Source organism: Brachypodium distachyon, chromosome 4, assembly GCF_000005505.3.
Source record: "Brachypodium distachyon strain Bd21 chromosome 4, Brachypodium_distachyon_v3.0, whole genome shotgun sequence".
In the NCBI taxonomy this organism is placed as follows: Eukaryota; Viridiplantae; Streptophyta; class Magnoliopsida; order Poales; family Poaceae; genus Brachypodium; species Brachypodium distachyon.
In genome coordinates this window covers 8,074,475-8,145,082 of record NC_016134.3, presented here as the reverse complement: position 1 = coordinate 8,145,082, position 70,608 = coordinate 8,074,475, and the positions used below count along the sequence as shown (strand labels likewise).

General features: G+C 44.5%; 4 protein-coding genes across 49 annotated transcripts; 2 read left to right on the top strand and 2 right to left on the bottom strand.

Moving 5' to 3' along the window:
- Nucleotides 1-20,176: 20,176 nt before the first annotated feature.
- Nucleotides 20,177-26,884, top strand: LOC100833208 (BTB/POZ domain-containing protein At5g47800). 42 transcript variants are annotated; one of them, XM_024462892.1, is made up of 8 exons: nt 20,177-20,723; nt 21,604-21,702; nt 22,231-22,299; nt 23,128-23,204; nt 23,282-23,361; nt 23,473-23,563; nt 24,968-26,098; nt 26,172-26,884. In XM_024462892.1, the coding sequence occupies exons 5-8, from the start codon at nt 23,303-23,305 to the stop codon at nt 26,568-26,570; spliced, it is 1,680 nt and encodes a 559-aa protein (XP_024318660.1). In that variant the 5' UTR covers nt 20,177-20,723; nt 21,604-21,702; nt 22,231-22,299; nt 23,128-23,204; nt 23,282-23,302; the 3' UTR covers nt 26,571-26,884. The 42 variants fall into 42 exon arrangements, with proteins under 42 accessions (XP_024318660.1, XP_024318663.1, XP_024318655.1 ...); XM_014903144.2 differs by lacking the exon at nt 23,128-23,204 and adding an exon at nt 24,813-24,870 and having other exon boundaries at nt 20,178-20,723; nt 23,494-23,563; XM_024462909.1 differs by lacking the exon at nt 23,128-23,204 and adding an exon at nt 24,813-24,870 and having other exon boundaries at nt 20,178-20,723; nt 23,279-23,361; nt 23,494-23,563.
- An 803-nt stretch (nt 26,885-27,687) lies between these two features.
- On the bottom strand, nt 27,688-41,575 carry LOC100832898. 5 transcript variants are annotated; one of them, XM_010239040.3, is made up of 19 exons: nt 41,349-41,574; nt 40,888-41,241; nt 40,439-40,675; nt 39,983-40,173; nt 39,718-39,877; nt 38,903-39,040; nt 38,630-38,816; nt 37,713-37,858; nt 37,395-37,577; nt 37,162-37,272; nt 36,510-36,629; nt 36,276-36,420; nt 35,771-35,934; nt 35,109-35,195; nt 33,680-34,008; nt 31,765-31,846; nt 31,516-31,655; nt 29,691-29,949; nt 27,688-28,454 (listed from the first exon to the last, which is right to left on the bottom strand). In XM_010239040.3, the coding sequence occupies exons 2-19, from the start codon at nt 41,176-41,178 to the stop codon at nt 28,125-28,127; spliced, it is 3,300 nt and encodes a 1,099-aa protein (XP_010237342.1). In that variant the 5' UTR covers nt 41,179-41,241; nt 41,349-41,574; the 3' UTR covers nt 27,688-28,124. The 5 variants fall into 5 exon arrangements, with proteins under 5 accessions (XP_010237342.1, XP_014758560.1, XP_010237343.1 ...); XM_014903074.2 differs by having other exon boundaries at nt 29,691-29,946; XM_010239041.3 differs by having other exon boundaries at nt 31,516-31,646.
- Nucleotides 41,576-47,207: 5,632 nt separating this feature from the next.
- LOC100835869 lies at nt 47,208-52,420 on the bottom strand. Its single transcript, XM_024454511.1, has 3 exons — nt 52,287-52,420; nt 50,635-51,923; nt 47,208-47,522 (listed from the first exon to the last, which is right to left on the bottom strand). The coding sequence occupies exons 1-2, from the start codon at nt 52,418-52,420 to the stop codon at nt 50,645-50,647; spliced, it is 1,413 nt and encodes a 470-aa protein (XP_024310279.1). The 3' UTR covers nt 47,208-47,522; nt 50,635-50,644.
- A 2,230-nt stretch (nt 52,421-54,650) lies between these two features.
- Nucleotides 54,651-67,983, top strand: LOC100835561 (GBF-interacting protein 1-like). The gene is made up of 11 exons (XM_010239039.3): nt 54,651-55,029; nt 56,958-57,001; nt 58,075-58,171; nt 58,534-58,657; nt 61,142-61,485; nt 61,577-61,681; nt 63,300-63,678; nt 64,368-64,623; nt 65,148-65,312; nt 65,894-66,394; nt 67,179-67,983. The coding sequence occupies exons 1-11, from the start codon at nt 54,873-54,875 to the stop codon at nt 67,470-67,472; spliced, it is 2,466 nt and encodes an 821-aa protein (XP_010237341.1). The 5' UTR covers nt 54,651-54,872; the 3' UTR covers nt 67,473-67,983.
- The last annotated feature ends 2,625 nt before the right edge of the window (nt 67,984-70,608 follow it).

Below are 70,608 nucleotides of genomic sequence, written 5' to 3'. Positions count from 1 at the left end.
TGAGTCGTCTCTCCGTTTGATTCGGGAGCGCCTGCGTCACAATGTGGGATGCCACCCGAGATAACCAGAGACTAGACTAGTTTCCTGTTTAGTAGCTTCCAGTACAACCACATGGTATTATGGGCTCTGCCAGGATGGACGTAAGAAATATGAACCTGGATCCGAGGTGACATCGGTATGTAGCAGTGTAGGTTGGAACGCGTCCCTCAGGTGGTTTGGGGGAATATGTTCTGAAAATTCCTGTAATCGATGCCGTTGCTACTCTGCCCTGAGGACAGCAAGGGATTAACACGTCGATTTCTTGTGGGTAAAGTGTACCACCTCTCGAGAGTGTCAAACTAAGTACTTAGCCGTGTCCCCGGTTACGGACAATTATGAGCAACTAGATATTGGAGCTGTAAGGAAGGTCTCACTCATTCCAATTTCATAATAAAACGAATGGATTGAACTGGGTAGGAGCATTGATGTTTCTACTCAATGTGCCTAGGTTAATAGGAGCATGGGTGTTTCTACCCCGTGTCCAATAGAATTCAAAACTATTTGTCTAAAAATGATAGGATTTGAATAATGATGCTTTTATGCAAAATAGCCAAACCCCACCTACCCAAACTACTCATGTACTTGGTAGGTCCTTTATAACTCTAGTGAGCTTGCCAATACATTCAAATGTATTGACCACGTAGTGGCTGCAATTAACAATACAGGTGGATCCGACGATGAGTGAGGTTCGTCGTTTTGTCATGGGTCATGTGCTTACATTCCAACATGCTCTCGCCTTGGAGTAGTGTGGCCCTTATGTTCTACCCTTTTCCGCTGCAGTATTTTGAAATATTGTTTTATGATGTTGAAACAGTATTTGTTTTATGCTGGCCCCAGAGGTCATGCGAGGTTGTAAGTACTATTAAATTCTGGATGATGCGATGTAATAAAGTACTTTGACCTTTGCTTCTGTATATTTCATCATGAAACTGTGTGTGCTAGTGAGTCGATCCAGGGACTAGCACAGTAAGCACAGAGATCGAACCCTTGGTGAGGGGGGGATCTTTTCATGCTTGATGTCAAATCTAAGGAAGAACTCCAATTTACCCATCATAGACATCTCAAATTTTTCGGTCATTAGCTTAGCAAATTGATCACTGAACACACCATTAGTAGAACCAAATATAATGTCATAAACATATAGTTGGCATATAAACAAATCACCACCATCCATCTTAGTAAAAAGAGTGCGGTCAATAACCCCAATTTCAAAGCCACGATCCACAAGTAGCTCCTTTAGGTGCTCATACCAAGCTCGAGGTGCTTGTTTGAGGCCATAAAGGGCTTTATCAAGTTTGTACACGTGGTTAGTAAATTGAGGGTTCTCAAAGCCCGGTGGTTGTTTGACATATACCAACTCATTTAGTGGACCATTTAGAAATTCACTTTTCACATCCATTTGTTGCAAAGTAATGTTATGATGCGATGCATAAGCAAACAAGATACGAATAGATTCAAGGCGAGCAACGGGAGCCAAAATTTCACCGTAGTCAATACCCTCGACTTGGGAGAAATCTTGAGCCACCAATCTTGCCTTGTTCCTTGTAACTTGTCCAAGTGCATCTTGCTTGTTCTTGAATATACATTTAGTGCCAATGACATTCTTGCAATTTTTTGGTCTTTCCACCAATGACCATACTCTATTGCGCTCGAAGTTATTCAATTCTTCATGCATGGCATTAAGCCAATCTGGATCCTCAAGTGCTTCTTGTACCTTTTGGGGCTCAACACAAGAGACAAAAGCATGATGTTCACAAAAGTTAGCTAATTGTCTACGAGTTGTCACCCCTTTCCTCACACTTCCTAGGACATTGTCCAAGGTATGTTCTTGACGTTGAAGTCGTGAGGCAATCTTCATGGCCCGACATTCCATAGCTTCTTGAGATAAATCTTGAGGCTCAATGGAAGATTGAACATCTTGAAGATCTTGATCTTGGACATCATTTGGTGAAGAATCACCAGCATCAACATTTGCTTGAACTTGTCCTTGATCAGCTTGTTCATCGACATGAGGGACTTGTTCTTGTTCTTGGTTAGCTTGTGGATCTTGTGGAGATGAGGGCTCCACTTGAGTAGAGCATTGTCCTTCTCCTTCTTCCATACAGGGATCCTCAACGGGCATAATTTGACCTATGCCCATTCTTCGTATGGCTTGGGGAGAAATTTCATCATCTACATCCACAACATCAACTTGCCCCACATGGGAGCCATTATTCTCATCAAACTCCACATTACAAGATTTTTCAACACATCCGGTGGATTTTTTGTAGACTCTATATGTGTGGGAGTTTGATGCATAGCCAACAAATATGCCCTCATAAGTTTTAAGCTCAAATTTAGATAAACGAACACTTTTCTTAAGCATGAAACACTTACAACCGAATACCCGAAAGTACTTGAGGTTGGGCTTGCGTCCCGTGAGAATTTCATAAGGTGTCTTGTTCAATATCTTGCGGAGATATAGGCGATTAGTAGGAGTATGGCATGCGGTGTTGATTGCTTCGGCCCAAAAATTGTATGGAGACTTGAACTCCGCCAACATTGTCCTTGCCACATCCATGAGAGTTCTATTCTTTCTCTCCGCTACACCATTTTGTTGAGGGGTATACGTAGCGGAATATTGTCTTTTGATACCCTCATGACTCAAAAACTCAATCAAGGTGTAATTCTTGAACTCGGAGCCATTATCACTCCTAATAGCCACAATCTTTGCATTGTATTGGCGATGGGCTTAATTGGCAAAGTCGATGACGGCTTGTTGGGTCTCACTCTTGTGCTTGAAGAAATATACCCAAGTGTACCTAGAATAGTCATCAACAATAACCAAACAATATTTCTTACCACCAAGACTCGTTGTGATCCATGTGAAAGAGCTCCAAGGGCCTCGTTGAAGTGATAATTGTCTTGTGGTGATGTGCCTTCTCATGTAACTTCCCTTCAATACAAGCAGTACACACACGGTCTTTATTAAATGAAACATTGGTTAGTCCTAGCACATGCTCACCTTTGAGGAGACATGGGCTAGATGGCGATGCCATAGCCAACCCACATCAACTTTAGCCATTAGACATGTTTCTTCTCTAGTGGGTTTCTTACCGAAATCTACCACATAGAGACTATTTTCCACATATCCAACAAAGGCTACTTTAAGAGTCTTGCTCCACAAAAGGGTCATACTAGTTGTGCCAAAGAAGGAATAAAAACCCATATGTGCAAGTTGAAGTACCGAAAGTAAATTGTATGAAAGGGACTCAATAAGCATGACATTCTCAATGCATGTATCCGGAGAGATGACAACCTTGCCTAGTCCCAATACCGTTGATTGTGAAGAATCTCCAAATGTAACTTGCTTGGACCTTGAAGTACTCATTTTGGCATCCACAAGCAATTCTTTGCTCCCGGTCATATGATTAGTGCATCCACTATCCACTATCCATGAAAATCCACCGGAAGCATCCTCTTACAAGTTTAAGCTTTGGTTTTAGGTACCCATATTTGAATGGGTCCTTTAGCGTTAGCAACAAGAGTCTTAGGAACCCAAATAGACCAATGAATATATTCATAAGGAGAAACAACAAATTTGGCATAAACATGCCCATCATTAGTACGACAAAGAACATATGAGGAATTGAAATCCCCGACACTATTATCATATGTGGCCTTACCACCTTTCTTGTTCTTTGGCTTCTCCTTGGCCGCCTCCCCTTCCTTCACAAAATAAGCATTAGTATGGGGAGGTGACTTGGCCTTCTTCTTGTTGTTGCTCTTCTCATTGGGGTTGTATCCAATTCCCTCTTATCCAAAAGCTTTTCTATGATCATTCAAAAGATCATGGAGGTTCTTCTCGCCTTGGAAGCAAGTGGCTAGGCCCTTTTCAAGTTAAGCCTTCAACCTAGCATTCTCCTCAATCATAGATGTATGCTTACAACAAGGGTTAGTTGAAGCATCTTTATCATTAGAAATTAATTCCTTAACAAAAGAATATAGAAGATGATCACTAGACTCTTTGAGAGACTTGTACTCACTTGTCAAGGACTTGTGATCCTTTCCAAGTTTGTCAAAGTCCTCAAGGAGGTTCCTATGACCATTCTCAACTTCACTTATCCTACCCAAGTGTTCATTAGCAAGGGAAATAGCATGATCATAGAAATCTTTAACTTTAGCAAGTTCCTTAGAAAGTGACTCCTCAATTGCTTCCCTATTTGCTTGTTCTTCCTCAAGAGCTTCATTAAGCTCCGCAATCTCATGAGCCGCAATGCACTCAAGTCTTATATTTTCATCCATGAGCTCATCATGTTCTTCAATAATAGCTTGAGCTTCACCTAGTTTTTCCAAGAGGTCCTCAAACCTCTTTTCGGTCTCACCTTCCAAGCTTGCCATGAAGATCCCGAACTCATTCATGCTATGCTCAACAACACTACTCTCCTCCACACAATCAAATAGAGATAAACTCTTAGGAATGACATGTTTGGTGGGAGGAGGGATTACCAAAGAGGTCTTGACCATAAGGCACTTGGGTGAGCGGTTCTTGTTCTCGTTGGGGGAGTCGAAGAGAGATGGAAGTGCAGGAGCAATGGCAATGTTCGCCCTCTCCGTGGACTCTTCATCATCATCATCTTCGTCACCCGAAGTATATTCTTGTTAAACAAGAAGCATTCTTGGTTGCCTTTTCTTCGTTGGCTTCTTGTGGAAGGATGGCTTGGTCATCCCCTTAAGTATAAGGCGTCCACTATTCTCCTCCCTCTTCTCATAAATACACTCTGCAACGAAATGGTCATTGTTACCACAATTATAACATTTGCGAGATCTTTGACCTTTGGCCTTGGAGCTTGAAGCTCCCTTGTTCTTGTAGAAGTTGTTGGGGTTGAAGGTGCTGGTCTTGACAAACTTCTTGTTCTTCCAAAAGGCTTGAGCCGCAAGAGCCATGTGATCACTAATCTTGTCATAGAAAGGCTCGGTAGAAGAAGAAGAGGCTTTGTTAGGTAGGTGCTCACTAATCTTTTTGTCCACACTATCTAGAATAACTTTTTGCATGCTATCCAAAAGCAATTTGATGGATTTAAAAGTTAGTGAAGCATTATCATCTATCATCTCGGTTTCTTGGGGTTTCACGGTGGGTTCCCCGTCATCGCCGGCCATACTCTTAAGAGCGGTAAAGGCCTAATTAAAAGACGCGGTTTTGATACCAATTGAAAGATTGGTATGGTCGACTAGAGGGGGGGTGAATAGGAGACTAACAAATTTTAGCTTTTCTTTTTCTTTCTTGAAAGATACAAACATTTAATCCTAGGGATTTCTAGATTCTCTAAAGAGAATGCAACCCTAGAATGAAATGCAATAGCCGAAGCAACAATAGATAGCAAGAATGTAAAGGGGAAATGATACCACACGTGGAGACGAAGATTTCACCGGAGTTCCACCTATTGGGATCGGTGTACGTCTCCGTTTGGAGGAGTGCTCTATCACAAAGGTAGATACGCCACGAAGGCTCACTCTATTCTCCAACTCACCACACCACAAAGGTGGGATGAGCTCTCACAACACCACAAAGGTGAGGTGAGTTCCACTAATGGCTTCCTTGGGGGCGAACGCCGAACCCTTACAAACTTGACCGGGGTAAACTCCACAACTCAACAGGAGGCTCCCAATCCAAGCCTCAAGCTCCTCACATACCAAGGGAGAGCTCGAGGTGACCACTTCCGTCTAGGGTTCCCAACAACCCAAGAGAAACGAAATCCACAAAGAGGGGAATCAACTTTTTGACTTGGTGAAACCCTAGAGCAAGATCCTCTCCTCCAATCCTCAAAGATCAAGAGTTATGAGTGGCTAGGGAGGGAGATCTTGAAGATTTAAACTTGAGGTGTTCTTCTGTGCGGGATGTTCACCCGCAAGTGGATCCTCGCTCCCGGCAACGTCGTAGTCGCCGGGATCCGCCACTGCGGAGGCCTTCACGACCTCGCCCACGCACCAAGCAGCGTCCTTCAGGTCGCACTTGATGGAAAGAATGCCGTATGTTGACGGCATCTTCATCACGCCGTAGGCGCAATGCGTTGCCGCCATAAACTTGATCAGCGCTGGCTGACCAATGATCCTGTTGTACGGCAACGGGGTGTGAGCCACATCGAAGATGATGTGCTCAGTCCGGAACGCTTCCCAGGAACCGAAGGTCACCGGGAGCGTGATTCGCCCCATGGGCTGCACCACTCGGGATTGATCCCCCAGGACGGGTCGGTGGGCTTCATCTGCTCCAGGGGGAGCTGAAGCTTTTCCACTAGCTTGGCGGACAGCAGGTTGAGGCTTGCCCTGCTATCCACCAGTATCTTGGTCACCGTCACGTTGTTTATGATCGGCGACACTATGAGAGGGAGCACCCCTGAACCCAAGGGACGGATCGGGTGATCGTCCGAGTTGAAGGTGATAGGCACATGCGACCACCTCAACGGCTGCTGCGCCTCCACGCTCGGGAGGAGGGCACAGACCTCACGCGTTAGCCGCTTCACGGCGGCGTGAGACGTGAGAGCATATGCTCCCTGTGGATGCAGGCGACGTCGCAAGGCTCTTGGAAGCCGGCCTCATCAGCGTCATCGTCGTTGTAGATATCCCCGTGCTACTCAGCGCAAGGCTTGTCACATCCCCGGGGAGGCCGATCCTTGCCGCCGCGGGCCGGACCGTGACCCCCCGCGGGTTCTCCTTTGTTGCCGCCGGTTGTGCCCCGGCCTGCTCGGCCGCGGGAGTTGTTCGGGCAGTCCCGGGAGAGGTGCCCGATGTCCCCGCAGTTGAAGCAAGCCCCGGCAGCACGGCGCTCCTCGTGGCGCTGCTCGCGCTTCTCCTTGATGGTCTGGAGAGTGCGGTAGTCCTGTGCGTCGTGGGTGGAGTTGGTGCGGATGGGGCAGCACACGGCCACTGCCAGCTTGCTGTCCGATGCTCTTGCCGACGTCGCCTTCTTGGCGGGCCTGTGGGGAGCCCCCGGCTCCGCGACAAGCAATTGCTTCCCGCCGCGTTTCCGGCAGCCCTTCTTCCCGGAGCCCTCTGGTGGGTTTGCCGCTGCTTTGGCGGCAAGCTCAGGCGCCAAGCGCCCTTCCTCGGCCATCGCGCACTTGTGCGCGAGAGCGTAGAGATCCCTTGTGGTCCAGATCCGGTGCGTGTTGAGCTTCTCACGCATCTTCAGGTCGCGGACGTTGATGGCGTGCGTGTTGATGAATGCGACCGCTTCCGCGTCAGGGATGGAGTAGGAGAGGTTGGAGAACCTGTTGGTGAAGTCCCGCAAAGTCTCCCCCGGTTTCTGCACGACCGTGTGCAGTTCCGCCATGGTTCCCGGGCGCTTGTAGCCGCCCTGAAACGCGTTCACAAACTTCTCGCGCAGGTCAGCCTAGGAGGCTATGGACCTGGTAGGCAGGTTGAGCAACCAAGTCCTCGCTGATCCTTTGAGAACCATCGGGAGCCAGTTGGCCCTGACCTTGTCGTCGGCGCCAATGGCGTGCATGCCCAACGTGTAGGTCAGGAGAAAATCCTTGGGGTTCACGGTCCCATCGTACGTCCCGAGCGTCGGCGCTCGGAACTTGCGGGGCCACGTCACCCAGCGTAGCTCGCGAGTAAAGGCAGGGCAGCCGTCCTTGGCGCCCATAGAAGCATCCTCCTACTCCTCTGGGCGCTGGCGTTCTGCCTCACGCCGGCGCCGGTGCTCCAAGCGCTGGCGGAGGTCTTCCTGCTGACAGGCGTGTAGGACGCTTCGCGCGTCACCCCGTGTAACGGTCGGTGACGAATCCGAGGACCCCATGGGATCCTCGTCTCCTTGCCCTACCAGCGGGGGAGGGTGTTCTCCGTGCCCCGAGACGCGGGGTGCGTCTCCGCGTCCCGGGTTCTGCCCCCGGCCTGACCCGGCCGGGGCGCCCTTGCCTTGTGGCTGCTGGGCGGCGAGTGCCAGGAGCGCGTCTAGCTCCGCACTCCATGCTTCGTGCGCCGGCGTGTCTTGTGGTGGCTCGTAGCACACCATGACACGCGCGGCTATGATGGCTTCCGCCGGGGTCTAGGCAGGAGGCTGCTGATTCTCTGACCGGCTGCCCTCCGCCCTGTCCCCCGGTGCCCTCGGGTGAGTGGGGCGAGACTCCGTCGGTGTCGCACGCGACGCGTTGTGCTCGTGGCGCAGCAGCCGCTGCGCGTCTTCGGCCCGCGAGTGGAGTCGCTGGCCGGCGCGTGCGGCATTGTGGCCGCTCGCGCAGCTGGCTCCGGCGCTGGGAGCCGCAGGTCCCCTCAGCCGGTTGTCTGCCGACGGCCGAGGAGGTGGAGGTGGCAGCTGCGACTGCTGCTGCTGCGGTGGAGGGGACCCCTGGTCCCCTTGTGCTTGTGACGCGCGCGCAACGTCATGGGACCGAGTGCGCATGGGCGAGAGTGTCTCGCAAGTCAACCCGGGGCTCGTCTGCTTTCTTGGGCGGCATGGCGAGCTAGTCGTTGAAGATGTCGTAGGCGAAGAAGCCGGTGTTGACGACGAGGATGCCGGCGGTCACCCGAAGCTCTCTGCACGCCCCCCCTACCTGGCGCGCCAGATGTCGGAGCACGTTCTGCAGCACCGGGGATGCCGAGCACCCCCTTTTTGGTTCAGTGGAGGGCGAGGTGATCGCTCCGGCCATCGTCGGCGTGGCGATAGACACGAAGTGTAGACACAAGAGTTTTTACCCAGGTTCGGGCCACGCGGAGGTGTAATACCCTATGTCCTGCTTTGAGTTGTATTTCTTAGTATGGTTGTTACAGGTTGCCGGGAGTTCCCGGGCTTTGCTACTTGTCCCGCTAAGGGCTAGGCTACTTGGGTGAATGCCGAGCTGAATAGAACTAAATCCTACTGAGGTCCAACCGAGCCGAACCCTTTGACCGGTGGCATTGGTCCTCCTTTTATAGACAAGGGGATACCACAGGTGCCAATGCATGCAGCGTGACACGTTGCCTAGACGCGTGTCACAGCTGCACGGAATACATTTTTGTTCATCCGCGTTGGACGCCATGCAGCGCCCGGTCCACTGTACACGGTAGAAAAAATAGTTCGTAGGGTAGTCGCTCTAGCCTTGCTGAACAAGACTAGGCCTGCTGATAAGACTCATGTCGGTGCATTAAATGCACTACGTCCGCCGTCTTGTCCTGTCTTCACTGTTCGCGGGTCCCGCCTGCATGCCCGAGCACGGGTTGCTGGGGTGCATCTTCCCGGCTAGCGCACCGGCTAGTTGCCGGGAGGCGTTCCTTCGGCTTCCCGGGACCGGGATTCCCGGGAGCATCTTGTACTCGGCCCTTAGTTTTAGCTTCACTAGGGGTCGTCTCCTCGAGGGAGGCTTCCCGGGCTCGCTGCTTCCCGGGAGTCCTTCCTGATGGGGCTCCGTTACTGGCGACCCACGCGTCCCATATCAGTGGGACCCCATGGACCACTGGTACGACACATAACTTTCCATTCGCTATTCATTTGTGCAGTCAGAAATCAATTTGGAGGAAGTAAAATTGCGAAGAAATCCATAGGAAATGATAAGTGCCGATAACAGTACGTGCCCAGGTTCAGATAAAGAGCAACAACCTGCTCTTGATCAGTACAAATAGGTAGTCTTCGAACAACATACATCAAAATCAACATGGATTAAACAGAACACAACATCAACATTGATTAACCCCTCCTTTTGGAGAACCTGAGCCATCTACAGCGCCAGCAAATCAGGGGAACTCATGGAGGCGAGTGAGATCTCCTCGCGGTATTCCAGAACCTCCATAGTCCAGATAAGCTTCATCATCTGAAGAAGAATCAGAGTAGTCCCTCTTGTTGTGGTCAGAACCATTAGTAAGAAGATGAAACCTATCGACCACTTCATGGACGTCGACGATGACCCCGAACGACCCAACACGTCTGGTTCTGGTTCTACCCCCGCTGCAATTGAATCATCAATGAGCTCATCAGCATATTCAGGAGCTGGTTGTGTGGCCGAAGTAGGCACTCTCATCAGCAACCGCTTCGGGATGGCACAAGGATCACGCATCCATGCCCTGAGCTTCACGCAGCGCGGATCAGTCCTACGCAGAATTGCCACGAACTCGACTCCTAGCTGATTAATCAGATTCTTCACAATCTGCAGCTCTTGTGCATCCTCCATCAGTCCATCCAAGCTAAGAACACAACTAAAATGCAGTTTTGATTCCTCTCCACGGAAGATGGAGGTCCAGGGGCGAAACGAGATGTCGCCGGCAGGGCACCTGATGCGCATCGATTGCATCACCGCTGCCGTGCAAACATCACTCGAATCAAAGTGAATCAGAAAGTTGCCGAGCGCAGGACATACCGTGATGCGCACTCCCCTTTTGAAGTTGCAGCGCTGTTTCAAAGCTGCCATGACCTCTTCAGCCGAAGTGGCCAGCGGATCCTGTATGGATGGTAGCAATGATGGCTTTACCTCGCAGTCTCGCCGCCTTCTCTTCCATTTCGGAGGTGCGGGAAATCACTATCTCGGACACATCGGGCCGGATATCAGGCTCCCTGCTGCAAAATATCTCCTCCTCGAATCGGCAGCAGCTACCGATGTTGTGGTACGGAGGTGGGTTATTGCTCGCCATCGCCGCCTCCCGTTCGCTTTTACACACCTACTAGCCGCAGCGCCGCCGCCGTCCTCCGCCGATTTAGGGTTCTGGTCGGAATTTGGGTGAGAGTAAAGGAGAGCAAGTAGGCTCCACATGTAAGGAAAGATGACACTAGCCCTGCCTGTCATCTGAAGGCTCGTTCCACCTGTCATCCTTTGGCTCGGCCCACCTGTCATCCTCTGGTTCGGCCCCAGCGGTCAGGTTTTCCTTGGCCCACCTGTCAGGACGCACGGACGTGGCCCGCATGTAAGATAACCAGACCCGTTAGGACCTGCCCGCTTGCACTGTCTCCTCGCAGCCCCACACGCCAGAAACGCGGTTCCAGCCCCACCTGTCAGCACTCCCCGCGGCCTACCCGTCGGAAGCAAACGTTCAAAGTGGCTTGACCGTTAGCAGGTGCTCCGTGAGGACATTTGCGAGGAAGCAGAAAACGAACAAGTCTAGAATCGAGCACAGTTATGAGGTCTGTGTATTCCTGAGTACAGCCAAGGGATGAGGGACACAAAAATAAAAATCCAAAAAAAATACTGAACTAGGCGTGCTCTGTTTCATTTGACACCGAGACAAAATGGTCGGATACAGCGAGAAAAGTAAGAACAATGAACGCGGGACCAGAAATTCTAGATTCCACCGATGGATCGATCGACAGCACAGGTATGGATACAGCTAGTAAGCCCATCCAGGGAGCATTCAATCTTTTATAGCTGTCTTGCCCAGTTGCCCAGTTCCACTAACTATCTCTGCGCTATCTCGTCCATCGTATAAAAACTTTCTGGGGTTTGTCCCAGAAGACAGCAACAAAGCTGCTCAGCAAAGTTGAGGTGAAACTCACGTTTTACTTACGTAGCTAAGTACGCTGTTGCTTGATACATAGGCATGCATGCTCATATTTACAGCATACAAACATTCAAGCTAGCTAGGTGCAAATAACAGTCAGCAATTTGATAGTTTACTCTTGAATTTCAATAGCAACTGCCACAAACTTGATGCAATATAACTAAGCATTATTCACAGCACGTACACTCTGGTACAGTAGATAGGCCGGGAAGACATTTTGCCCATCTAGCAATAAATTTCGTGAAGGACACGGTCGCTCTTAAGCATACCACACTCTCGCGGTAGACGTTTGCCCGCACTATGTTAGCCGCATTTTGCTCAAATGTAGTTAATTTTGGTTTTTAACCGCACTTTTAGCATTTCAACCGCAGATTTTGCCAATAAAAGTGTGTCAAATACTTTTGCCAACACGAGTATATTCAACACTTTTAGAATGCCACGAATATGAATTTGACGCACTTTAAAGCCAAATTGAGTTGTCCCGTACAAGAAAGGCTGCTCTGCCCGGTGAAGATCAAATGAGTATCACGTATCAGGCACTGGGAAAAGACTACTACTTTGCCGTCGGTAAAAATATGATACTCGGCAAAAGAAAAATAGCAAGAGACAAAGATGGAGATGGAAACGGTAGTGGCATGTGGCCGAAGGATTTGCCGAGTTTGGGACCGAGGCACTCGGCTAAGAATCGAAGATGACAGGCACGACACGTGTAATGTCCCGGCGTCACTCCTAGTAGCACTTCGAGCTCAAGACTGGCCACACAATAAATTGCTTCTGGCCAAGCACACTTAACTAGGAGGTCAATGAAGATAAGCTAGGTTCCGAAAACAAGAAGCATCTTATTTGTATAAGTAATCTATCAGCCATATTTATTAAAACATTGGCCACTATGTCACACACATACCTCATCAGAGGACCTGATGTCCTCGTTAGGACACATGATCGAACCAGACCATTCCCTCTTGGCACACGCCCGCGCATGCTTCTAGTACCGACACATGTCGTTATGTCTGTGCACCTGACCCACACATTTTGCAACCGCGAGGGTCGGCTCTAATACCATTCTATAACGCCCAGTGTCGCTGAAACAAGCTTACCTAGGAGATGACTACCGAAAAGAAGATGCATCGTATTTGTATAAATAGTCTATTAATTCTATTAAACCATATGCCGGTATGTCACAACACGTAACCTTCGCGTTTGCCGAGTAGGGTCCCCCGGCTCTCGACAAACTCCGAAGGCTTTGCCAAGTGGGGTCCACGACACTAGGCAAAGCCTTCGGTAGGGGGCAAGAGAGGGCACACCATGTGGCGGTGCTTTTATGAGTGTGGACCCACGGCATCCACAAAGCCTCGGTTCCTTTGGATGTAGGTATTGGGGAACATTGAATTGAATTGGCTCAATACCAAATCAGCATCTATATTGAATTGGGTTTCAATACCAATGTTGATGTTTGGTTGTGCAAAGTACTGCTAATAGAATTAAGAGAGCAATCAATTCCAAATTTTTGTCTGGTATGTCCGTTGAATCCAGCCATCGGAATTGCACGCCTTGTCCCAACACATCGACACAACAACGCCTGGACGCGAGCACCACCGTGCGGAAGAGGTCTTGCCGGAGGAGGACTCACCGGAGTTGACGAAGAAAAAGAAAGAATTGTTGCGGTAGCACCAGGACGTGGAAGAGGACCCACCAGAGTTGAATGGGCCATTTGGCTAAAAAATGATGTCATGGCAGCGAAAATGAGCCGTTTGGCTCATACATGCTACCATGACAACATTTGTCAAACCAAAGGCTCATTTTTATTGCCTTGGGAAAAAAAAATTAGCCAAAAGGCTTATTTGGCTCCAAAATGGTGCCATGGTAGCCAAAATGAGCCAATACGCTAAAAAATGCTGCCGTGGCATCATTTCTTAAGCCAATGGCTCATTTTTGCTATGGTGCCAAAAGGCTCATTTGGCTCCAAAATTACTGCTTTGGTAGCAAAAATTAGCCATTTGGCTAAAAATAGGGTCATGCTGCCCAATGCAGTTATAGTGGGCGAGACACAAATAAGTGTCCAAAGTAATGGGAGGAAGAAAGATCAAATTTACAGGTTGTTTGGTTCTTGTCAAAATTTGTCATACCAAAAAGTTGGCAACCTTTTGACATATGTTTGGTTGGTAGCCAACAATTTGGTTGCCAAAACAATCTTGCCAACTTCTTCACATCCCTCTTCACAAACTTGCCAACTTTTTGGTAAACAATGGCCAACAAATCCTTAGCCAATTATTTGGCTAGCGCCAATAGTTGGCAAAAATTGGTAGGGCACAAATAGTCAAAGGCACTCGACAAAGTTTAGAATTTAGTTGGCAGGTGAAATTGTTGCCGGGCAGTAAATAAATGTTTGGCTAGTGTCCGTTAAGGGACACTCTACAAAGTTGATGTGTTGCTTCCTCGTCATGACGCGTGGCAGGAGAGGACACGTTACCACGATGCCAAGTGTTTATGTTTGTCGTCGGCCTCCTCTAAGGTTTGCCGACTGCTTTTCTAAGCCATGGACCTTAGCCCGTGTTTGCCATAGGTATTTTGTTTATCGTGGGCCTTAGCCTGATTATGCGGAAGGCCTTTGCTTTGCGGTGTGTTATACTCTTCGGAGTTCGGACACATGGCACAGTGAGGTCTTTGTTGAGTAACCGACAAAGAACACATGGCAAAACCATGGACACTCAGCAAAGATCGTTTTTCAACTGAAATAATTTTTGGACCGAAATATGTTTTGTTAAACTGTAACTAACTTGCATTAGCACCGTGAAAGCATTTTACTGAAACTGTCAGAAATGCCAATGGCTCTAATCCCGTAGACAAAAAGCCATCAGGAATAGATAAATATCTTACAGGAATGTTTTTTCTGTTTCCTCGGTCTTGTAGGCAAAAACTGTCAGGAATAACTGACAACAGACTGCATGTCTACTGGTCAGTCATTAGAAAAAGCTGCTACGGATGCATACGCCTGGATAGAAACTCATGTGTGCAGACAGCTAGGTGGCATGCATGAATACTACAGAGGGAAACAGAACAGGATTCGCATGTCCGGTCCTTATTTATCGCAACAAGGAAAACTTTCAAATTCGTTGTTTGCTATGAGTTCCTTGCATAGCTCGTCTTTCTGGGTTGAAATGCAATGTCAAGTCAAATGATATCTGCAGAAACAATATAAACATATCAAGATGTCCTCTGTCAATGCCAATTAGTGTGTGTTCATCACTGCCTAGCTGAAAGCCTATATACTCTTTTGCACGGCAAGCTAGTGTAGTCCTTGTGTTCTCATTGTCACCCCACAGCTAGCTAGCAAGCAAGCAGGATTAAACACGAAATCTGCTTTCCTTGAGTTTTTTTTGTAGTTTCCTACTCGCGTGATGTCTTGAGCCACTACCGATTAACCAACGGCAAACAGTTGTCAAGTTATCACAAATCTTGGGATGTTTTCTCCAGGTCAAAAGATATACGGAGTATAATCTCTGATCGCCAACTGACTATGCATGTATGATGAGTGCATCATGTCCTACAAATGGACCTCCGAGCCTCCTTTCAACCTAGGACAAGATATCGGTAACCATCAGAACCACTTTCTTCCGACTACAAATCAAGTGCGGGGTGAAGTGTGGACGAGCTAATTCAGGGCTAGCTAGCACAAGGGGCCGGGGGACAAACACCAAACCGGAGGAATCCGCATTGGTCTGTCACTGTCGATGCTCATCGGTGTCGCCGACAGCGTGATCCGGGAGCGCAAGCCGAGCCGGAGGGCCGATGTGGATGGTGACAGGGAATATCCCTTCTCCGTGCTGCTCCTCAGCTGGTGCTGTGGGTAGTACAATACAAGTAGTGGTGGTGGTGGTGGTGGTGGAGCTGATGGGGAGTACGTGGGGCAGCAGTGTCTCCCACCATGCACTCGAGCTAGCTATGGGAAAGTGGCGATTATTGTTAGTCGATCAAGTTGCAGCTTCTCCCTGTCCTTCCCCGGCCCTTGTATGGGGCAGTTTCCTTGAATAGGGAATCAATCATGAGGCAGCTTTCCTCTTTTCGGCCATAGTTCCATGATGATATGATGCCATGCTTGATCCTTGGAACTGCACAGTGCATTGCACGTATATTGCAACTTTTGTGTGTGGTTGTCACTTCACTTTCCCATGAGAGGGAAACTTCTTTGGCAAATGTTGACATCTTTGGCATGAATAGAATGGCTAGGGAGTCTGGGTGCCTCCGGGGCAGGGGACGTACGTATATAGCCGGCCGGACGTGTGTCTATGCACTAGAGGCCAACGGCGCTGTCCTATGGACATATCTGATGGTGAGCACACATTGTCGCTTCCACATGGAAAGCCTGTCTACTTCAGTCAGTGGGACTGTACACACCACGGCCGTGAAAACTCGTTTTTTTTTCCTTGTAGTCCAGTTGATATGGTTATCTAGTTTCCTTTTGTTTTCTAAGATACCAAGGTACTCATACACAAGGTTTTAATAGCAGTATTCGCGGTAACCGGAAAATCCCGATCATTTATCAGACTCCAATCTTTATCTTAATTTTAATTTAATTTTCCTTCATGGATGGAGTTATCTCTCATAATCAAGGGTCTGTTTATCCGTACCCTAATTCAAAAAATTAAATGGGATTTTTGTCTACTAAACTCATTTACCAAGGTCCCACGGTTATCATATATACAGTCCGGTAACCAAAACCTTGCCCCGCTCTAGCCTGTGAGTCCAAACCAAAGTTTGAGTAAAATTTCATGAGTTTGCACAAAATTCCCATACAAGTTTAAACCAGTATTTTTTTTTAAGTGGCTTGACTGTTTAGTGGTGCCACCGTTAACTGGCTGGTCCCCGGTAGTACCGATCAATTGCCAAAAACCCTGGTCTAGACTACTCCCTCCGATCCTAGATTCTTGTCGTGGTTAGTTGAGGGGAATAGTACTTATAAAATACGAACCACGAACGGTTGAAAATGTAACCTATGTATTCGGAAAGGGAAAACCTATCTTTGCGAGCAATGTAACTATAAACACAATCCCAGTTTTGAAAGAATCGTTTTTTTGTGAAAATATGAAAATCTACAAATGACTAAAACATTAACGTGTGTTCAGTTTTGTAGATCGTTTGTTACTGTGTAGGAATTACTTAAATTTACCCCTTCCATGAGGGAGCCATTTCGCTGCTCTTGGAATTAATGTGCAACTTCTTTAGGTGAGGATTTCTTAGTCGCAAGATCCTCAGGGTGGAAAATCTAGCTAGCAACCTGTCTGCAGCCTTTGTCAACAAGGGTAAGACATTTGAATCATTGTGTTCTCCAGAAACAGGTGCCACAAGTTTCCATGGCCCAATTTGAGCATAACCACAAAGTCAGACGAGCAGTCGGCCTACAGATTTACCTTTCTGGATGGGGCGCGCTCATGAAAGTTAAAGATGATTTTTTTTAGTAGGGGAATGTTCGTCCTTGGAGACGGATCCAGAATTCATTTCTGGGAGGATATTTGGCTCCGTAATTCACCTCTTTCTGATCAATACCCATCCTAGTTTCGGATTGTGAAGCATAAGACCGTTTCGGTTGCTACAGTCTTTGCGTCGATTCCACTGAATATCAGTTGTAGACGGAATCTGACCAGTAACAAATGGGTGCGTTGGTTACACTTGGTACAACGCTTGATGTTGGTTCGATTTTCTGGTGAACACTACTCTAGAAAATCCCACCAGTGGCGGTCAAAAAATGGGGCTGGTGACGGTCATCATGCCCGCCACCAACCCTGCGCCACTAGTGTTTTTAGCACCAGTGGCGGGTAAAATACCCGCCACTACTGCCCCGAGGTCACCAATGACAGGTAAAATACCCGCCACCGAAGACCTCTAGACCGCCATTTTAACTGCTGGAGTACACCAATGGCGGGCGCAGTACGCGCCACAGGTGATTTCCAGTGGCGGTCCACTGGTACTATTTTCTCCTGAAAAATTTAAATGAATTATGTAATTATTTAAATATTCCTGTAGCACAGAATAGCAGGAATACAACACAGAAATAGCAGCAATACAGCAGCACAGTATACAGCACCAAAGAAACATAATAGCAACAATATATTACAAAGTTCCACACGAATTAAACATTTAAGTCACATGCATATATACAAAGTGTTTGGAAGAATTAGCCACAAATAAAAGTGTTCCACACAAATTAACCACTTTTGGCGACAATCCCGCTGCCGCAGTAATCCCCACTCGTTTTGAGGACCTCCTTGTTGAGGATTTCGCCGATGTCCTTCTGGATCTCGTACACGAGAATTTCTGAGTTGTGTCCTAATTCGGCGTTGGCCAGAAAGAAATTTCTCGCTTATTAGAAGGTCTTCTTCCCCTTCGGCTTGAAGTCGTTCATGAACTGATGAATAGTGTGCGCGCAGTAGTATTGCAGCTGAGGGGAGCGTCAAGAGTGCAGCTGAAACCAGGCATCGCGTACCATTTTACCGTGTCGCGATAGGCTGAGTCGATGACATATTTGATCGGGTCTCAGTCGCGTTGTGGTTCATTTTCCTTGCATCGTAGTGGATCAAAATAATCGAGGCAAATGGTAATTGTCACCCAATGGCCACTGTTTCACAAAAGGACGCACATTGGATGAGCCAAAAAAATATAACAATTAAGTCTCCCAATGGAAAAAGATGTATGTATTCACGCGAATTGAAAACAACTTACTGTAAATTGTACAATAGCAATATAAAACGATCGGTCTTGGTGCTTCACCACGAATTGAGTGAGGTATTCAATCACCAACCTTCTATTTTCGTCCAACAATGGGTCTGGACCAAGCAAAATGGCATTGAAGAGAAGGGGGTCGGCGACGGCCATGCCATATTGCTTGACCCTATAGGCCTCCCTCGTTTAGTGTACACTCCACAGTCTTAATATGGCATTGTCGAGGCACTTGCGGTTGAAAAGGTGAAACAAGTCGAGGAAGTCAATGCCGAAGGTAACGTTATCTTCCTTCTAGATTTCCCCCGCATTAGAGTCGAAAAAGCCATAATGTTTTGGCACTCGAACCCTAATTTCCAGATTTGTTAGGTCTGCGCCTGTTGATGCCATATTCATGTATTTTTCATGGAGCTCTTGCATCTCCCGTGGCAGGCGATACAGGTATTCCTGGAACACCATCGGTTGTCCGGGCTAGAACAACAAAAACTGGGAGAATCCCCTGTCGACGAAATAAGATCCATCAGGCAATCTATCTCCAACACGCGGGTGCGTAGGCATCTCCAAAATGGCAGGTCGCTCTTCCCAAATCACTTCTATCTGCGGTGCAGTCTTTGGTTTTCTTCCCGTTGAAGAGGACTCTTTCCCCTCCTTGGAGGAGCCCTTGCTTGCTTTGCCACATGTCCCCCTCTTGTTTTTCCTGCGTCTCAGGAAATCGGGTCCGTTTTATGGGGGACCTGCATCCAGATGGGGCACTTGGATGGGGCTCCAACGGGGCCGATGCTGCTGCGGGTCTCCGAGGGACAGGCCTTGGTATGGCTGGCTTCGGGGATTGGGGTCTGGGCAGCGACGGAGGAAATCAATTCGCCGCTATAGCCTAGGGTCTTAGAGTACGTACCAAGCCGGGATAAAGCCTAGGGTCCCGACTTTGCTTCGCGGTGAGCGCTCCAGCAAATGGCTGCGGTCATCCATGACCGCAAATCAGTGGGCGGACCTGTAGACGGACCGAGGCATAGGTTGCAACGCCTAAACCAGGACGATGAAGGAGTCAGGACACCAATCTTCTAGACTATGGCGTCTCCATTGCCAAGATGCCACCTAGAAGCACACGAAAACCTAAAAGAAGGTAGCAAAACTTGATGCCAAACGTTGATCCGTGGTTCCCCTCGTCTCTTAAGGCCAGATTGGCCGTGAGAAACAAGGGGAACCGCTGGAGATGGAGACTTCTTCGAAGATGACGGCGGCTAGGGTTTTAGATCTCTCTCTCTCGCTGGAGATGTTTCCCCGAAAGTAGTGATAGTTTTTTTAGAATAACCTGTAATTTTAATACAGGTACAGAAAGTAGTGATAGTTTTTTTTTAGGAGAAAGTCGCCACTTTATTGATTAGACAAATTCATAGGGATACAAAAAGGATCGGGCGACTCTACGAGCCAGACATATCGACCATCTTGCCGAGAAGTTGAAGCACGTCCCAGGGTGTGCGCCTCCATATTCGAAGCTCTGCCTTCATGCACAAACGTCTCTGAAGGAAATTTGGAAGCTCGGCAGTTGATCTCTTGCAGCACATGAGCAAAACGACCCCTGTTATTGTTCTGCAGAGCCATGATCACTTCCAGGCAGTCAGACGCCACCTGAACATGTGTTGCCTGTAGTGATAGTTAATGGAGGGTTTATAGTCATCTGTCCCACCGTAAAGAGGCCTCGGAATTAGATAGCCCGACTGACATGGGCCCTTGCGCAGTGCTTTTTTCCTCCTCCAGTATCAGCCCGACTGATATGGGCCGTTTGCGGTCTTGCGGATATATGACTTGCCAACGAATGAACGTTACATGACAGGGAGAGGGAGTTTCTCAAAAAAAAAGACAGGGAGAGGGAGGGGCAGAACAATTTGCTGTTGCCCGGTGAAGGAAACAGTATATTCTGATGACCATTCATTCAGATTTTCAGACCAACAACACCCCGGCCTGGATGAACTCGAGTTTTTCCCCTGGACTCATGATGCTGCTTTTTTGGCCTATTGGGAGCAGCGAGGAAGTCGATTGAGCTAGCTAGCTAGCTAGCTAGTGATGGCAATAATACACTAACCTCCGATCCGCCGAGTTGTGGGGGCAGCAAGATCCTGGACCCTCCACTCTCTCTCTCGTTGCCTGTCACCCTATTCAATTCCTTCACCACACAACTGCGCTTTCTCTCTCGATCTCTCTTTCTCTCTCGCGTTGCTCATTTTATCTCTCAGCAAGTTGAGAGAATCCCTTTGCGTAGGATATCTCTTGATTGTCAGCATCCCCTCCCTTCATATAGTACAACTTCCTCGACTCATGGAGACCTAAACGCACCCTCTCATCTCTCTTGACTCTATACCGCACCAATCCCCCTCCACAGCTCTCTCTCTCTCTCAATATATACTGAGGAGGGAAGGAATTGATCAGGAAGAGCCTCGAAAGGCAACGCTGGGAGCAAAATTTCTGAATCTCAAGCTGGACGACGCATGCGTCTGCCCGCTGTTGTTCCTGATTAAGCCTTAATTGTTGAGGTAACCTTTTTCCCTCTCTATCTACACTCTACCTGCATGCTATCGCTTAATTGCATCCACGCGCCTTTGATCAGCATGAAACTCAAGATCATGACTTCTTCTCTTCCATTTCAATTCTGTTAGAGAAACAAATTAATATCTAGTAAACTCAGTTGGTGTTTTTTTTTTCTTGGAGCATTTGATATGCATGGATTACAGTTCAAAGACACTATGCACACTTCTCTTTAAATTGGGCAGCAGGGAGAGATAAAAAAAAAGATCTCCATGGAGTTCCCCCATACTGGAAAAGCACGTACAATGATGTTTACTTGTCGCACACATGTAGTAACTACCTTCTATCTACTTTCTTCTTGCATTTTCCAATACATATTATTTATGAGAAATAAACAATTTATATTTTGTTCCCTTCTTTTTTTGTTTTTCTGAAGCATTAGCTGTTTATTCATTGAATACTACTTGCATCAGCTGCAAACATTAAACACATGTGTGTTGCATGGTCCTTGGTTTCCATTATGCAACCAAACCAACCCCCTTGCTAGCTCATCTTACATTGAATCTGCCAGTTCTGTACATTTCATGCTAGCTGCAGTGATGTTTCAGTCCACATCTCCCAATACTTTGTCAGCTCATTCAGAATTTACAGATATCCTGATGATCGTCGCAGTTTGGAAAATAAGTATGAAAAGCACTATATGTTTGGACAAACAAAGCCCCCAAAGAATTTATTTCATTAATTTTAGGTCATTAATCATGCAAATCCCTACATACAGGTAGTTAGTTAGGTACTGATCAACCATGGAAAATGCTGCACTAAACACCCTGAAGCCAGCATACATGAATAGACAGTGAGATGATGCCAAGTTAACAACATCTTGTGCAGAAAAGAGAGGACAGCAAAAGGAGAGGAGGAAGAGCTACCTAGCAACTGTCATGCTGCATACATGTATGATGGGGCCTTAAGCTTGTGGTGGTGCCTGAGGTACTATTCCATCTGAAACCAGCACAGAGCATTAGTGCCATGAATCACCACTGTTTGTTCCCCCACCTTTTTGATGGCACACTGCATACCTCGATCTCTCTCTCTCTCTTCTCTTCTCTTCTCTCTCTCTCTCTCTCTCTCTCTCCTCGGCTCGATGTTTATACTACAAGCTGGAGGTTTGGTGCATGATGAGCCTTCAAGGGGCATGAGTTGCTTGGAGGCCCCATATGTCTTCCTTGTTGCCTTGATGCTTTGGCCACTCAAGAAAATGCTAGGCACACACATACATGCACAAAACTAACATCCCAAATTTCAGGGATCCCAAACTCCCACAAATGTTTTTTTGTTGGATGTTTTTCCCTCTGGTAAAAAGTTTGTATTAATATATATGTTATTTCACCATCATTTAACCAAGTTGGTAGGTCCCCCCGCGCTATCCTTTGAGGAAAATCTTAATTTCCTTATCTTGGATTTTTGCTTCCTTAAAAAGCTGCCTCTCATATAGTACCTATGTCACTAATGTGGCAGGCACCCTGTCTTTGTATTGGATGATGAGTGTGTACAAGTCACATCAACACACCCTCAACAGAGAGGAAGGTGAGCCAAATCAAATCACAGGACCCCTAAGATGCCACCATGTGTGTGTGTATGTGACTAGTTGTGAAGTCATGCTTGCATAAGCCCCAAGGAAATAAAATCACATCAACAATATATACTTGTTTTCTGAACGATACTCTGAAGGCTGAAGGCTGTAGAGATCTCGGAAGGACCTCACGCAACGCTAGCTGCTATCAAGAAAGAATACGCGCACATCACACAGTGGAAGCTGTGGTCCTGAAAGCTCTTCTCCCTTAGAGTGTATATATATTAGTAGAGCCTTATTGTGCCTTTTCTGTAAAGGATGTTAAGGGCCACATTTCCCATGAGCTTAGGTTCAGCTTTTTACCTGGCAGACCTTAAGGTTTTCAGAGCTTCTTTTTTAAGTTCACCAAGGTATGGATCCACTTAATTAGCATGATGATGCAGTGCATCTGTTCTATTTTTGTTGAATCATTAAAAGTTTTGACCAATCTACTGGCATTTTTGTATTTGTGCACCTTTTCCACTTGTCTATGTTTGCTTTTGCATGAAATTTTCGCATTTTCATTATTAATTGCTTGCTTATTTTGGAAGAACTTATTTGTTTTTGTGTTCTAGACAAGGTTCTGAAAACATCCTGTACAGTGATCATCTGATTCCCTGGTGATGATACCCTGATTATTTATCAAAAACATATCTGGGTTATAGATTTATCCAAATGATCTGGTTTTTATTCTGATCAGGTTACAGAAAACTTGTACCGATTTCATCGACTACCACATTATTTTTTTGTCAATTTATATTCTGTCAAATAACTGAATTGGCTGTGTGAATCAATTGATGCAGAGGCCGAGGGTTATCCCTCCTTTTCGAAAGAAAAAAATAACTGAAGAATTTGTCAACTAAGCAGAATTTTTTATCGGGTTAATGCCATTCCTTCATTGCTCTGTTTTTGCTAGGTATTGTTTTCTGAATCTTGATGTTCTCAAGTCTGTAGCAGGAGATCAAGAAGTTTTTCACAATGAAGTACATGAAGCTTGGGACAAAGCCTGACACATTCTACACCGAACAAGCTGTCAGGTCATTATGCATTGAGAATTTTCATCTTTGCGGTCAATACGCCTGCTCAGTCTATAACATGTTAAGACAGAGGTCACCAATGCAGCATTACAGTGTCAATGATTAATACAGGGTTTACTTGTGGCTTGGCAGGTCAGTAGCGTCAGACATACCTGCTGATCTCATCATACATGTCAACAACACACAGTATATGCTGCACAAGGTATGTTTGCCCATTGATGCAAAATAGCCATCATTTTAGCATGTGCATTTCCTATATTTCACATGGAGTGCTACTTAACAGCTGACACTTTCTCTTTAAATCTTTGAGGAAAATACGTACGTTTCGTTTGAATTATAGCCTCAAAACTAGTTTATACAAACTACCAAGTCAATTGGAATAACTTAAGTTCTCAACTGATCTGGTGCAAAGAACACCACCCCTGACAGATTTTGTTCCATATCCAAAAGGCAAAGTTGATAAAGTTTATATTCTTAGTCATCAACTGCAACTGCGGACACTTGCAAAGGCTTGCAAATCTGATAGTCACCCAACCAACACTTTGAACTATTATGACATTTAAAACTTCATGGCATAGGATAAGAGGCTCTGAACCAGATTCATCTTCGTCGGATAGTTTATTAGGTCACATGTTTGGCTTTACCACTTTCTTTCCTTAAGAAATGTCATTGGTGGCCTAATGATGATGTGAACTAGGCCACCTTTGCTAAGCCGGTCGCCGCCCGCAATGATTAGTGGGCATCAAAGCTTCATGATGATCTCAAACCCACACTATATTTATTTAATTATCCTTTCCGAATGACAAACCTACATCGGTTGGGGTTCATAGGACTGGGGATCTCCTTTACCAAGATTGTCAGAGTTCACTTACCAAATGAAGCATAAAAAATCCGCGCCGCGCCCGTTTCAGATCCACGCTTGAAAAGCTTCCTCTGAATAACAAGCAAACCTAGTTCAGGTGTTAAACAAGTTGGAAGAGCAGAGTCAAGTTCTCTTTAGTCATGTATTGTTGTGAATGCTAGTGGTTGGTGTGGCGACCAATGGCGCCTTAGTCATGTTTGTCTCTGCTTAAGCTCGTTAATCTTGGTTTTGTCTATGATCCTAGCTAGTACTAACTAATTTCCACAACAAGTGAACAAAGATATTCCAGTACTTATGTTTTTCTTAATATACTACCTCCATTCCATAATTCTCGTCGAAATCTTACATGTATCTAGAAACTTTTTAGAAATAGATACGTCCATTTTGGGGTAAATTTGAGACAAGAATTATGGAACGGAGGGAGTATATGTTTCACTGGGAAACTACTAGGAGAGGACTTGATCTAGATTTTGCAATTGAATTTTTGTGGTAAATTAGTAAAATGTATTACTAGAATAGGTATATATTCTAGTAATACATTATCGGTTTTGCTATTGAGAAGTCGTCTGTTTTTTTATTTAAAAATCAGTCGACAGGCTTACAGTATCAGGAAAAGGAGAAGAGTGGCAGTGCAGAAGACAGTTGTGGTAGAGGCGAGCTAGCTAGTTTGAGTGTATTGTCGCTTCCGGTTCCAATGTCCAGCCTCTTGATTTCAGGTGTGCATATATGTGTTTACCCATGTAGTTCCCCCTCCTCCTCAAGTGCGGGCTCCTGCAGCGGCTGTGCGCGGACACGGACACGGACACGGACGAACCGGTGCCGGTGGCGCTCGACGACATCCCTGGCGGGCCGGACGCGTTCGAGCTCTGCGCCAAGTTCTGCTACGGCATCGCCATCAGCGTCAGCGCGGGCAACATCGTGGAGGCGACGCTGGCGGCGCGGTTCCTCCGGATGACGGAGCAGGTGTGCAAGGGGAACCTGGCGTCCAAGCTGGAGACCTTCTTCGAGTCTTGCGTGCTGCGAGGGTGGAAGGACTCCATCACGGCGCTGCGAGCGGCGTGGCGGGCGTCCGGCTGGTCCGAGAGCCGCATCGTGCAGCCGTGCGTCGACTCCATCGTCGAGAAGATCCTCCTGCCGCCGTCCAAGGTGTCGTGGTCCTACACCTACACCAGGCCCGGCGGCCGGCACGCCGCCAAGCCTTCGTCGTCGTCGGTGCCCAAGGACTGGTGGACGGAGGACGTGTCGGAGCTGGACATCGAGCTGTTCCGCTCGGTCGTCTCCACCGTCCGCGCCGCCAGGCTCCTCCCGCCGCCGCTCATCGGCGAGGCGCTCCACGTGTACGCCTGCAAGCACCTCCCTGACCCCGCGCTCAACCTCGGCGGCGTGATGGACGGGCACGAGGAGCTGGAGCTGGCGAAGCTGAGGCGCGTGGTGGAGACGGTGGTGACCATGATCCCGGGGGACGCCGGGGCCGTGACGGGGCGGTTCCTGCTCCGGCTGCTGCGGGTGGCCAACTACGTGGGCGCATCCTCCTCCACGCGCGCGCAGCTGGTGCGCCAGGCCGGCGCGCAGCTCGACGAGGCCAGGCCGGCCGACCTTCTCATCCCGCTGCCTGCAGCCTCAGGGTCGGGCTCGTACGACGTGGGCGCGGCGGAGGCCGTGCTGGAGCAATTCCTGGCGCAGTCCCAGCGGCGCCGGCGGACGAGCGTCGCCATGGACAAGGTGGTCAGGGTGTTGGACGAGTACCTGCAGACCATCGCGCTCGTCGACGCCGGCTTCCCCGTCGCCAGCTTCGTCGACCTCGCCGGCTGCTTGCCCGCCGTCGCACGGAACCAACACGACGGCCTCTACCACGCCATCGACACCTACCTCAAGGTACTTTTTAATTAATCATCTCATCTGATCCTGAATATATCATCAAATGGCGCTGCCGCGCGTGCGCGTGCAGGAACACCCTGAGCTGAGCAAGGCGGACAAGAAGCGGCTGTGCCGGCTCATCGACTGCCGGAAGCTGTCGCCGGACGTGCGGGCGCAGGCGATAGCCAACGACAGGATGCCGCTGCGCACCATCGTGCAGCTGCTCTTCGTCGAGCAGGAGAGAACCGTCATCGGTACTACTGCTGGAACCAGCAGCAGCCATGCTCCGCCGCCGGACAGGGCCTCCGTCTCCAGGGTCACGGCCATAGACGATGACGACGACAGAGAGGAGGAACACAAGTCGGACGTGCACCGCCCGCGGGGCGACCGTGCAGAGCGCCTCCAAAGGGCGGCCATGACTAGATCGCTGTCGGCATCGACCAAGACGGAGGCCACGGACCACAGAGGAAGCAGGCTCAGGAACAAGTGATCGATCAGGCCGGCCGGTGAATATGCAACCAGCATAGAATTGATCATTGGCTCCCGGCCTAGTCGATGAGCATATGCACCTCCAGTTCCTTGCTTCTTATCCTCCCGATTTGTTCATACTTGTGATTCTTGATTTTTCTTTTTACTTGCTTCGACTTCAGTGCATCCCATTTTTTTGGTGGGAGATGTGAGAGGGCATCCTGGTTGAGAGGATGTGTAGATTTTTGTAATTATAAAAGGATGGAATAATAATAATTAAGTGACCATATATAATCATAAAAATCTGGGCTAGCTCAGACCTCTCCCAATGCATAATTTCTTTGGCACGCTAAGATTGTTGGATGCTCTAAGACGGGAGACTTATATGAGGACATGTTGTCCCTAAAAAAAAAAGTCAAGGCGAGGACATGTTGTATTTTACTTTGGAATATAATAGTGACTATGGATCAATGTCATGAAAGTCTAGTGATGCCCGGATTTGAACTATAAAACCCAAAATCATTGAAATTGGAGACAGGCAGCAAGAGGGATTGAGGGAGAGATTATTGGTTGATTCCATAAGATTCCATAAGGACTGTTGAAGGAGTGAACGGACAACCACCAATTCTAAACTTTATAAAATCCAAACTTTATAAGTACAAAAGAATCAATCATACTCTCAAACTGAAGACATCTTGGCAACAAGAGTTTGCACGGGTTTGACAGAGAGAACTGTGCAATATTCCTAAAATTTGCATCTTTAGTCTCCCCCCATGAGGCATAAACGCAAGGGTGTTGCAACTTCTCTTTTGAATTGTGCCAAACAGATATCAAACTTGAAAACTCTTGGCTGTTCTACCAATATAGTGAGCTACTCCCAATGGCGAGGTTCAAGCCAGATGCATAAATAAATGATACCTAATGGTGTTAGCTCGATCATTGTGACACGCTAACAAAACTCAAGCTATTTTTTCTTTTATTTCTCTATTTTGTCAAGTTTCAGCACCGGCCGCTTCATACAGAAATAAGAACAAAGAAAAAGTCTCAAACTTCTCCAGATTTGAATTTGTAAAACTCAAATTCCAGAAGCAAAGCTTGAATTGTGGTGCAACTAACAGGTAGTAAAACACTTCATTCCAGAAAGAACTATCAATGATATGAAAGCGGCAAAAGGTAATCCGGTCGGTTACCAGTTGCCAGTTTTGTGAACTCAACAGAAATGGAGCCTGGTATCCAGCAATGCTGGATATATAACTTGTCCCAAGTTAGTCTGGCATCAAATTAGGTTCTATTATTGATCTTTGCTGCAAGAGGAGACAACAGCAATGCTCCAGAGCCTATGATCACATACAGTGACTCCACAAAATCATTATATCATGCTATTCCACAATGTACAGTACAGTTGCTGCCGATTCATCCACTCCAATCGCATATCCAGAACTCTACACCCATGTCTGACCATCAAAATCTGATTCACTTCAAAATTTAGGGACCCTTTGCATTTTTGCAATCATAAGCAAAGAGACCTGCTGTTACCACTAATTTACCGCAGGATGCGAAATCGCTCCTTTCCAAGCTAGTGTCTATGCCAATGCCTTTTTCTACTGCTAATATCACCTCTCACCTTGCCTCTAATCTCAAGAATTCTGGACATGCAACAGATAAAGCCAATGATCGCTATTGCATACAGCGCTCTGTACGGCGCCAATGCCATGGAGCTAACAAAAGAATAATAGCCACCTAGAAGGTAGAGGAAGCTCAATCCAACTTCGTGCCCTCTCCTTCCAGGAAACTTGAATGATATACAGGTGGCAGTTGGTTGTGATCCGAAAAGTCCATGCAGAATAACACCAACACAAAGTGTGGAATCCACAAACCAGGGAAAATTCTGACCCATTCCGATTCTCTGTATAGAAACAACACAGAGTGATTTAAATCATCATTGATTAAGCATAAGTTGCTGAGTAAAGTGGTAATGACCATCCTATCAATATTTCATGGCAAGGTTCAATATCAATCGAGGTAGGATGGTGAATCATTTTCACTGTGGATATCCCTACTGTAGTAGCAATATTGTGGAAAACCCTATACCCCAATGGTGTGATTTACGTAATGCACTAAACATCGTAACCAGAGGTAGAAAATTAAAAGCACTAAACCATGTACACAGTATAGCATATTGCTGAACATAATTAAGGCTTTTGCCTCTAATCTCAAGAATTCAGCATGGACTTGATGCGTAAACATATTGTGTAAACATTCTATATTGGGGAATTGATGCCATAATTAAGGCTTTTCCATGAATGAACGAATTTACGATGCATTATCAATATATTGCATGTAAACATATTATTCCAACAAAATCAAAGGAATGGATAAAATGATCAACGCCACACCCTCACACTGAGTCTACTGCAAGGCTGTAACATGGCAGCAGTACAATTCTGAACCTAAGGTGCCAATCTGGCAGCTGTTATGCAGTTTCTTCACAACAATAATGATGTAAAATGGTAATTGGCAAGGTGTGATCCTATCATGTCCCACCCTTGAAAAAAATAGTCCAAATCTCAGACTTATGTACGGATTCATAAATGGCAACAGCCTCTGTACATATATGGCCTAAATATTTACAATTGAACAGGCAAGATTCGTTATTACATATGTATCAACTTCAGACAGGTGACAATTAGAACCACTTCAACATTGCTTTTTACAGGACCAAGTTCACAATTAGACCAAGAAGAATATAATGATTTGAAAAAGGTAATGGCTAATGGGCTACATGCCCATATCCTGACAGCCATATTACCGTGTCCCAGCGTTTTCAGTCGTGCCCCGATTTATTTTTACACACCTGGGGACACCCATGTCCCGGCATGTCCAGGAGTGTCCCGACATGCACGGCACACCGACACAGCTGCTCTGGCCGTACGGGTGCTTTTGAGCTAATGGCTATTTGGTACTTTCAAATGGCTTAACAACTGATCGCTGGTGCTGCTGGAAAAATCAGTACGAGGAAGCATATTTTCGTATTATGAATACGTCATCGCTCATCACTGTTCACTGACGAGACAACAATTAAAGAAAATGGAAACATTAAGGAGTTTGTCCAAAATCATTGAGATAGGTAAGAATGACGAACCTGTATCCAAGCAATAAGCGAAGGAGCAAACATGAGCATAGCTAGAAGATGCAGGATCATGATCCCATGCCGACAGTCAAACACTTCTAGCTGGCTGTCAGTGAAGCTTTTGGCAGCTGTTGGACTATCATCCATTGGCAGAATTTGCTCCATCACATCTTGTTTACTTTTGGATAGTAGAATAGGATTATTAACCATCTTGGACTTGTGCTGATCCTTGTTGTGAGCGATATTCCGAAACGACGCTGCTAAGAAACTGCTACAACACCAACGCATCCACTTTAGTAATTGAGTTACCACGATTATGTAGGAAACAGATAAAATGATCCTAGTTCTAGGTACATGCATTCAGAATACAGCTCCAGAAAGTGCAATTCAAGTAAATTCATTACTACCATCATATGTCTGTCATTCAAGACATTGCTACAGAAAAATGCAAGTCAAGTACAGTCTTCAGACAAAATGTTACTTCCAAAACCATAAAAATGAATAAACCGAGCATGCATATAGAAATGAAGGGAAGAAATTTACAGCTACAGAGATTGGAGTTGCTGGTCATAGTACACCTGCCACTTCCCATCCACCAAAAGTAACTTACTAACGTGTCTGCACCCATGAACTCCAGCATCTTTCTTGCGGTCTTTAGAATATGTAATATGATTAATTTTAAGGTTTTGCTGTTTGTAAGTTGCCATTCTCTTAATTCCACTGTTAAAAAAATCGACTGACTCAGCGAATCATCAGCCAATTAATTGTTACTCCGTACTCAGGAGGGCACACCTTAGATTGATGCGAATCATCAGCACTAATTGCCATGACCATTTGGTCTGACAGCCGATAAATCGGCTAGGAAAGAATCACAATTGAAGTTGTGTGTCCCATCCAACCCAAGACGCAAAATAGGCAGCGCTTTCTCCCTGCCTCCCACACTTTCTCCCCCCCCCCCCCCACCCCGCCTCGATTAGGTCTGCCCTGTGCCGCCTCCCTCAATACACCCCGACACCGCCCCAGATGCTCTACTCTGGTGGCCTGATCTAGCCCGGCGGAGCACCGCCTACCTCCAGAGACCAGAGGTCCTCCTCCTCTGGTTTTTCTCCTCCACCACTGCCTACCAGGTTGTCCTTGACTCCTCTCCTCCCAACTCTGCTTCGTCCACCACTGATCTCCTCCTCCCCCACGGCTTCGCCTCTGGTTCTCCTCCTCTGACTCTCTGCTGATCGCCACCTCTGGTTACTTGTTGAATTATTCAATATAGCATATTTTAGTGTTGGGACACCTGTTTTTTCAAAAAACTGGCTGATTAATGGTCGACCGATTAAATCAGTTAATCGGCCGAATTCCGATTAATGCCTAAGCCAACCGAGCAGTTACTGATTAGCGCTATCCCAACCATTGCAACTCTTACTCAAAGTTTTTGTGACCATTGGATTGGTGTGGAGATCAATGTGTCACACGATTAAGTTTACTTTTGTCACTTAGGTAGCAACACACAAGCACAGAACAAGTAGGAATAAACGCCACTGCACACTTAGTTAAGAGGTCTTAGTTAACAGGTGTACGTATCTTACTTAACAGACATAGGTATCTTAGTTAACAGGTGTACGTATCTTACTTAACAGACATGGGTATCTTAGTTAACAGGTGTACGTATCTTACTTAACAGACATAGGTATCTTAGTTAACAGGCATAAGTATAAGGATAGCCTTATTTGGAGTGACTTTTTTCCAAATCCTGGACATAAAGTCCTCTGTAACTCCAAACAGGCCCTTGTACCGAAATTTAGTAACTAGAACTAGTGCCTATATCAATATAATTAAAATGTACCTGCAGAGGGCTGAGTGAGCATGGAACGAATGTGAAAGAAGTAATACACCAAGACCAAGTGCTGGGTGAACAAAGCAGACAAGAGGAATTGTAGCAAATGCTACAACTATACTTGGATTGTTCTTGATCATCTGCACAATCTTTTTGACAAGTACATCAGTTAGTATCTGAATATGAGAGCCAACAAAGACAAAAATCAGTTAAATATACAAATCTAAATATAATCTTGTAATTCCAGGAGGCACTTACCTTGAGAGTTTGAAATGAGAATGACAGAGCGAGGAACTGGCGAATAAACGGGGATTGAGTACTGTCCTCCCATGATTGCCAGCTGTAGGTTATTATTAGAAGATAAGTAACAGAAAAATTGTGTATGGTCTGTCTTAAGCAGGTATAGTTTCAGAAGCTCCATAGTACAGGGCTGCCTAGCTTGGCCCCGCTTGGAAGCTTGGCAAAATCTTCCACCCGAAATTAGTTACACGTGCAAATATCTGGATACGAAATAAACTCTCGGAAAGAAAAACGGAGGTCAGGTGGTGTGTTTTGTTTTACGGTTGGATCAGCCGAAACGACGGAAAACTGCCTGCCCAGTACGACCATCCAATCGGTGTTTTTCAGCGAGGATGGATTTTTTCGCAGGGCTGTAAGTTACTCCATCTGTTCCTAATTAATTGGCGCCGGAAATTTCACAAAAAAAAACCTTGCTATTTCCCAAAATCAACCTGCAGTCCACGTTCTACCAGAACTTTTGCACACAAAAAAACTGTAGTTTTTCGAAATCAACGCAGTCCACGTTCGATTGAAGATGTGTACTGCAGGTTGATTTCGTAAATTAATAGGGGGTTTTTGCAAAATGGCCGGCACCAATTAATTGGGAACAGAGGGAGTACAGCGGTTTTGGCCCAAAAACCAGGCTTCCAATCAGGGCCTTTAACTCTCAGATCTCCCCATTGTGTAGAACAGTCGCCCAACATACAGAATAGGAACAAACAGATATGGCAATTCCATACAAAGTTTGCATCAGAAAAGCCAATTGCTCACAAGGTCACTATGGATATGAAAGAAATAACTGATTCACAAGAAACAAATAAAAGATAGATGGGTAATAACCAAACACCAGCTAGATTAAAACTGTCTAGAAAGGAGGTATAGCTACTTCGAAGTCCCTAACCCAATTCAACACCACAGCACTCATAAGCTCCAGATACTACTCCGCACTAGAAACAAGACTGAGAAGTTCCAAAACCAAACTATGTTTTCCTTAGTCCTTGCTTACGTTTTCATATTTAGATGGAGAAGTAGTAAGCTAAATACCAGTACTAATTCAGGATACATGTCCAGCACACTATACAACAAAAGTATAGCAATGTTGATTCGACTGTATCATTAATCAACAATTATCCTGTAAATGGAAGTAGGAAAAGTCCACTTTGGACTACTTAGAAGTATCAAGTCTATCCATTTAACACCCTGAACTTATTTAAAGCAGGTATCCTACCATGGTGAACCCCTGCTCAGCCTCCCTCTTCTCTAGTGAATCCCCTAACTTCGCCAACCCACAGCCCAGGCCCCCGGTCAGCTCCGTGCACTGTGACAGATACACAAAACGGCTTCACTCCCAACATGCTCGACGAAATGCTGGGTTGGGCGATTCTCACTGTCATATCCACACCAACAACACCAGACATCTTCGATGGTGCAGTCCAGCATGAGTGTGTGAGCCCATGGAGTGGCACATGACCGAGCTCTATGTCTGCTGCATCAACATAAGCCGAGCCCAACCTCACACATGGCGGCGATGACCCAGCCAAAGATTGCTTGGTCGAGATGGGTGAGGCCAGGACTCAGGTCCAACTCAAGCAGAAGGAAGAGGAAACCTCAAAGATAGAAAGCTAGTACGGAAAGAGGATGAAGTGGAGGGCCTACTTGGCAGGGGTGATGATCCGGCGTTAAAATTTGGGGGATAAATTAGACGACTAAAGTTCAGGTTGTTTATCACACAAACATGATGCTCCAGAGTAGTAAAGTGGACTTCTCCCAAAGATAAATAAAAAATTGAAGACACCTGGTTCTTGAAAAACATCTAAATCCATGACAAGATAGAACAGAAGAAACATGGAAATTATTATTAGCAAGAAGAAAGATGTGTTTAGTGTGTACTAACCGTCTCTTGATGAAGACATGTAGAAGGGCAGCCACATAAACAATCAATTTCGAACTTAGTATCAACAAAATGGTGAAACCATTAGCAACTATATAGCAGATGATGGTAACAAACAAGAAGGTTCCAAATCGAGGGTTCTGCTTTGTTGTGAAGAATAGGAAGGCAAGGAACAGAAGTATTGGTGTGAAGCACAGGAACATCAATGGGCTTGGCAGTTTCAGATTAGTCTCTATAGCTGATAAAATAGATGGCACAGAAGAGTCACGTTCCCAAGCTGATGATTGCCGCATCAAGCCAAAAAGTATTACGGCAACCATGAAACCAAGAATCTGCAGAAGATAAAATAATAGTTTAAAGGCAACCATGGAAAATTTTATGTAGTTATCTGGCTATAGTAACTATTTGTTCTGTGTAAATATGCTGAAAGTCCTTAAATGGTATGAAATTGATAAAATATCGGATAATCATCAATTCTGTACTGTGAGAAGACACTTCCTAGACAACCGGTGCAAAGAATTGGATGATGATAGTAGAGCAAGAAAAAACACGAAAATGACCGCATCGAATAAAGCTATGTATACATGCCCTATTCAGAAACATAGAAGTATGTAAAGCTAAAATATTCTACAGGTTGACAAAATTGTGGCCTATGAGACATCAAAACTGGCTGTTTGTTTTAAATGTTTCTGTATTGCATGACACTTTTACAAACCAAGGCATGTCAAAGGTTGAACAACGCTTATAGGTGAAGTGGTTAAACAGCTACATAAATGATTTTTTATCTCACTAAAGTTAACGGGCAAGATTGTTAATTGCAAGTATATCATTAAGCGTACTACGAGTACAATCTAGGTAGTAAGACTATGATGAGATGCGTGGCTCAGTAGTTAACCAACACAAGGGCTTCATTGACTTCCAGAAACCAGTCAGGATTAATGTCCTTAGTCAGATAAAGTGCTGAAAACTTTGTACTTCAAGAAAATAACCAGTAGTAAATCATTCTTTGCAATGCACATACTCAAACAAATCTCTCTCAACGTAAATATGGTAAGATGGACATATAAAATAATTAAATCAGTCACACAACAACAGATATCATGGTAGGGTCATCTATTCATCATGTGATCTGTTGATCAGTTATTACTTCTCGCAGCTATAGCTTTTAACAATCAATGTAATCTACCAGAGAGCAACTTTATGATACAATCCTGAGAATATGACTCCAATGCAGAAATAAGGAGTGAAGGACTATGAGCTATAATTACGCGTTTATCAAAGTGCCCTGTAAAAAACATTTTCCTTTGCATCCTTTTTTGTTTTTTACATAGTTGCCTGTACATAAATTGTTATTATTAATTCAAAATACCAGTGGGGAATTTCCTCACTGTTGTCCATAAATATCGAAGTGTGTCCTGGACACGAAGATTACCTCGGATGAGTACAATAAAAAGAATCTGCTTGTTGCAGCACCAAGTGAAGCACGAAGACTGACTTTGTATGAGCAGTGCGGGTCAGCCTACAAAGATTGAAGCCAACTAATGTAATGAGTTCAAAATTGAGAAATTGCGTGATTAATTTCTGTCTAACAGGCAATAAGTAAAAAGTAGAAAGAAAATTAACTCGGTGGCAATTGGGAAATGCATGGACACCCGCAGAATTCCAAACTTGCTACATGAGACTCCAAAAACAATATATGCTAGAACTTAACTTAAGTATAATACGAAATTGTAAAACATTGAATTTTGGAGAGATTTGTAAGCATCAAACATGGTACGTGGCTAGTGGGAACTAGTGGGCTAGCAGCATTACAGACATGCAAGCTTGGTAACTGGCAACAATCACTGGGCATGCTGAATAGTATCACAAGCATTGAGAATGGTGGCATGGAGAACAGAGGTTAATGCCATTTTGACATGATGATTTAGAAGTTACTATAACAATATATAAGCATGTGTCCTAAAAATTTAGTGCCTTACAAATTCCAAAAATTATTGTAGTGTCAATTTCCATAATACTCCATGTAATTTTGCAGTGTCAGTACTGAGCTTACTTCCATACAGAAAAATTAGAAAACACAACAGATAAACTTACCAGAACTAGCACAGTAGTTCTCTCAGCCTCATGATGTGTATCCCAAATAGCCGGTGACGAATCAACCACTACAGTCTCGGAGTAGATATTTGGGATAATGTGTAGGCCCGATACAGAATCCCAAGCCAGTGCAACAGGTGGGAAGCACCGTAACTTACAAAGGTCTGCAATCGATACATATGAAAAGTTAAAAGGTTGTAATAATGTTCACGCCAAACTGGTAACCATTACATAATCACATGCAACAGCAAGTATACAGGTTGATCAGTGTACAGACAGGCATAAAGGTTATGTCTTGCATAAATCATAATGTCTGGAATGGAATGCATAATGACTACTATTAGTTGATATGTCTTGCATAAATCATAATGGTCAGAATAAAATGCATACTCACTGCTATTAGTCACTACTATCATACTGTGACTAATTTACAAGTAAAGAATAGGAGAACAAGAAACATTGCGCTCAACAAAAGACGAGAGTTGAAAGAGAAGCAGTTGCTCACTATTTTTATCAGCTTCCATTTGGTCACCAATATTTTTTATTCCACATCCAGCAGTTCTTAGTGAAAATAAAACTGGTAGAAGACCAAGGCTGACAGAAAATGACAAGGTTAAAGCCAGTGGGTGATCCTCCTTCAAAAATATTTCCTGAGATCAAGACATACAAGTTTCAGCCCATTTTATATCATACAGTAGACAATATTGTAATCTATACAATGTAAAGTTCAATTACTAACTTCAGGATCATAGCTGGAACGAGCAATTCTGCCAACAGAAAGTGCACGTGTTCCTTCCGCTGGATTGAAGAACTGTCCCACTGCCATAGAAGCTGCTGGGGGAGGTCTGCCTGAAATCGTCTGCATACAAAAAGATTAGAATAACCAGCAAATTTAATAATAAGATCAGCAAGTAAAACATTTATAGTGTGCATCTGTTCATAAAAAATTATAACTACATAATATAGCAAATATGTCAAAGGTAAATAACATGGGATGTCAAATTGAATTGATTGGATTTAGTTTTTCACGCATTTTACCAGATTTGAGAACTACAATTCACAAGTTTACCAGATTTAGCCATGAGAGGCGGATCTGACAGGTAAGGCCCACAAGTTGGGATGGCACAGCCTGGAATAAATCCCTCCCCCATGTCTGCCTCCGTCATGGCAACTCCATCCCACAAATTATAAGTTAATTTTGTTCATTGCATTTCTGTACCCTAAACTTAATGCATATTTTTTATTAGCGGGTAACAATTTATCTTATGAAGAGATTCGGATTGAAGAAATTCAAGGCACACTATATTCAGAAAGTTAACCCACAAAACAAGACAAGTGCAGTTAGTTGCATAAAAAAATTAGAAGAAAACAGGAATGGTACAAGGGAATACCGGTCGTGATGCCACCGATACAGTCATGAAACGGAAACCACTCATTTCTTCTGGGCTTAGCAGAAGAAATGCAGAAGGAGGTGGTTGTTCAGTTTGGCTCCCAGGTTCTACCTGCTCAACAAGCAACAATGATGGCAATGTGCATGAACAAAAACAAACTGGTGTACATGGACCATTAAGAGGGAAGATGCCATCATGATGGGAAATAAGAGATGAAAAGCGAAAAATATTACCTGTTTTGGTGCAGGGCCTGCTGGGATTTCGACCATCTTTGAGGTAACTTCAACTATCTTTTTACTGGCAGGTACTTCATTTTGAATGGATGAACGATGCTTTTCTGGCCACAAGTGAATCCTGACTCCCGAACATGGAGCAAGATTGGTCACAAAAACAAAGTGGCCTCTTCCATTTAATCCCTACAAAAAGGGAACAATTAGGCATTCATGGTTTATCAAATTAGGCAGGTGTTCGAAATTTATAATAAGGCACCCGAATAATAAAGCGAGTGAAAAGTTACACTTATCAAACACTAGTTAAACAATTTCACCTACCAGCTTTTGAATATCTAACCATCTTCTTCTGCCATCCATAGCTAAAACAGTAACCAAGTTTGACTGAATATGCAGGTCCTTTTCAAGGCCGTCGCTTGTCCATTGAACAGATGCCGGGCAAGAAATTGAATTGTTTCGCTGCAATTCTGCAAAAAAGATAGTGTTATGAAAAGACAACAAGGAGGAGATATTTCCACACCACTTTTTTTGATAAATTGATACAGTTAATTCCCTGGGTTCAAACATTTATATTATGATCTTTAAATATGCAACAGCAACAGCCAAACAAGGCAGATACTATTAGTGAATTTCACTACACAAACTGAATCATGTCAATTAGCCATGAAAAAATGATCATGTCATAGCAATAGCAATTTTCCGTGCTCTATAGACTATAAAAGATATAGAACTAGCGATTCCATAAGTGTCACATCATAGCAGTGAAGTCAATTTACCTAAACAGCTTAAAAATAACATTGTTAGTACTGAGCTAGAAACATAGCCAAAGAAACATTTGTAGCACATAGTATACACTGAAATTACTTTGGAACGGGTAGGCTACAACTACTTTCACTTATCACAAAAGGACTTCACAGGTAGCAAAAATATCTTTCAAGTTTGAATATACTCAAGAAGTCACAAAGAGGAGTTCGAATACCAAAGTCTTATATTCTCGTAACTAAGACGACACGTCCAGCAAATAATTAATCGTTTAGGAGGTAGCAAAAATGTTTTTTATGATAAACGCAAGATGCCCTTTCAAGGTTGAATATACTCAAGAGGTGACAAAGAGTAGTTTAAGAACCAAAGTCTTATATGCTAATAACTAAGACGACACATCCAGCAAATAGTTCATCTTTTAGGAAATCAATAGTCAATTAAGCAAAGGATGCAAGAAGAAAAAGAATAATTTGTACCATTAGCAACCCTTGTATCACTCCCAAGAAATTTTGAAGACTGAGAACCTGTAACACGATCCATCCAACTCAAAGACTGAGGAGCTGCACTCTGAAGCATGTTTGCAAGCATGAAAATTCTTTTTTGTGAACTCGAAAATGGCTGCCGATCCACAGGATCTATCATGCTAAGTAGAGTGTGCGCAACCTGGACATTGTAAGATCCATATGAGTATAATATGTTTAAGCATATAATTACACTTAATACATTTGGAATGAATACACATTTTACACCTGTACAGCTAATTGATTACACCAGAGGATAGACTGATGTTCCATGGATAGCCAAACATTCTTCATGCTGGAGCTCCCTACCATAAAACCATGAGTAGAAGGTACAATGCCATCCAATGAGGCCAACCTTGACCTAACCTGAACCAAAATGAATGAAAACTCACCATTTGATCGGCCTTTAATTTCAGAATAGGCATTGGTGATGTCACAAAGATTCACTCAATGCTATAATGAAACCATGCATGCATCAAGGATCTAAGAAAACACGTACCAATAATCAATGTGGCATTGAATGAATTACCTAAAATTTCAAAATGGTCCTATAAGAACCCTTTTAAATTCAGAGGCAATGAAAAACTGAAAATTACCAGTAGAAATAAAGTCCTGTTTTACGGGTGCATATTATGATTTGGTGCAAGAGTAAAACTGATTTATTTTAGATTTTATATACAGAAAATGATATTGTTAGTGCCTGCAAAAAGAACATTACACTTTATGGGACATACCCTGACACATGCTCAATAGAGACATTACATCTACAACAAAAACTAGAGTCGACTATACAATTATGAGAAAGATGAATATAGTTGTCATAATCCCGACCAAGTAAACTACATACACGTTCTCTTCTAAATTTTGTGAGAAATCGACAGCATACTGGGTGAATCACAAAAGGCAAACAAGCAGCCCTAGATCTTTGATGCTTACAAAAAGGTCATCTTGTTATTGAAGAAAATAACATAGACATAACCAAATGTGCATAAGATTAAGTGATTAACTATATAAATAATATAAAAATATGCTAGCACATATACCTGATAATCATGGATGCCACCTGATACAGAGACAACTACGACATTTGAGAGTTTTGGACTGCTTGTACGTGATACTCCTTTATTGTATCCATTTCTCCATTCTTCGTTGACACGAGAGAAAAACTGACCCAGGGACGGCTGTAGTGCAATGGGAGGGTACCTGGATAAGGAATCATTTTACATCATGAGTAACATTTTGCTCAGCCACCCAGTTACAAGCAACACAACACACAGAAAAATACCACACGAGAGAGAGAGGGAGTACTGGTGTGGACTGGAGAGCGTCAGTATGGTTTCCACAGCTGATTTCCTTAAGCCTGGGTGGACAACAGCTGATCGAGCCACAAAACCACCCATCGAATGTCCAACTAGTATAACACTGGATGGCAAGTTACCGGTAGATCGGACACCATCATTTGATCGCGTTACATGAGATTCCTTGTATTGATCAAGGATCTACAAAGCACAGAACCAATATGCTCTGAGCATATTCAATGAAACAAATCGGGAAACAATAAGCACTGGAGTGTTCATACTTCACAGGAACTAAAACAAGACATAAATTAGTTGCCGGAAGAAAGAGATTGAGTGGCATTTGTTTGCAGGAACATAATCATGTTGGATGATGATAGAAGTTTAGTTTTCTACAATTATGACTGCATGGCCCATTGCACCCGATGTAAGAGCCTAAGATCATATCTTAAATGTTAGGATTGGTTACCCTGTGGATGGCATAGACGACGTATTCAGTATGCTCCTCAAGTATGCGACCATCCATTGCAGAGTGTTCTCCTTCAAGATCAACAGCAAACCAATCCAGCATACGGCCATATTGTGATGGAAGAGAAAAATCTTCCAGTTCATTTAGCGATGATGTACTAGATACTTCCCGATAAAAAGTGTGTTCAAGTGGACCATTTTGATATGCTCGAAAAGATTCTGCAGCCAGTGAGCGAACCTAGATGCGTAGCATGATTACATTAGAAAAAATGATAATATCATCAGTAACAGCTATACACAGACAACAAAATAACATAATTACAATTTACATGTGAATAGTGTTTTAGTAGCATGCCATCGTTTTGCAGTTTATGATCTAACTTGGAAGTAGCAACTAGCAATGCTTTATTTACATGACCATATATAGCATTCGTCGAAATGGGCCTTCACCTGCTTGTAGCTTCCGGCGTTACCGGGGATGAACAGCACAGGTATGCCATCGAGCTTGCTGACGTGCTCGTCGAAGTCGATTTGCTTCCACCCCTCGTGGTACAGGAACAGCCCGTACCTGTCCGAGGAGACGTTCTTGGGCGTGGGGATGGGGATGTAGGTCGGGTACATGTAGGTCATCTGGCATCCGTTCGGCGCCGGCCGCAAAAGCCTGTTGAGCGCCGCGAGCGTGATCCAGGCGGAGAAGAAGAGCACGGCCCCCACCCTGCAGTTTCCGCCGAATCCACTCATGGGGATGGACGGGGGATGGATCAATGGAAAGCTAGTAATCTTTACTCCGGAATTGGCATTGACCTGCAGAGAAAAAACACCGAGATTTGAGCAGAGCCGTAGGGGTAGAAGGGAGCTCTGGATCGAAGAGGGAATCTTGGGCCTGTGGACAGTTCGGGATCCGGGGAGACCTGTGGAGACCGGTGATTTCCGAGTCAAATGCGACGACCCGCGGCTCGTTCTGCTCCGCAGCCGCGCCTCCGGTCGACGAGAGAGGTCTTCGGGTAGGAGTAGGAGGAGGAGGAGCCGGAGGGGTGGGATCGAGGGAAGAAGGGAGAATGGCGGAGATTTGGAGGAGACGGGGCGGCGATGCGAAATGATGGAGAAGCTGGCACGCTGCTCTTCTCTGCTGAAGGGCCTCTTTCTTGGTATGGTCTGCGGGGGCCACTAGCGGTTTCTTGTCCGATCTGCTGCTGCACGAATGTTAAAGCTATGTGGACGGCCGGCAGGCGAGGAGCTCGCGTTCAGGGCTTCAGGCACACGCTCCGAATTTATCAAGAAAAATCGCACAAAGGAATACAGATTAATCTTCTTAAATTACTAACCTAAAATGTGGGCACTCTTTACATGCGCGCACGTGGCCAGCGCAGTTTTAGTGCACGGCGTTTTCTCCCGTGTGTCCGACGGTATTGGTGTCGCTACAAGTCATTCATAGTACTACTACGCTAATACTCTTTACGTGGAGCACGTGGGCCAGCACAGTTTTAGTGTGCGGCATTTTCTCCCGTGTGTCCGACAGCATTGGTGTCGTTATAAGTCGTCCATAGTACTACTACGCTAGTGATCTTTAAGCACGTGCACGTGACCAGCGCGGTTTTAGTGGGCGGCGTTTTCTCTCGTGTGTCCAACAGCATTGGTGTCGCTATAAGTCGGGGCGCACATGGCCAGCGCTGTTTTAGTGGACGCCGTTTTCTCCCTTGTGTCTGACATCATTAGTGTCGCTATAGGTCGTCCAACGTACTACTACTACTAGACTAGTACTCTTTAAGTGGGCGCACGTGGCCAGCGCAGTTTTAGTAGGAGGCGTTTTCTCCGGTGTGTCCGACAACATTTGGTGTCGCTATAAGTTGTCTATCCCTCTATTTGACTCCACCCAACATCTATATCTCTCTTTGTCTGTGGAGCCTCAAGGCCTCGGAGCCATGCACGCAAGTGCAGGTGTGCTAGACCCACGAGGCACCGAGCAACCACCTCAGCCAGGGGCGCACTCCGGTAAAGCGGAGGCTATACCCATAGCGGTATCTACCCGCATGGTTGTAACCACACATTAAAAATCACACACTATATTAGTTGCTTTGTTTTATATTGAAGATAGATAATTAACAGGGGAAGTAGTACTTGTGTCAGCCACTTTTTGGACTTGACACCTGACAGTTTTTTATTTTCTTTACTTCTCTCTCCTTTGTGTCAGGCACTCACGTTTCCTTTCTCACTTTTGTTTCTTTCCACTCATATCTTTTCTCACACTTTTTATAATATATTTTATCTCTTTTGTACATGAAATTCTAGAGGGCCACTTGTTTCTTTTGTACTGATTTTATTTGTGTGTACATATTGCAGTACGTCAGGTACATGTACACCAAACGATGGTACATAAACATATTTGTTATCTAAAATTTAAACAGTACGGCATATGTTAAATGTACGCGAAGGCACATCAAATTGAGTACACCATGATCCATGATAATGAAAGTTAGTACATCGTCTCAATACTTAGTAAATAGTATCTCGTATGGTTGTACATCCTAGTACATAGCAAATACATTAGGGTACATGTCAAGTACATTAGTGTAGATTGCAATATATGATCAATTTTATGTACCTCATGAATTTAAGTACCTTGTCACTACTTATCTACACTACGAGTATAATTAAAAAATACAAAGTACCTTCTCAACCTTAGTATCTCATCAATTAAAGTACCCGACAATACTCATCTACACTACGAGTACAATCAGAAGTACTGAGTACCTTCTTAACCTTACTACCTTCTCAAACTTAGTACCTTGTCTGTAAATATTCTGTACATCAACTCATAAATGTACATCCTGTACAAAAAAAAATCACAGCACAAACGTTCATCAAAACTTAGTAACTCGTCATGTACCTATGTACATCATGGTGCTAAAAAATCACAGTATAAGCATCGCCAAAAATTTATAAATTCGTTCAGATACCTTCCTAAAGCACCAAGAAACAAATAAAAGTATGGAGATCAAACAAATTTTAGAAGCTACCTAAAACACTAAGGTACCTAGAAAATTCTTGCATCTTTTTCTTGCCCATGATCTCCATTCAAAGAAGAAATCACAAAATCCAAAAACAAAACAAGAAGATCTAGCCTTCCTCGCGGTACCACGGATCGATAGAGGATGAGTACTAGAGACAGAGGTGGAGCTTGGTCGTGAGAGTGGAGGTCGGATGTGAGTGAGACAGTGGAGATCTAGGAGAGATCTAGTGTCCTTCATCTGCTGCTCCTCGCCTTCTTCTGCACTTCCGGCGCTCCTCGCGGCCATGTCGGGCTGCTGCCAAGCACGAGAGACTAGGGGAGGGATAGAGAGAGAGAGAGATCCACGTCCGGTTCTCTGGGAGCAGGAGAGAAGATTTGTTGAATAATTAGGTAATTTCGATGAATATTTAATCCAGAAAAACAATGTGTAAAACATGTAAGCATATTATATCATGCAAACTAGACAAGTTAAATAGCAACGCACAGCAATAAAACTCATCTAATTTCACGGCATGAATAATAGAACTACCAATCAAAATCAACAAGAAAGAGCAGATTACGTACGGTGCTGTACTCTTTTCTTGTGTTTGTTTGTTGAGGTCGGTGACGAGTCCGGCGGCGTCGATGTTCACGTCGGCAGCAGCAGCAGCCTTGACTACTTTCTGGGCAACGGCCAGCACCTGCGCTTGCGCCTGTGCAGCAGCAGTTGCCTGGGCTTGGAGTTGGGCAGCCTGCTGCTGCTGAGCTAGAGCGGCAGCCTGAGCCGCGGGATCTCCGAGGTCGTCGGACATTGGTGATGAAGATGCCGACGAAACAGGGACGTGAAGAAGCGAGCAGTCGCGTGAGAACGCTCCCCAAAAACCTTATCAACCGTCTCCTGGACAGGATCTCGAAGGTCGGGGTTCCGGAGGCCTGCTCTCCCGGCGATCTGTGCACGCAGTCGACGGGATGGAGTAGTAGTTGGCGGCGAACAACGAGATTGGATCGTGGGCGTGACGGATAGGGTTGTGGCGTGGTACGTCCGGAGGAAAGGTGTGAGTGAACGAGCCCAACTTTCAGGCTCCTTTCCACTTTCAACAAATAGAGAAATCTCCGCTAGGCTAGCAGTGGGTAACCGCGGCGCGCGCGTCGCGTCGGGACGGGACGGGGCGAGCGTAGGAGGAGGAGCGCGCGTGGAAATTTCCCTTGCTCACTTGATCAAGAGGTGAGAACCAACATACTTATATATTGGTCCAACTCCCACTAAACTAGTAAGGTGTGACTATTCTCACTTCCTCATCACACTTCATGAATGGAGTTTTGAGAGTTTTCAAGAATTAATTTCAGATTGGTTTTTGAGCCTAACCCAAAATTCCAACAAGATTTAGGAGATGGGGGAGATGGAGGGAGAGAGAAGGATGGGAGATAAAAAAAATTGAAGCCGTACCTAGTCACCTAGATGGATGGCAGAGAGATTAATTTTGGTTGGCAGAAAGATTAAGCAAAGCGGCGGACACGTAGTTGATAACGGTGATGGGTGTAGATGGTGTTAACCGCACCTTGAGGTTTGGCCGCACTCCGGAGATACCAGTGCGGCGACAGAGAAGGACGCCAAGCGATGCAACATCGATGACCCTTAAAAATCAATTTTGCACGACACCCCTTGCTCTTATCTTTCGCTTGGACATACAGGCAGCAACAAAAAACGATTCGTGGGTCAAAAAAGAAAAAGAAATCCTTCGTCTTCAACCCGCAGCCATGGAGCTTCTGATCGCCGGCGCTCCTCTTCCGCCGTGCGGCCGCGCCCGCCACCCGCCGTGCTGCCTGACCGCCCTCCGTGTTGCTGCATCCCGTTGTCGTCCCTGCGGCCGCGCCTGCCGCTGGCCCTAGGGGCCCGCCCACCGCCGTCCGTGTTGCCGCGCCCGTCGCTGGCCGTGGTGCGCCGCCCGCGACCATCCGTGCTGCCGCGCCCACAGGAATCATATCGTAGCCGTCCAGTCTACGTTGGTGGGAGCAGGGCCGCCGCCGCTCTGCCTCCCTCGGGTTGGGGAGTTCCAGCAGGGGCAGCGTCGGGTCGCCGTCAGGTGGCCGTTGCGCCGCGCCCACCTACAGATCATGGGCCAGTGCTGCCTCCGCCAATGCCTGGTGCCAGGGGTCACGATCCCATGGCCTCCGATTCACTGTCCCTAGGAGAAGGATGGGGCACCGCCATCGGCGTTGGCCTTTACATCCGGTGGGAACGGGGAAGATGAAGGATTGCGATTTTTTGCCTATATCGGACAAGATCAAGGGGTGTTGTGTAAAACTAGGCTGGCAGTAACTCCCTGCATGCAAAGGGATGTCTTTGTTGCTCTTTGAATGGTATCGACTTCTGTTACTGAACTGCTAAACAATTTTTTCCTTCTTCTGTGTAGTATGAAACTGTATTTATTTTTTCTGAATGGTCTCTGTTCATGTAATGGTTTTGCTATAGATCTAGGAAGCGTAAAGTATCGTGCCTTGCCCCAGCCTTAACTTACTGATCTTAGTGTAAACAAGACAGCAATACTGACCCAGGAGGAGTGCAAAGAAACGCTCCAAACTCTTATCTATACAATACTAGCAAGTGTGTCCGTGCGTTACTACGGGTCAACAAAATCACAAACTATTTATTTTTATTTTTTGTGTAGGCAACTCATGATGCCGTCGAGGTCGACATGCGGGTGTGGTGGCGTCGGTTCTAAGATGAGTAGGAGAAATCGCGAAAAAAACTGGAGGAAAAAAAAATAACGGGCAATGACATATTGGTTGTAATTTTAACGAAGTTAATCTACAGCGGCAACCGTATCATTATCACCAACTCCAATTTGTAATTTTAACGAAGTTAACCTACGGCCGCGACCGTACCATCACCACCAACTCCAATATATATACTGCCGCCGTAGGTTAACTTCGTTAAAATTACAACCAATATATGTCACTGCCCGTTATTTTCTTTTTCTCCAGTTTTTTTCACGATTTATCCTACTCCGTCTTACAACCGACGCCACCACACCCGCATGCCGACCTCGACGGCGTCATGAGTTGCTTACACAAAAAATAAAAATAAAATAGTTTGTGATTTTGTTGACCCGTAGCAACGCACGGGCACACCTGCTAGTAACCTTAACGATTCAGAACATGCTGCCGCAGGCATTAACAGAAACGCTCCAGGAGGCGTGCAATGACGCACCCCAGCATCTAGTATACAAGAAAAAAGAATATATATATATATATAGTGGACACCTAATATGGTAGTCCTCCGATTCTAAATATATGCCAGGAATGGTTTACGAATGCTAGCTGTAGTTGTATGCAAATGAATCAACGTCAGCAGGTGATGAGTAGATGACTCCAGTTGTTTTCTTTGCACGGTTTGCCCTGAAATGTAGAAAATCACTGGCAAACACTGCAAGATAGTTAAGGTTGTTCTAACTATTTGGAAGAAAAAAAAGTTAAGGTTCTACTAACTGCAGGCTGCGACATAGATAGCTTATTAAATAATAAGATGTTGTAGCTTATCTTTTAAAAATTATTCAGTTTGAGATATTACTCCAAAGTTAGTTCTCATTCATTCTAAAGGATGGTATATTTGCAGTGAACGGCTATCATGTATTTACCACCTTTTTCATGATTGTTCAAGTAGCCAAGTGACATCTAATTTCACATTTATGGTTTGTGAAATATTGGCATTTTTGTTCTCATGGATTTTCATCTGATGCGATGTACGTGGATCCGTATGTTGCACGTGCACGCTTACATCGATAAATCATAACACCTAATTCAAATAGCTCGATGAGAACAAGGATAATGAAATTAGAGTCGACATGCCATAAATGTTACGTACTGAATACTCTATGAGCAAAACCGTGGCTCCTCCAAATAAAAGCATAATTTGACAGTACGCGTCACTGTCACTGAATATCTCATCTAATTGCTTAAATAGTCTCATAGAGCATGAGTTACTTTGAGCTTCATGGTCTGCCGAGTGATGGGAAGATGGCAGTACAGAGTAGTGATCCAGAAACAAAAGGATGCTAGCTGACGTCAATCGTCCAATGCCTTACAAGTCACCATCCTGGATCATATAATTGACAGAATTATCAGCCACCATATTTGCAATGAATCAAACCAATTGAAATTAATGAGCAAGCAAGAAAAGCAACTAGTCAAAAATAAAACTGCATTGTGACCAGAACATTCAGCTCATGTGCATGCTGTTTAGAATTGAAAACTAAAATGGATACTAACTCTCCAAATATATTTTTGTTCAAAGAGCTTTCTGAATTGTAACTATTCACACAAACTGAGAAACTCCAAGTATTACGAAAAGAAAACTGAATCAGACGGGCTATCTACTAAACTAAAAGTCATGATCAATGCTGACCCAGCTGAACGTCCTTTCTCTTGGATTTGGAAATCTGCCTATCTATCTAAACAGAAGTTTTTCTTCTGGCTCCTCATCCTTGACTGTCTGAACACAAGGGACTTAATGGCTAGGAAGAATTTCTATGTGGAGGTTATCACTTGTGTTTTATGTGATGATGGTATCAACGAATGCATGACCCATCTTTTCTTTGCTTGCCTTTTCAGTCAGGACTTTTCGTGGAAAGTGGGGAATGGAATCATGAACTTCAGCTTATGGACATGCTTATTGCTACTGGGCTACAGAACCGTCATACTATTTGCTTCAAGGAAGTCCTTATTCTAGGGTGTTGGGCTTTGTGGAATCATAGGAATAATATCATATTTAACAATGGCATCAGAGATTCCAATGGCATTTTTCAACTATTCAAGGAAAATTTTCTGATGGTTAGGCATAGAGCCAAACCAAGTTCGAAGGAGGGCATGCAGACATGACTTGACATTTTGTAATTTTCTCATTTCCCCATTGTAAATAGCCATTGCACATATATAAATGAAAATGTTACGGTAGGGATCTTCCCTACTGTTTTGTGTCAAAAAAAAACTAAACTAAAAGTCCCCAACAACAACAAAAAAGGGTTTAGAGTGACATTGTCAATTGATTCCATGCAGTGAAGTTTTACAAGGCTCTTAAGTCTTAACCAATAAAGACACGATGGATGGCACATTTATAATCATTTGCATGTTTGACACCAGTAAAATATTATGTAGATTGCTTTCATATTCTAAATGGCTAAATCTATGAAACACAAGCATAGTTGTATCTCCTACAAGGGAAATGAAAGTAACATTGATTGTGATGGTGAACTATGTGAATAAGAAGGACTATCACCCAACCCGCCACAACATAGGAAAATGTCTAAAGTACAAAACATATGAAGGTACAAAAGATGATGTTGATTTATGAGCTATAGTATTCAGAAACAGAAGCTAAAAAGGACCATCAGCACTTGCAACAAGCCTACCAAAGTATCACACCCACCAAGGCCTCGTTCGGCAACCAGCTGATCAAGGGGGATTGAGAGGGAACGGAAGGGATTCCAGGGAAAATGAATTACAATCCCTTCCATTCCCTATGGACATGGCATGGGTGGGATTAACCAAACAGGGCCTAAAGATAACCTCAAAGCTATCCATAATGAAATATGAGAAAATCAGAGTCAGTGAGCTGGTGGTTAAAACTCAAACCTAATGAATAATATTGAAATGTCAAAACAAATACTCCCTCCGTTCCAAAATAAGTGATGTGGATTTGTATAGATTTTGGGAAGGAGGGAGTATTATATAATCCATAAGCAAGATTTGTTACCAAGATGAACATTAAGTTGGTCCTGGTGCCAGAATTACTTGCCATGCACTAAAGAGAGCTGTCATAGGAAAGTAACTTGAAGTGCATGACAGAAACTTTGTTCAGAACATGTTACTTAGTTAATTTTATCAATATTAAGATGTTGTAATTGGGAAACTTTTGGAACTGCGAATTACAATACCCTATCATGAACATATGCAGAGACAAGAGACTAGAACTATGTGGGACAAACTAGGGAAGTATCAAATATGTAGTTATCTCTTGTACCGCCAGCATATATTGCCAACCAACTGGAGGTGTGATCGGAAGTTCAGAACATCTAAAACAGACTTCAATTTTCGAATGACTGCCTTTCACCCATGTTGCTTGAGAAAACACTTCACACCCTACCTATCTTGCAACTATAACCCTACAAATACTAGAAAAAATGGATACATTTGTGCTTCCGAGTTCTGCTAGCCTACTCCAAAGCTAATTAATTCACTTAGGCCCTACTTAGATTGAGTGTACTTTTTGTGTGCACCCTGGTATATAGCTCAGTGCGGCGTTATGGTATTATGCATTTATGCACACGCAACAAATTGTTGAAGTGTATAAGTGGATTGCCTAGCCTTTCCATCAGATCGGTCTTTCGGTTGCGTTGGGTAGTGCATGAAGCTTGACACAAAATTACTCCAGGCAGTTCGTGACATGGATTTATGAGGTTTAGGATTCAGACACTGACGAAGGTACATTCACAAACTTGCAACAAGCCTATCAAACCCATGAATTCCCAGCATTAAAATCACACTGATTCTAGAATTCTACACGCAGCCTAACACTATCTAACAAATCACAGTGAAACACTAAACCAATCAGAGTTAGCGAGTGGGTGGTTAAAATTCAAACCTAATGAACAAAACTGCAATGTCACAACATAAATGTGCTACTGAATCCATAAGCAAGGTAGCTACTGACATAAATGTTATTTTGTTTCTTGTGCCAGAGATGCATGTTGTGTACTAGATGGAACCTGCCACGTACTAAATCAAACTTTATCCAGAACGTGCTACTGAAGTTAACTATTCTGAATAGTTAAGACATAATTGGAAAAGATTCAGTATTGCAAAGTGCAAAGCCAGGGTAGGATCATGAAAATGTGCATTGGTTAGAGACAAGAACCATGTGGCACAACAAGTATGCAATTACTTCTTGTACCACCAGCATATAATGCCAACAGACAGGAATTGTTCAGAACTTCTAAAACGAAATTATATTTTGGAACGATCGCCTCCCATGTTTATCGATTTGAGCACAATCACATCAGTGCCCTATACCTACCTTCCAAGAAGAACTCCCTATCCAAAGCTAATTGATGCACCTATGTTATTTACTATTTAGCACTTATGCATATATATATGCAACAAATTACTCCAGGCAATCACAATAACGGGTGGGAAGGGCGGTTAGAAATTACCGACGAAAAGTCAGTAGTCTGAGGCGAGGAACGCAGGAGGCCATGCGAGGAAGTAGGCGAAGATGGGGTGCCCGTAGTCTTTGCCACCTTTACTCGACAGGCGCTCCAGCTTGCCGGTGTCCAGATGGAAGGAGTAGGTCCCGAATCCCCAGGTCTTGATGAAAACCTTCCCGGTGCGAGCGGCGTCCATGTCCGTGGGCCACACGCTGAGCAGCCTGAGTCTGGGGTCGCTGGTCAGGCCCGGCACAGAGTCGCACAAAACGCGCAAGTCCACAATTTTCCTCTCGAGAAGCCACCCATTGTCGCTCCACCTGGCCTCCCCGCGCACCCAGAGCTGCAGCTGCTTCTCGCCATCGGTCACTATGCAGAGCCGTCCATCTTCCGGCGTCTCCCCGATGCGGTACTTGGCGAAACGGTAGCCCAGAACGGCCGGCACTGGCAGGTAGGAGAACTTGAGTGTGGCCGTGTCAAGTTGGAGAAAGCGGTGGACGGAGTTGCAGATGTGCCAGTAGATCTTCCCGGCGGCGTGCACGCAGCGGCCCTCGAACCACCAGGGGTCGAAATCGACCAGGAGCTCCTTGTCCCGCGGGAGCGCGCGCCAGCAGCATTCGCCGTTGTCGACGGACGCGACCCAGGCGCGCGGGTGGCCATCGTCGATGGCGAAGCAGATGACCTCGAAGCAGAGCTTGCTCGGGTGCGCACGGGAGAGCAGCGCGGAGCCGACGTAGTGCCTGGTGCGGCGCCAGCGGCGGTCGCCGGGCACCGTGTCACGCGGCGGCGGCGGGAGGAGCGTGCGGCGGCGGGTGGCCGGGTCGAGGACGAGGAAGCGGGGGATGATCCCCTTGGGGAGGATCACGACCGGCTCCAAGAGCAGGAGGCCTTGGTGCGAGTCGTAGACCTTGAAGACGGAGGCGTCCGGGGCGAAGTCGAGAGAGAGGCGCGGCGAGGAGGCGTCGAGGGGAGCGAACTCGGCAGGTGTATCGATAATCTTGGGGTCCGGGATAGGCGCTGGGGGACCGATGGCGGTCGGGTGGAAGAAGTAGCCGAGGTGTGGAGCGGCGCGGGGGAGGCAGCGGGCGGCCAGGCGGCGCCAGTGATGGCTCGCGAGGGCAGAGCGGAGGAGGTCTGCGAGGGAGAGACGGCGGAGAATGTCGCGGATGGCGTCATCGGTGAGGACATCGATCGTCGCCTGTGGCTCCATCGGCGGTGGGGAAGGAACCGAGGTGGACAAGGAAGAGGAAGCTGGGGTTTTTCCTTTGGTTTTGCGTCTGGTCTTCCGCAGTGAGACACTATTTTAACTTCAAGGAGCAAACGAGCATCTCTAGCAGATCTCTCGGGTCCGGTTTTTCACAAATCACAATGTGTTTGGTTCACACGACGAAGTAGAAGACAATGGAACGATATTAAAAATTGGGATGATTAAAACCATTTCATTACTTGAAAGGAAATAATAATCCTAACATGCATAACCATCTCATTTCTCAAAAACGCAGAAATAATTTAGCAAAACAAACGGTATCATACGGTTTTGTACGCGAAAACGACCCGAGTGGGTCTCTCATTTTTGCGAAACCTTAAAAAAAATAGTGCTCCCAATAAAATCCCCTCTCCTCATGCTATATCCCCAGTTTCCTTGTCCAATTTCCATGTACCTCTCATTTGCTCCGAAGCCTTTGGCACGCTGAAATTTCAACCCGCATTGTTCCACCCGCTTCCGCCGCCGTTGTTTCCCGCCTTTGATTTTCGCCGCCACCTTTGACTCTGTGCCGTCGGCTAGGTCTTTCATTGTTCCCCGCGCCCAACTTGCATCCTTGGGATCTCGTGGCTCGTCAGATCCCTTCCGCCAAGAGTTGACCCTAGCTCTCGCAGCTCTGTTTCGGCATCACCGTTGCAGAAGTAGCCGCCGCCGCTGATTTGTTGGCCCTCGACGTGTCCGACCAGGTATCCCGCAAAGCCCGCTCCCTTTGTCGGTTTCCCGAGCACCCCGGAGGTAAATCTGCTCGATTTGTTCATGTTCGAGTTTGCGATTTTTTCCATGCTTGATTTCTTCATGTTTGGGTTTGGAGTTCTTGCATATTGTAGATGCAATCGTTCTTGAGTCCCGCTCCCGCTGCAATGCTACTTTTGGAGTACTCGTCGTCCTCGTCAAGCAATTTGGACATGGACGAAATAGACGAGAATGACATCGAGAATCACATATTGCTTCTCGCCGTGATGGAGATGGAGGATAGGCAGTGGTGGAGAATGTAGTGCAGAATTTAAATTTTCTATCACGCGAACACCTAGGATCACTATGTAGATGTAGATGGATTGGGATCGTGAAAACGCTCTCCAAGAGCAAAAAAGTAAACTATGTCATGCAGATTTGTCTGTTTCATTCAAGGTTACAAAGCACTAGATAAAAGAAATCGTCTTTACTCATCAAATTATTAGCAAGTGTCACTAATATGTCATAGTGTTTTTAATATAATTTATCTTCAGCGGGCAGTCTGTTTGTTTTATTTGTAGCAACACATGGGTATTTAGCTATTTGACTAAAGTTCCTTGAGTTGGGACAAGAACAGATTGTGATGCCTGTATGGGAATTACCTTGCATCGAGATTCTGGATCTACATGTTTCTTGATTTGGTCATCAAGCACAACCATGTTCTCCATCTCATGGTTTATCTAGACACAGAGACAACCGAATGACAGATGTAATGATAAGCAAGCTTATTTTTTCTTTATGTTCCTTCCTTTCATATTCAAAGCATATGGCAATAAGTTCAACTTATCGTGGTGGTAATTTAATTTTCTGATACACAAAGAATCAACATGTTTATACCCATACACTAAACATAAAATCAAAATTACTCACAAGTAGGTTTGGGGAGAGTAGTGGGATCACGTGTTCTATACAGCCAAGCTGGCCTTACCAGTATGGATTTCCTTTCTCTTTTCTTCCTCCTCCTAGTTTCTATGCTCTCTAATTTGTATTGGTTTCTCTCTTCTTAATGCAAAGGCAAAACAACCGCCTATTTCCTGTAAAAATAGAATTACTCATAGGTGATTGTTGCTCGCCCACACCAGACGCCGCAACAAAGCAAGCTCGCAACCCTAATCGTTCCTTGCCATCTTGCATGTTCTCAATCATTGTCTACGGCAACCTGCTGCTGCCACGGAAGATTCCAGTGTCCATTCTCATCCATTGGTTGCTACCTCCACGCTCGCTCTCTGTGACTACACTGATCTCTGACATCACTAATCTCTCGATTCACAAGGTTTTGATGGGAATACTAACAAGGGGTCCCACCCGTCAGAGGCAACATGGCACCAGCGTGGCGAATCGGTGCAAGCGTGTGTTTATCCTAGTCAAGACCTGACCACCTCCGTGCATTCAGAAGGGCATTGTCGGAAGGCCCTGCCCTTCCAACTTGCCACCCACGAATGGTCGTCGACGTCGCCACCGCCAGCTCCATCCCCCATCCACCACCAGCTGAGGTGCTACGACTATAATGTTGGGAGCGGATCCGAACCTGGCCAAGAGCAGACATGGAAGGGGACTGAAGAGGACGACGACAGTTGTGGGTGGCCATGTGTTGGAGGTAGACGACGATGATCGGAGGGAGAAGAAAGGTGGCCAGATGATGCGAGAAATGGCCGAAAGGTGGATACCAGTACATGGGCAAAAGGAAGGAGGGCGACGATTTGGAGAATCGCCAACCAGATTCGCGACGCTGGCGTGGAAGGAGGACGGCGACGACAGGTGCTCTTCGCCGTGCAGCGCAGGTGGAGTAGAATGTAACTCAGGGACCTGAGTTTTTTTGCCCTTTCAGGACCGCCCGAACCAAACTAGTAACCAAACATGACTGACAAAAACTAGGGTAAGCTTAATTCCACTTAGATATGCATCAAAAAGAAGGAAGAATCTGAACCGCTCAACTGAATTGAATGGCCGTGATTTGAGAACGGCAAAACTCTGCAATTACAATAGACTGGCAAGACGAGTCGTTCCCCTTCCCTACCTCCCCCTCCCTCCCTCCGCTCTGCACCCCCCTGAAACCCTCCCACAAATCTCTCTCCCTCCCACCCCCGCTTCTCTCTCCTCCTTTCCCTTCCCCCTCCGCTCTGCACAACCCTCCCCGCCTCGGGATTCGCGTTCGCCCCCCCTTCGTGCGGGAGGAGCAGGAAACCAGGGCACGGGAAGGGAGGGTTGCCGCGGCGGCGAGGAGCAGCGGCACCGTGAGGAAGAAGAGGTGATGGCGGCGGCTAGGGTTTCGATCCCGGCGGCGGTGCGGCGCACGATCCAGAACATCAAGGAGATCGCGGGGGGCCACACCGACGAGGAGGTCTACGCCGCGCTCCGCGAATGCGACATGGATCCCAACGAGACCGTACAGAAGCTCCTCTTCCAAGGTATACCCGCCCATCCCCTCCCCTCTTTCAGGACCCGGTGAGAATGGATCCTGACGTGCCGCCGATTTGTGGACGAATTTTGAGGATTTTTGTAGAGATAAATCCAAGACAGAAGAACCCTAGCTACTTGCCTACTTCTATGTTAAACTATAGCTAAGAGACACTAGTTTTTATTTTTTCACTCTTGCTTGTATTTCACACATAGGCGGGCTTATATAGCTCACGAGGTACGTTGAGATTACATCAGTAAAAATGTAATAGAGAGTCACTTGTGACCGATGGATGCCAGATGATAATCTTGCAGTCGTCTGTTGTACATCCTCACCTCCTTCCTGCACATTCCTTTCCCCTTACACCCTTGTCCACGAGGGAAAATAAAACACGTCTGATATTTCAGGGTGTCTGGAATAAGACAATCCAAGGAACAATCTTCCCAGTTAGAAGGTGCAGTAGACATGCACAAATCAGATTGGTGAAGTAGGGATATGCAGTCCTGAATGACATAAGCTTAATTCCACTTAGATATGCATCATCTCCTGTAGGCTCTCATGTCAACCATCAACTCCAACAATAGAAAGTGTGGGTTTAGGCAATGTACAAACCACAGTGTCTGCACCAAGGACATGTAGGATTAACTAAGCAATGTTCATGCAACTTGATTGATATCTAAATCTTGCCATGCCATAAGCATCTCCACCATCTTATAGAAATCTAAAGATATTATACCGGGATCCCACTGAGAATATGTTCTTTCATAGGATGGCAACAACCACAAAGATGGATCACTGCTAATTTGAAATTGGTTCCTCAGATCAATAGTATCCAAGCATTTAATTGGAGCATATAGTTCACAATTCTAACCATTCTAACCATCTTGACTTGTTCAATAAGATGCAATGCATATACTGTGCTGTGTAGAAATAATAAGATGCTATCCAAGAAGTGCTTCTCAACTTGCAGAAGTGCATTCTTGACACTCATATAGATGACAACAGCATTGCCCATGAGCTGTCTGGCCCGTATGGATATGTCATCAACCTCCCAACAAATCTTGCATAAGTGAAGAAGAGCCTGAGGTTGATTAATGTGAAACCACTGCTGGTTAGCTCTTTTCCAAAATGAATTTTCCTTATGCACTCCTAGATCCCATGTCAAGCTTAACCTTGTAGAATTTTTCACAAAACATAATATGACCACCTTTATGTTCTCTTGGTTTCCTGGGTCCCAAGGTAATATCAGCCTCACACTATTTGCATTAGAGTGCAGCAATGATACCAAAGCAATTGCTCCAATCATCTCCTCACCTGAATTCCATTCCTGCTCGAAGGTATATAGATCCCATGTTGCAAATTGCTTTGAAAATGCATCATAGAACTGTTGGTTTCGCCCAGTTGTATCAGAAAACTTAAAATCATCTAGTGAGGTTTCTCTTAAATATCTGTGTGAAGTCTCAGTTTTCTCAGTTCTAGATGCAAGAATCTCCCCGACAACTATATTAACAACTCCCCAAGGAGGAGGAGCAGCAATACACTTGAGTAATATGCTCTCTTGTGGTGTGCTAGTTCTTTTAACCCATTGCTCAAAACTGAAACGGCACAATGATACTTTCCCATCATAAATCAGTTTCGTGTGAACTGATAACACACATGCTTCATTTAACTCCAACACATTAGCTTAATACACGTGTTCTTCTTCAAACAGGTCAAAAGCATGGTATAAGAAGTAATCAAGTTCTTTCTGAAGCTCTTCCTGATTTCTCCTCCTCTGTGCCTCTTGTTCTCTTCTCTTATTCTCCTCTTTGCAAGTCTCTTATCTATAGAGTGCTTCACTGCATGATGTCATATCACCTGTTTATATTACTTATTGTTGCTAATTTAATATTAGATCTTTTGGTATAACTGTTCCCAACTGATCTGTGTTTATTTCAGATACCTTTCATGAGGTGAAAAGAAAACGTGAGAAGAAAAAGGAGGTAACAGGATTTTACCTATGTTGATTTCTGTATTGTTTCTGTTCCATGTTCCCACTTATCCCATCTGGTATGTATGACCTACAAGGCTACAATGAAGCTAATCCATTTACGCTATTGAGTTTCCATTATTAGATGTTATGCCTTTGCAATATAATGATGATAAAACTAGCTTGGGATAAGTATTAATGGGGTATCAACCAACATAAGTCATTTATTTGCTAAACAGGACATCATGACAGTTCTAGATACATATTCCATCCAATTAGTCACTTGAAATTTATAGTCTGTAAATTTTGACCCAATTTATTATATTTAATATTGGGGAGTACAAAATTCATGAATTGATTGGCAAGACATAATTTATTCAAGTCAATATTAAGTTATCACCACATGATTGGTAATTGTTACTATCATGCCACTTAGGTAAACTCTGACGCTTACTTAATACTCCCTCCCGTCCATATTATTTGTCTCAAATTTGTCCAAATATGGATGTATCTATGTTTAAAAAGCGTCTAGATACATGTAATATTTCGACAAGTAAATCCGGCCGGAGGGAGCAAGTGTTTTCTGGATAGTCCAGAGTACTCATGGCAAAGCTAAATTCATTCAGCTTTTGAATAGCGTTGAACATTGAGAGCTGTACCAACAAAAGGGATTGCACAATTCTACATTGAGGAGCTGATGCAATAGCATAGCAGTAGTTGATAGTTGTTACAACTCATAATTTCATCCAATTTTTTTGTATATGACTTGGTAGGATACATGTTGCAAAATATTGTACTGCAGTTGGCAGAGGCAGTGAGCTACATACAGATTTCATGCATTATATCGTTCAACAGAAATGTTGTTGCTTTGTTGCCTTGACTCCCCCCCCCCCCCCCCTCTTTTGGGCCTCATGATATGCAGTCGGTCTTTTGCTTATGAAACAGGGATTTGTGCTTTTATTTGCTCCTTAAATTCAATATCAGTCAACTCTATTGGCTCATCACAGATTTTATGTTGGCTTAGTTGCCACCAGAGTACCCATTTCTTTTCAGTGGAGCTAATATATCTTTTTCTTTTTCGTACAGAGCAACAAAGAATCTGCTGATCCCCGATGGAGACATGGGACACAGGGGCGAGGTGGAAAGGCTGGCCGCGGGAACTATTCTTCACGTAACTCCAGTGGTATGCTTGCATTATTCTGCGGAACTATTTGTACAGAACAAGGACATTCATTTTTTGCTCTATCTACACCCTTACTGTTTTCTATTTTCTTTGAAGATGTACTTTCATACTATGTCTTGAAACATGTTTATACTCGGATGAATATGTCCAGTACAGTTAATGATCTACCGAGTGCTATTGCCATTTCATTTTCTCAGTGTAACTTAATGTGTATGAATTGTACGATGAGTAGTATTAAGTAGTTTTGCAACATGATATTCATATATCATTCTGTATCCACTAAGTAGCCCGGTAGGGAGATTTTATTTATAATTATTTATTATTTTGTTCATTATGTATACACAAATTTTCTGGTACCACAGACCTCACTGGGAGAAATGCTCTTGCGGGAAAGGAAAATGAACTGAATCCGAGCATGGAAAAGTGTAGTAGCTCTTCACCTGTCAATCCAAGCACAGACACAAAGATATCAACTTCCATTTCAAGGTATTTATACCGGAGGGAACAAAATTTAAGAGTTATTGTTTTTTAAATTCTGTCTCATTTGGCCTGCATATTAGTTAGTTGAGAATTTTGTGATTGTGCTCCACGCTTTCTTTTTTATTTCAGTTATTTATTTGAAAAGAAATAGGTCGATTTTACCCCCCTGGAACATATTGAGAAGTTCAAAGATCATGCTGAAATCTGAAACCGGGGGAAATACCCCCCTTAACTCTCAAAACCATTCATCCCTACCCCCCTGGCTGTTCACCGGTGGAATCAGTGGATTGGACTACTACGTGGGCGCGTTGACTCCACACTGGCAAGTGGAGGGGTTTTGGCCCCTGCCCCGCGCTTGCCCCTCTCTCTTGCCCAATTATCCTGCACACGAATCTTTGAGAGTTGGGATGAGTGGTTTTGGAAATTAAGGGGGTATTTTGCCCGGTTTCAGAGTTCAGGGTGTTTTTTGTAGTTTGTACTTTTGGATAAGTCCGGTGGTTGGGGGTGTAAAAATGGACTTATTTCATCTGAAACTAATATTCAAAATTTTCTCTAGTGGCTTCTGTCTTGTGTATGTTTGACATAACCTTTTTTTAAGGACATCTTTTGGTGGTATTCAGAAAACAAAGTAGGAAGGCTAATTTTCTTTTTGTATTGTCCTAATTAAAATGTGTATGTTTCTGTTGTTCACAAAGAGACATATTTTGGCACCATCTTTTGCTTCTACGCATATAATCATATAGTGTGCACGTCTGAATTTCCCCACTGAATTGTACAAGTGCCTTTTCAGTAACAGCACTTGACCCTGCGTGTCATCCTATATGCCTATACAGTTTGTACCCACTATCTAATTTTTCTGAGCTCTCAGCCATCGATGTCATCATCGTTAATTGCAACATGTCCGTTTTTTGCTATGTCTTCCGTTAACAAATTGACCTCTCCACCACCACACCGCAATATCCGTCTCTTTGCCTTCCAGCAGACCCTCCCTTCCCCCACCTCATCATGTGGCACTATTAATTGAGTTCTTGGCTTCTCTCATGCCAGCCTCCCTCCAAACAGTCGTGCTTATTCTCATCGGCAGCTTCTTAATGCCAACGGCATCCACCCGATCTACAATCTTTCTGGATCACTTCTCTTGCTCCACTGCCATGCCGATATCCGGTGGCTCCTCTCAGCAGCACCATGATAACCACGCCCCTTGACTGGCATGCACAACAGGAAGTTCCTCTAAGATCTCTACGCCCTCATCCCAACTTTCTGTCGCAACAGGAAGTTCCTCTAAGATCTCTACGCCCTCATCCCAACTTTCTGTCGTCTTGTGTGGTATTGCAGTTGCGGACATCTATACCCTTTGATATACATCCTTGATCCTTCCTACAATCCTACGGTGCTTGGGGATCTCCTCTATTACTTTTGCATTTGCTGAATCTATATGTTGAGTTGATTTCAGTCATGTTTGTGGAGCAATCTTCTCATGTGACGGTGGAGGTGTCTATATATTTGTTCTTGCTGCTGTTGCTATGCCTGTTAATTGTTTAAATTTCAGTGGTGTGTTTGCTAGCATTGCTATTTTTGCCAAGCTCGGTGCATCTTTCAAGTCCAGCGGCTCCATTTTCAGTTCCAGTTTATGATTTATGCATGTTGTTTTGCTACACTTGAATATTTCTTACACCTTTCCTGTAACCTTTGATCTTTATCAATAATCTGAAGAATTGTAAGCAGGGAAATTGGATTTCTTTATATTTTTGGGTTTACACAGCTTTTTTTGGGGCACAATATATGTTTTGGCATCAGGGCCAGTGATACAAAATACGGGGATGTCTTAAATCTTCCAGTTTCTGAGTGACTAAATTAAAAAAATATTCAAGTGAGTTGAGAAGATCAACTGATTCCATCTTCACAAATATGCATGGGTGCATTGCAGCATGCATGTACAATGTTTACTTACATGTCACTCATCTGTATTTCGTTCTGTACTGTTTTTCCCTATAACTAAAGAATAACAACCTGTTAACCAATCAATTTTAATGTAAATCCGAGAAGCTAAAAGGATGCGACTACAATGCAAAACTTATTTACGGTTTTGTTTTCACCATGCCGTCAAGTATATTTTGAGACATCGCACGTAACATACTAATTTATGTAGTTCCTATAAAAAATGCCAAGTTGTGTTGTTGGAAATTATTATCTTTTGAGAAAATAATATGTTGAGGTTCTAGTTGCAACAAACACTATGAATGATTCACACAATCCTTTATTTTTAATTGTCATTTTTTGCATTTCCTTTTTGCTTTATGCACATTTTCGTAGCTAGAGTTTTACAATTTTGCATTTTTTTATTTCTGCCCCTATTCTGTAGCTAATTTTTAGCAGATGTTCTGCAGCAACATGTGGGGTATCATCTGTTAGAATTGTTATTGTGCACAACATCACATGTAGGCATGGGCCTTCTGCAGCTCTTTAAACATGCAACTGACTTTTTCCCAGTTTGTCAGGTGGGTTATCCAATGGTCCATCACAACCTCTTGCTGCCATGGCGAAAAATTCTGTTGCTATGTTCCATTTGCCATCTTCAGATTCAAAAGGACCGGCAGATCTTAAAGGCGCTCCAGAAGAGGTCATGGATTTAGTTTCAGATCCAAGCCAGTTGTCTACACAGCCGCCACCATCTATACCAGGAGTTTGTACTATCGTTTCGGACCAAGTGCTTACTCCATCCCTCGAAGCCTACAGCCATGGTGAGATTGTTGCTTCCAAACATGCTTTCAGAAGTCAGCGGGCAGCAGCTGAATATAAGGTTGTTTCTGATGATGTATCAGTAGTTCCAAAAGGTACACACATTATATACCTATTCAGTTGGAACCAGTGAGCCACATTTTGGTTATGCTTGTTATGCTATTAACAACTTTTTCACATGTCTAGACACATCCCAACCTTCTGGTTCGTCATCTATTGTGCTACCATCTGGTAGTAGGCCATCTTCCAGCTACAGTAGTCGCTCACAGCAGCCAAGTGGCTCGCAAAAAGGTACTTGTCGAACTCTGCCCATCCTCTCCATGTGTTACTGGAAAACAGCTGGACATCTATTTTTTTACCAATTCTTCAAATCCTGGGTCTATAGCGTCACTAACTAGGAGGATATGTGCGCCTTTGCAGTGCCGCTCAATGAAACTTTTTATTTATTTATCCAGCCTATCATCAGCATGATTTGTGGGCCTATTTTTCCATGGTTTTTGCCAATGATAGGTAACCACAAACAGAAATGGTAAATTTGTATTCATCATCAACCCATCTTGTTTAGCAAATAATAATGAGTGAAAACGAAATCCCGAAAAGAAATAGAAACTTTTGATGGAATCAGCCATTATAATCAATCAGATGTCAAGTAAGTAATTCGATCAGATGCTTTTATTGCGGCATGGGCTTCCTCGAACCATCTGAACCTCAGTGAGAGGATGCCCCTGCAAAATAGAAGTAAAACCACGTAGAGATGAAGACATGGATAAGAAAGAAGTGCAAAAAAATTAAACAATGGATGTTGAACTTTTTAGATAGTCACTTGCAAAATGATATGGAAAAAGAGCCCTGTTGACATACAAACCTGCTTCAGAACTCTTTGACGAATTTCATAGATTCCTTTTTCAATGTGCTTGCGTGATCTAACCTAAAAAAGAAGCATGTGCAAATATAAAAGTAACAGAAGCTACTAAGTTATTACTTCCCGTGTCATCCAAAACCCTGCAGTGTTGTGAGCTTAGCATTCCGTAAGTACATGAATGCATCTTTAAGAGAAAAAGGATGGAAAGACTACTTCCAACAGATTCTGTTCTTAATCTTCTCTATCAGCCAATTCCTTCAAGGATATTTGTTGATCTGCCTTTTTTGAACCTGAGTTGTCAGAAACCATATTTGACTTATGAAAAGGAACTAAAGAAATGCTCTGTACTTATGAAAAGGACTTCAGAAGCAAACAAAATCCAAATCTAGGATGCCATCTTCGGCCTGCTTGATCAAATGAATGGATTTTTTGGTAAACGGTCCTGAACAGACATCACATGAAGAGCTGTCAGTAAAAGAAATAAGTATCCTGAACAAACATCACATAAAGAGCGGTCAGTATTAGAACAGCTTAGCAGGTCCATATTAGAACAGCTCAGATTAATCTGATATATTTATCAACCCAGCCGTGCAATTATGCAGAAAATTCAGCTGTTTCAGCAAAAAAAAGAAAAACGAAAGTTGGGATGTAACCACAAAATAGAAGACATATCTTGCTGATGCAATGCATACCATCTTCTGCTGCAAAAGTGGTTAGTGGAGATCTCGTTGAGCCTCTTCCTGAAAAAAGAACAAAATGTCAGAATGCTAGATGTGAAACTGATAACTTGTTCTGACAAATTACTTACAAAAGTTAAGCCATTATTTTTATCTGTTGGCTCTATTTTCATTTCATACCCACTCTCATGTCTTCTATGTTTGCTTTATACCATGCAGTTTATAGTTGACATTCTTGTTGTTAAACAGTTTGTTAGTTTTTGGCAGTTACTAAAATATCTGTAGGGTCATAGTTCTGTCTTCGAATGAAATATGTTTTGGAAAGTCTTACATTTTCTTTACTAACTACGCATGAAATTTTGTCATCTAGCTGTTCCAAATAAAGAGTGGAAGCCAAAACCAACGAACAAACCTACCCAAGCTGAAAATGTTACCCGTGATGATGTAGCTGTTACTGTGGAGGTTCAGTCAGTTCCGGTATTGACTTCCGCTCATAAGGAGGAGATCTCGTCGGAAATGTGCAAAAGACTAGGTGATGTGCACTTGTTCGATAAGCAGCATGTCATTATCCCGGATCACCTTCAGGTCACAGAGTCGGAAAAGTATGGTCTCAGTTTTGGCAGTTTTGGGACCAGCTTTGGTCAAACTGTGGGCTTTCCAAATGACCATGAGTGTGACAAGAGCTCTGTAGTGCCTGAATATGAATCGTCGCATGCGGTGGATGAAATTGTGGAAGAACCTGCCCCTAGGTTTGTCTTTTAGTTCCTTTGTCTTTGACTTTATGCAATGTTATTAAGCTGCTCATGGTTTATGGCTTTATGCTTGACTGCTGTAACTATCTTATTTTTTATCTGCACCGTGCATTTTAGATCCGATGGTCCACGTGAATAGTTTGCAAGTTTCACTGGATACGTCGCCCTTTTGATATGGCGGTCTTTGTGATTTTGTTATGGGAATCAGTACCATATTTTTTATACTACTTAATTACATATGTATTTTAAAAAAAACTTTGCATGGTAAATGCTTGCTCCTAGCAACAATCTCATTTATGTAGTAGTATTCCTTCAATGCTCCTTTAAACCAGATAAGGCCTTAGTGCGCTTTTTGCCTCCAAAAGTCCTTGAATTAAATGGGACCTCAGTATGCATTTTCTTTCCAAGGGATCATGAGCGAAATGTATTTCATTTGTGTATACAAACGGGCTTGGACATGTTACCACATACTTTCATGTAGCTTGCTTGCTGCAGGCATCTGAGGCTATAAAGATAACTTCAGTTAACCAAATTTGTTTTTCAGTATTTTGTTTCTAGTGACTGAAGTTATGTTTTAGCATTGTAAGTTTGTAACTAATGTTTTATCATCAGTTTCTATGTGTAATCAGGCAGTTAGTAACTTTCAGTTTCATTTTCCTTGATGTTGTTTGGTAACTGAATTGCAGTCATGAGGGTGCAACCTCTACTGTTGAAGCGGCAACTCAGCCAGGTCTGCAGCATCTGACTGCTGATAAGGCTAATACTATTTCACATCAAGAGGTGGATAATTCGTCCAATCCTCCTAAAATCTTACAATCTGATGAAAATTCAGCAGCATCACACACGCCCCCAGATTTGGCCCAAAATATGTACTCAACATTTGAAGTGCCACCACAATCGCAAGGGAATCAGACCCCGTTACTGGAGACATCTGAATATCAGGTATTTTTCTGCAATTGTTTGACTTTTGTTCTTATTCATATATTTTCCATTCATATGAAAGTGGTTTGACTACTTAGGTTCCCCTTACTCCACCAAATATAAAATAAATAATTTCTGTGCCACCCTGACTTGTGAAGATGCTTAGTGGCGAAGTTGCTTGCATCACACTAGATTTATTTTAAATCTCACTATATATGGTTGGATGTTGCATATCTGTATTGCTTTACCTCTTTTTTGGGAAATATCGTTCCCTAGCACAAAGCAGGCCTTCTAGCTGATTCTTAGGCTTCTTTCTGGAAATATTGTTTCATGAGCCAATTGTTTTATGTCAAATGTCTGATATGATTGTTGTTGGCCTTGTCCAACCTTTAATTTTCCTGCTACCTAACGTAAGGTCCCTAGCTCCAGGGTAGACCACCCTTTCTAACCCACCATTCTCTGAACTATCTGGTCTCCTGTCTAAATTGCTCAAGTTTAAAGTACATTATTTAGGTGTAATAAGCACTGCAAAATTGCGCATACAGGTGCAACAGCCAAATGATTTTTCTGCAAATTATTACGCACAACTTTACCGGCCAATCGCTGGTGTTGATGGCCATCTCTCACCATTTACTGTTCCTGTTCCGGGAGCTCCTATCAAGTCTGGGAACGTGTCAGTTCTGCCTACTCAAACTGGCCAGGCTCAAGAGGTTTGCATCTAGACCTTTCTCCGTATCCCACTAATTTGCTGCATTTCAGTTGCTGAGCTTGTTGATGACTTGATATAGAACATTAGTCAATTAATGTTAATAATGTTTTAGTTGTAAATACACAGCGTGTTAGTGTGTCACCATGTTTTGCATTCATTTCATTATTTTCTATTCATCCTCACAGTAAAATAGGTCAAGAATGTTGTTTCTTTCGCGGTTCCAAAATTTGAAACATGAATCTCAATGTGGAAAAGATAATACCGTTTTTTAAAGCTACACGAGTGAATAGTATCAAGTACTTATTTGTCAGCTTAATTTACTTCTCTAGATTGCATGTTAGTTCAGCACTGGGCAGTGGATGATATGTACTCCCTCTATAATAAGTGTCGCTGATTTAGTACAACTTTGTACTAAATCAGCGACAAGTTGTGCTAAAACAGCGACACTTATTATGGATCGGAGGGAGTACTAATATTTGATTTATTTAGAAAATGGTTGCGTCTGTATCACATCTTTCCTGTGAACACCTTATTAAGTTTATTTGGTCTATCCTTTTGACTCTTCTCTTTTGATTACCACAGGAACTTGACTCAATGGTGCAGTCTTCATCTGGGCCTACTCAACTTGCTACCCCAGCTCCTGGAGTTTTACCAAATTCTATTGCTATTCCACAACAACCTCTTCCTGTGTTCCGCCAGCCTGTGGGTCTACATGTACCTCATTATCAACCAAGCTTTTTCCCATATAATCAGTATCTCTCTCCGTTCTATGTACCGCCACATGCCCTTCACCATTTCGTTGGTAATGCTGCTTATCCTCAAGCACCTTCCCCTGGAAACATGTATCCACCTGTAAGTTCAGCTGTTGCACCACCAGTCAAATACTCTGCCGCTACATACAAACCTGGTGCCAACACTGGAAGCCAGACATATACTGTAACACCTGGCGCCTATGGGACATATGGTTCTAGTCCGTCAGTGTATACAAATAATAATGTGGTGCCAAGCGGAACTTCAGCAGATAATGGTGATGTCAGTGGATCACAATTTAAAGAAAATAACATCTATATTGCCGGACAGCAGGTAAATGTTAATGCATATCTATGAGCAATAGGCTGTACATAAGTCAACTTTAACCATGGTTTTTTTTTCCTTAAAAATTGCCTTGTCATTGAGAAGTAAAAGAATTCAGATAGTCTTTTGGGATTGTTTTAGTAGATGCACCTGCATGGTTCAAGGAGGTGAGGTTGTTATTTGTATATAACGCTTCCAAGTGCCAAATTACTTCTGAAGTTTGCTTTCCTGGCTCCTAATGTCTTGACATCCTAAAATCATTGCTTATGTTTCTGGTGCAGTATTTAAGCACAATGATCAAGCTTTTTGGAAACACTTGTTACTGCTACAATAAAATCTGAAAACTAATATTAAAAACTCATAAATATATGTAGTTGACATTTCCTTGTAGTTTTACTTAGCATATTCCGACTGTATTTAGAGGATTTTTGTTGTTCTACATATCTAACTGGGCTCACTACAGCTTTGGCTGTAGTTCAACATCATTTGGAATTTTCCAATTCAACTGAATTCAGACACCTGAAAGTTGTTCAATTTACTTGTATTTTATGCATCATATCATTACAATGGAACTGTAAATTCTTTTTACCACAAATATATACTCCCTCTGTTCCATAATTCTTGTCGAAATCTTACATGTGTCTAGACACCTTTTAGGAATAGATACATCCATTTTTTGGCAAATTTGAGACAAGAATTATGGAACGGAGGGAGTACAAATGAACTGTTGGTCTAGTGACTTGGTGAAATATATGGTAGACTTGTTTCTTACTGCTTTGTATATGTTGATCAGAGTGAAGGCTCCACTGTCTGGATTCCTGCACCTGGACGGGAACTATCCACTCTCCAATCTAGCTCCTACTATGGCCTGCCTCCACAGGGGCAGCATCTCGCATTTGCCCCTGCTCAAGCTGGTCATGGTGCCTATGCAGGGATGTACCACCCCGCACAGACTCTGGCTGGAGGTGCTGTTCATCCACTGCTCCAGCCTTCACAGACCATTGCTGGAGCTGTTGAAATGGTCGGGCCACCTTCCAATGGTTATCAGCAGCAGCAACATGCTCAGATGAACTGGGGTAGTTATTGACTACAGGTAGTAGTATATTCTTGCGAGTAGCCACCTTAGGAGGGGAAAAAAAGAGCGTCATTTGTTGGATACCTCAGTGTTGGTAAAGTTTTCGAGTTTTCAGCATAGGGTGCCTGATCAAGAGTGTATATATTATCAAGCATGGGTCATCTGCAAGGTTGCAGATTCCCAAATGTTCTAGTGTTTTGTCTCTGGTTTGATCTGTAGCAGGAATCTGACCATTATGTTAGATGAGGGTCTATGCAGGTCCCGTTCTTTTGCCTCACCCCCACTTCATTTTCAGTTTTACTCAAGAAAGTTCCGAGTTTCTTTTCCCTTGAGGTAATAGATGCTTTGGACTGAAAGTGAGCTAGTGAGGTTTTCATTCTTTCTGCTGCTTTACATGTAAAGTAGTAAATTTTGGTGCTACGAGGACATGTCTGTACTGTTGTACTTGGATGTAATACGAACAGCGGCATAAACCAAACCCAAATTTGCAGGCAAGCTTCATTCCTGCTTGGTTTCAGCTTAAGCGTCGAATATTCTCGTCTACCAATGAAAGGAAGAACTTGCGTTATATTGTTCTATATTAATCCTATACACATGTGATTTGCTTGATTAAGAAATGGAGATTATTAATTTCATGTCTTCAAATCTTTGCATTCTAATAACAAGGGAGCGGAAATTTCATGTCTTGACTAACCCGCCTTACTGCTCCAGCCGCCTCCTTTGCCGGTGTCGTAGGCTGGAGAGAAAAAGAGGGAAATTCGTTCCAATATGTATATTGCAGTAGGTTTTGGTCTTGGAGGTAATCGGAGGCATGCTGACTCTTGGTAGTCTCGTGGGTGTGAAGTTATTGGACCGCCGAAGGTTCTCTTGTTGCCTTCCTCTGCTGCTTGATAAATTGCGTAATGATTTCACGAAGAACATTGATCTGTGTTTGCACTATTCTTGATGTGTGCGTTGATGTGGCAACCGCAATGCCACCGTAGTCGTGTTCGGTCTCCTCTGCCTTGTCCCCTGCCCCCCCTCTCTTAATTTCCCCTGCTTTCATGCCATCTGCGCCTCCCAGAGCGCAATTGCGTTCACCTTCGTGTCGGGTCGCAGACATATTCAGTCTCCTCCTCGCCTCCTTTCCTTTGATTCCTCATTGTTTTTGTCCCTTGCCTTCCCTCTTCATCGTCCTCCTCTTGGAGCATTGCCGTGGTCGCATTCTTATCGGGTGTCCTTGGCTCGTCCTCCCCACCGACAAGGAAATCGGTCGCTGAGTTCATCGCCACCTCAGGGTCGAACCCACAGTGGCATCGTAATTGCCATGTCAATGCTAACATGTGGCCCACATGACCGGTGCTCTTGGGGAAATTATTACGCCGAGATGGTGGTTTAAACGAAAAATGAAAGTAGTAGTGGTTCTGTTGCAACTACCACACAAATGTGGTCGTTTTGTGCAAAAGTCTCCGCCCCTTTGTCTTGGTGCCAATATATTAAATTGCAATTGGTGGTGAGGACCGCGGGCAGTTGCCCGTACGTCCGCCCGTCGCAAATCCCGAACTCTCCCCCCCCCCCCTCGTCGTCACAGTCAGACACGAACTCAACCCCGATCTCCCCAATCTCCACGTCACCCCCAAAATCCGACCTCTCAATCCCGATCTCTCCAATCTCCTCATCACGGTCCAACGCGAACTCGAGCAATGGCGACCGGGACGAGATAAGAGCAGAGGACTTATCGAGGGAGCACCGGGCCAGAAGAAAGAGGAAGGAAGGCCTCCTCCGTCGAGCTCCACCTCCGCCAAAGCTTGGTGAGGTGAGGTCCCTCGCCGGCGTTGCCGCATCCTCTCTCTCTGCATCCCCGATTTCTGTTCTGATCTTCTCCCTCGAGACCATCGCGCCGCCGCTAGCTCCAGATCGATGGGGAGACGGGAGCCCCTTCGTCTTCGGTATGGATCGGGACTCGGGAATTGGATCGATCGGGACGAGAGATCGAGAGCAGGGGATGGACCGAGGGAGCACTAGGCCAGAAGAAAGAGGAAGAAGCGACAGGATGGCCCAGAATAATACGAGATGGGATGTTGTTGAGTTGTAAAAAATAAAAATAAAAAGTTAAACGGGCCGAGCCGGGCTGTGGGCTCAAGGTCCAGGCCAGGCATGGCCCGAGCCTGGTCGCGGGCCGGCATGGCCCGTTTACTATCGTACCGGGCCGAGCCAGGAATGGTGGGCTCACATGGTTCTTGAGAAAGCCTGCCCCGATGCGCCCGCACGAGCCGACGCGTCCTGCACTTGCAACGCCTCCTTCCCTGATCCGTCTCCTGCTCCCATACAGCCCGTCCTGCTCTCACGCCTCCTCCCCCGATCTCGCACACGAGATGTGTCCTTGCAGAACATATTTTTTCATATGGGCTAAAAATTGTGAAATATGAAAACGATATCGGTAGACTGAATTAACGTTTTTTCGATCAGAAAGTTTGGTAACTGCTAGAGTCGCTCTCAATCCGTAGCAACTTACATGCAAAAGACACCACTTTTGAAAAATTAAGCTAGCATGTTTTTTAATTTTTTTGTTCTTCTGTAGCAACGCACGGGGCTTTTTGCTAATATGTCATTAATTGAGGGTGAAAAAAGAGAGAAGTTAACGTGATTTCAGGTGTTGGCTGTCGTGTTTCTTCGTGAGCCTGGGAAACGTCATGGGCCTGGCCAATGGGGGAAGCGCCGCGCGGTTCTCACGTCATGGGACTTGGGGAGAGGATCGATTCGTCTGCAGTCGTCCAGTTCTCATGCGGTGATGGCTCTACTTCAGCATTAATGGACTGAAGGAAAGGAAAGACAAAGGGGAATCGTACGATACTATTCTCCATTTTGTTTCTAAATTGCTGCATTTGGGTAAAATAGTTGTTTGTTCACTGATAAATTTTTGAATTGTGGATTTCAGAAGATATTTTGTGTCATGTGATAGTAGCTCTAATCCAAGCACACATAAAAGTACAAGTGTATTGGGGGCACAACAAGAGCAAGAGCAAGAAGTGGAAAAAGAGACGGAATATATTGAAGTTGTCGAAATCCCAAGTACGGACCAAATGGTAACAAAATGGGATAAATCAAGAAAAGGGGGAAGAGAGGGAGATGCGCAAGAAGGGAGACAGAGGGGAGGCACGCGACAGGA

Coding starts and splice junctions, on each gene's coding strand:
- LOC100835561 (XM_010239039.3), top strand. CDS start 54,873: ATGGCGGCGGCTAGGGTTTCGATCCCGGCGGCGGTGCGGCGCACGATC. Junction 57,002..58,074: donor AACGTGAGAAGAAAAAGGAG/GTAACAGGATTT, acceptor TTTTTCGTACAG/AGCAACAAAGAATCTGCTGA. Junction 61,486..61,576: donor TGTATCAGTAGTTCCAAAAG/GTACACACATTA, acceptor TCACATGTCTAG/ACACATCCCAACCTTCTGGT.
- LOC100833208 (XM_024462898.1), top strand. CDS start 23,303: ATGAAGTACATGAAGCTTGGGACAAAGCCTGACACATTCTACACCGAA. Junction 23,362..23,472: donor TACACCGAACAAGCTGTCAG/GTCATTATGCAT, acceptor TGATTAATACAG/GGTTTACTTGTGGCTTGGCA. Junction 26,099..26,171: donor CCATCGACACCTACCTCAAG/GTACTTTTTAAT, acceptor GTGCGCGTGCAG/GAACACCCTGAGCTGAGCAA.
- LOC100832898 (XM_010239040.3), bottom strand. CDS start 41,178: ATGAGTGGATTCGGCGGAAACTGCAGGGTGGGGGCCGTGCTCTTCTTC. Junction 36,630..37,161: donor TATCGGTGGCATCACGACCG/GTATTCCCTTGT, acceptor TTTTGTATGCAG/ACGATTTCAGGCAGACCTCC. Junction 29,950..31,515: donor GCTCACTCAGCCCTCTGCAG/GTACATTTTAAT, acceptor TTGGTGTTGTAG/CAGTTTCTTAGCAGCGTCGT.
- LOC100835869 (XM_024454511.1), bottom strand. CDS start 52,420: ATGAAAGACCTAGCCGACGGCACAGAGTCAAAGGTGGCGGCGAAAATC. Junction 51,924..52,286: donor GGCTTCGGAGCAAATGAGAG/GTACATGGAAAT, acceptor AAGTTAAAATAG/TGTCTCACTGCGGAAGACCA.